This window comes from Rhopalosiphum maidis, chromosome 1 (genome assembly GCF_003676215.2).
Source record: "Rhopalosiphum maidis isolate BTI-1 chromosome 1, ASM367621v3, whole genome shotgun sequence".
Taxonomy (NCBI): Eukaryota; Metazoa; Arthropoda; class Insecta; order Hemiptera; family Aphididae; genus Rhopalosiphum; species Rhopalosiphum maidis.
The window spans coordinates 93,342,635-93,396,998 of record NC_040877.1 but is presented as its reverse complement, the minus strand read 5'-3'; the positions used below and the strand labels follow the sequence as shown (position 1 = coordinate 93,396,998).

Sequence of the window (54,364 nt, the reverse complement as noted above, 5' to 3'; positions counted from 1 at the left end):
GTTATCAAGTGGTTTTTTTTGTTATTTTGTATTATATATTAATATTATTATAATATTTAATTGAGCTTGTCACTGTCCTCATATCAACAATTCTACTATCTTTTAAATAAATTGAAAATCTATATAGTTTATACATTCAAATTTTTTAAATACTTATGACTCACCCATTTAGTTTTAAAATTCCATGTACGTAGTACATTACATTAGATAAAATTTTAATTCACATTTTCCAATAATTTATTAAAAATCCTATTATAATTTTTTTAACTTAAATAATTATACTTGAAAACAAATGATCCTAATATTTATTATATTTAAAAAAAAATATGTCGTTTCTCAGTATCTCATAGAGTTGCGAGTCATAGACCCCAACAAATCAAATTGTTTAAATTATACACCAGGACAGTTTACCCATTGCGTTGATCCGTATTAACTACAACGAAAAAATAGTTATTGAATGAATATTGAAGAAAATTGATCGCATAAAAATTAAAAATATAATAAAAATGATAATTAAATTTATAATAATAATAATAATAATAATGTTAATTGTTAAAATAAATATGTCGTGTAACTATGTTAATTATTATAACCTGTATTTAAATTAAAAAGTAAAAAATAAACTATATGAAACTTATTGTATATCATGTTGTTTATATTATTACTTATTAGTAACATACTAACATAATACCATTATTTATAAATACCAATATTTTTTCTGACTGATTTTAAAATGTTGACGGAACACTTATTCCAAGTCCACGGAACACCGGTTAAGAACCACTATTCGTAGTGTATATACGTACGGTTTCGATACCGCCATAATATAGTACAAATATAAAACAAAAATGAAATCAATATGATAAACTAACGATTACCTAACGCGGTTAACAATCGTTATTGACGTTTGGAATGTAACGACGCACGTGTGTGATATGCAGTCGTAATAATCGTTATGATTATTATTTTATTGGTCACACATAAGTACATTAGAAGAACGGTGTTGATGTACACTTGAAGCCGTTTGTATTGCCGTGATGCTACACAGTAGCTATCGCATCGTGACGGATCATACAGCGGCTATTGATTAACAAATTGACCACGACTCGGACCCAATAGTGATGACTACGTTAGCAACGACGTATTGATGGCAATGATGGTACGGGTTGAGTTACTTGGAATAAAAATGTCAACAGTGTCGACTCAGCCGCTCTTTCCGGGTACGGTGGTGCCGGTGGAGGTGCGTGACATCGACGGCGACCGGATACGGACAGTATTACCGATAGCCAACAGGACGATTGTTACACAGTAGTAGGACCTGTGCGGTGGCTATCTGCAGACTACAGAGTCCTGTCCGCAGTAATTTACACGTACATTCGCCGTCGTCGAAAATTATATACATCAGCTGTTCGCCGTGCCCGTACGTTAATGTCAAAATGCACGTAGAATTGAGCGTGCCCGTGACATTTTCAGCCAAGTAGGTAATATAGATATATATATCGACGTGACCAGTGGCTGCATTTTGATTTGAACAAAATCTAATCGGTGTTTGCACAACATGTCAATGTGCTGTGGCGCTGTAATATATACATTACATAATGTAAATATAAATTATAATGTAATTTTTTGGATTCTCCTAATGATAAGATAATATAATATTTTAATAAAAATTACAATTTATTAGTCCAAAATAAAAAATAAGCATAAAAAGTATACGTGTATTACATCACAAGTTCAGTTTGCATAGACCCTGCAAGAATGCAATTTACAATATTGGTCCAAGTACTATAGACTATTTTATAAGGTCTATAATGTTTATGGTATATATCATTATATAGTGTTCTAATTATACACTCGATAAATCCATTATAATAGAAGGGACCGAGAAATTACGAACTTACAACTTGCAATCTTGATAATAGTATAATTTGCAGGTTACATATATTTAAATTTTTTAGTAGAAGGGGTGATGTACAAATCTTAAATTGAGGTTGAGAACGACGCAATTCTATATTCGTAAAGAATATAAGTACAACACATGTTATTTGAATTTGATAATATAGTACGTGGACGGTAGTTACTGACTGAATACAATAATACCCCATATTAATGATAGAAAAACAAACGTATTATATTTTTTCAAAATGTATAGGATTTTATTTTGTTTATGCTGCATACCGAAACCGCTAAATCAAAAGTAGAACAAACCAAAATTATTTGGAATCGTGTTGCACTGTTTCCGAACAAGCGTAGACCAAATGGTAACAAACTAATAAATAACATTTACATATAAATATTAAATAATATATTAACTAATAAGAGTAATTTCAAAAAAAAAATGCTCCGTCCCTTTTATTTATATTGTATCTATTTGAGACACCAAAATCCAATCGATAATAAAACTGAAATTATATTAATTATACAACGAGTTAGAATCAAATGCTAAATTTGTCATGCACACTTATTGGCTGTATCGGGAAGTGGAGTTACGAAAATTATTATAAATCTAGTCAAATCTCACAAAAGTAGTTATAGACATAATTATAGTACGATGAACAATGGACTGGTAGTGTAGAAAATGTTACCGACGGTGAAAAGAGAGAGAGAAAATGTGGCGTTGTTCAGAGACGTACAACGATGAATGGTATGGATGCAGAGTCCACGAGCACCAACACCGAGATAGAATCAAATATTGGTTATATAAGGCGGCAAAACCAGTACCGCGAAGTCAGTTTAAAATGTTTAAATGTCGTTATTACATTTATACTTATATGGTTTGCATTCGTATGTTACTCTGCGTGATCACAAATATATACAAGTCATTTGCAAAAGTGTTGCTGTAGTTTTAGTACTCTAATAGTTGTTGACTTATTGTGGTACGTTTTTTTTGGAGAATATTAATATAATAGCTCTTACTTGTCAGGATGCTACCTACATACCGACTTTTTTTTGAGATAACTGACTTCTAATAAGTATATATTCTGCCAATAATGATTTGACCAGTTAATTAGAATATTTTAGTATCTATATATAATTGATATAGTAGTATTATATTAGATCACCATAATAATAAGCATTATACTCGTATTATTATTATTGTTGTGCTACACGGGCTAAACGTTTTAGTAATATTATTGTATTTATTTATTAATAATTTTCATGTATAGGCAATGTTGTAAAAAAGTACTCCATTTTCTGTACGATATAGGTATTTATTATTATTATAATTGCTTTAAGACATATAATCAGATAGATACATCTCAATTTTTTATGGAAATAAAAAAGACTAAATACTAGATAATATAGTTATCTTGTAAGGAACATCGAGGAATCATAGATATGCTTTGGGTATAAACTATAAACCGTATAATTTTTTTGCCATCAATAGATTTTAAATTAATGTTTAGATCACTGGCAAAATGATGTATATTTAGTTGCTGTAGTAACAAATTCAATAAATATTAATAGCATGACAGTTATACACGAAACCATTACTTGTAATTGATTAAGAAAAATAGTTTTTGTATTCATATCCAAAAACATATCTAAGTAAAGTAAAAAAAAAAACGTTTACTTTTTTATTTAAAAAAAAAATACTCAATCCTTATCCTTATTTTCTAAACTTTCCAAATCTGAAAACAACAAGTTTACAAACATTCAATTGAATTGTGATGTGTGTATTTGTGACGCATAACGATTGTTCATACTTACCTAATGTATTTCATGGTTGCGTATTTATGACAAATATTGTTGGACTCCCCCAATGTTTCTTCTAAAAATAAAAATAACAGTTTATTAATTTAGATTTAATACAGTGATATGGTTAAAAGTACATTCTCATATTAGACGTATAGAATAAATTTTATATTATTTTTCCGATATATGTAATATAAATTATAACACCGATAACGTATAAGACATTCCAATCGTTTTCTGCATTCCTTATAAAGCTTCTTACTGGATCTGTAAACATAGTAACATAGTTAAAAAGTCATAAATAGATATTTATAGTAACTGGCTTTACATTGTAAATATTTATTAATCAAAAAATAATATTAAAAAATTGCAAATAGTGATGGTTATAGAAGATTGAAGTTAATAACTTAACACCAAAATGGTTTTGATCTAAAATTAATTAAGTAAGATAATATAAATAAAATAAATAAATATAAATTTACGATGAATTAGTTCTTCGTTTACTGATACAAAACTATAGGATTATACTATTATCATTGTAAAAATTGGACTTTAGTCAAAATATGCTTCCGAAAATTACGGTTGGCCGATCTGGAATAGTTTTATCTGCCACTTTATATACCAAAGATTAACTATGTTGATAGTGAATACAAGTCCAAAAATCTAAATACTAATAAAAAACACTTGCTCCCATTGTCTATTAACAAATTTATACAATTATTCGAGAGTAATAATATGATATATTTTTATTTTATGGCTAGAAAAAATTATTTAATTGTTTAATTAAATCATCAATAAATTAAGTTTTTTGGCAGTAAGAAAGTATTTTCAGGGCAATTAGTGAATACTGATCAAAATTCTAAATTAAAATGTATATAAAAAGTGTTGTGCCTATGAATTATTAATATATTATACGCGTTCGTACGTCGGATATTCCCAAGGACTGTAGAATAATAAATATCTATACTTAATATATAAAAACGATAGCGTTTGGTTGTATGTTCGGGATAAACTCCGAAACTATTCAATCGTCGTGCATTATTTTTAAATTTTTTAAAGAGGATCACAGAGAAGGTTTAGGCATAAATTTAGTCCAATAAAGTAAATAAATAATTAGTTATTATTAACTAAAAAAAACGTATAATTGTTTACCTATATGTATTATTATGATGGTGTGCGGATTTCCAGCTACCTGTAACCTGACCTTTTTCTTCTGTGTGTTTTTTATCAGCCAGTAGATATTAATAATTGTTCTGAGACTTAAAATACTTTCCGTACCATGTTACGATTTCAACAATTTTATTATCTTAGGTTTAGTAAGCAAAACCACTCGATGGGATAAGTTCTCTGATACATATGTTTCGCTTATACTAAAATGTAAGTATTGAATTAGTTATTTAATTACCAAGTTATATAAGTTATATAAGTTTCATGGGTGGAGCCGAGACGGGTATGCTAGTATAATATAATATTATTATATCATTTGTGAGCTATTTTCGATCGATTGATTGGCAACGTAAATGTAACATCACGACAACGCCAATGTTTTTACGTCTTTGTTTGTTTATTTAGCGAAGTATTTTAATTTCGAAAAATAACCGACGATTTTTAATTAATTAAAATAATATGGAATGACGTAGATGATTATGTGATTACTGATTATTTTTGGTTTTATCTTTTCATTTAAAAACGCATAAATTGTACAAACATCAAATGTAATATAAAATTCACATTTACGGAGATCTATCAATTTACCATATTATAATATTATTTTTAAATCAACCACACATCACATATCATTCGTTTTTTGCTTTGGGACACCAGTGGGCAGAGTTTTTATACTATTAATGTCTTGTATTCTATTATATAAGTATTAAATATTAATACTAATAATGTATATCGTGAGTGAAGTATTTAACTAAACAACATATTTGTAGACATCTACGCTTATATACCCGATTCGTATAATAATAAAATTATGAAAATAAGTAAAAATGGTTTTGCGGACAAATAAACTTTATAAATGTTTTTGATAAAACTTATTTCTCAGAAATAAACTTAATTTTTATTTTACAATAATAATGTAATACGGTCATCAGTAATATTAAACAAATTATATTTATCCATACACAAACGTATATACTAATGATAGTATATAACAGAACACTTATTTTATTAATTAAAAACACAGAAAACGTTTAATTTTGTATAAAATATTGTAGATTTGTACGATAATGAAATTCACTGCCAGCGACAAGTCGATCTAACAAATTAATAGTAAAGAATTTTGAGGACGTTCGGCGGTATCCAGTCAAAGATTCAGTTCAATTGATCGTACCGGCAGAGAGCTCGGCCATTGACATTAACCTAATATTCAACGGGTTTTTGACGAACAGTATCCATGAAAGATTTGCCTAGTACATGAATCATCACCGCAAACTTCGAAGAGTGGTAAGTAATCTAGATGTTTTGTTTATACTACGGTCATACAAGGAACAGTGGGACCATATGTTTATATAAAAAAACCACCTAAGTACGCTAAAACCACTTTTTTGAAAAATAATGTTTTGCAAGTTTTCGTGGTGAAGGATTTATTTTTCGACACTAAAACTTTACACGCATTGTTGGACGAGTCCGCTTAACGGTTTACACGCAAAAAAACACCCAATAGTCGATATTTTTTTTTTATACTACGGCAGGCCACGGTTTTAGTTCATTTATTGCCGTTTTTCACCTTAAAATCGATGTTTAAGTATTTTTAAGACGGAAGCGTACACGCGATGACTCTAACAACGTGAAAAACTGGTTAAGGGCCCGTCCGACCTTCCTCCCATAACAGAAAATTGCCGAAAATCCAAATTCAAATCACCTAAGTACGCTAAAACCACTTTATTGAAAAATATTGTTTTGCAAGATTTCGTGGTGAAGGATTTATTTTTCGACACTAAAACATTACACGCATTGTTGGACGAGTCCGTTAAACGGTTTACACGCAAAAAAAAACCCAATAGTCGATATTTTTTTTTTATACTACGGCAGGCCACGGTTTTTGTTCATTTATTGCCGTTTTTTCACTTTAAAATCTAAATTTACGTATTTTTAAGACAGAAACTTAAACGCGATGACTCTAAAAACGTGGAATCCTGTACAAGGGACCGTCGGAACTTCCACCTATATCAGAAAATTGCCGAAAAGCCAAATTTTATCCACCTAAGTACGGTAAAACCTTTTTTGAAAAATAATGTTTTGCAAGTTTTCATGGTGAAGGATTTATTTTTTGACACTACATTTTTACACGCATTGTTGGACGAGTCCGTTAAACGGTTTACACGCAAAAAAACACCCAATAGTCGATATTTTTTTTTATACTACGGCAGGCCACGGCTTGTGTTCATTTATTGCCGTTTTTCAACTTAAAATCTAAATTTACGTATTTTTAAGACGGAAGCGTACACGCCATGACTCTAAAAACGTGAAAACCTGTTTAAGGGACCATCGGACCATCCTCCTATACCAGAAAATTACCGAAAATCCAAATTTAATCCACCTAAGTACGGTAAAACCACTTTTTTGAAAAATAATGTTTTGCAAGTTTTCGTGGTGAAAGATTTATTTTTCGACTTTGAAACCTTATACGTATCGTCGGAAAGATTGCTTAAACCGATTGCCCGCAAATAAACACAATATATACAAGATTTTTTTTTATACTACTGCAGGCCACGGCATGTGTTCATTTATTAACATTTTTCACCTTAAAATCTAAATTTACGTATTTTTAAGACAGAAACTTAAACGCGATGACTCTAAAAACGTGGAATCATGTACAGGGACCGTTGGAATTTCCACCTATATCAGAAAATTGCCGAAAAGCCAAATTTAATCCACCTAAGTACGGTAAAACCTTTTTTTGAAAAATAATGTTTTGCAAGTTTTCATGGTGAAGGATTTATTTTTTGACACTACATTTTTACACGCATTGTTGGACGAGTCCGTTAAACGGTTTACCACGCAAATAAACACCTAATAGTCGATATTTTTTTTTATACTACGGCAGGCCACGGTTTTTGTTCATTTATTGATGTTTTTAGCATTAAAATCTAAATTTACGTATTTTTAAGACAGAAACATAAACGCGATGACTCTAAAAACGTGGAATCCTGTACAAGGGACCGTCGGAACTTCCACCTATATCAGAAAATTGCCTAAAATCCAAATTTAAACCACCTAAGTACGGTAAAACCACTTTTTTAAAAAATAATGTTTTGCAAGTTTTCGTGGTGAAAGATTTAATTTTCGACTTTGTAACCTTACACGTATCGTCGGAAAGATTGCCTTAACCGATTGCCCGCAAATAAACACAATATATACGAGATTTTTTTTTATACTACTGCAGGCCACGGCCTGTGTTCATTTATTAACGTTTTTCACTTTGAAATCGAAATGTATGTATTTTTAAGACGGAAGCGTACACGCCATGACTCTAAAAACGTGAAAACCTGTTTAAGGGACCATCGGACCATCCTCCTATACCAGAAAATTACCGAAAATCCAAATTTAATCCACCTAAGTACGGTAAAACCACTTTTTTGAAAAATAATGTTTTGCAAGTTTTCGGGGTGAAGTATTTATTTTTCGATGCTGAAACTTTACACGCAACGTCGGACGAGTTCCTAAAACGGATTACGCGCAAAAAAAACATCAAATAGTCGATTTTTTTTTTTATATTACGGTCCCCCACGATTTCTGTTCATTTATTGACGTTTTTTCACCAAAAAATCTAAATTTACGTATTTTTAAGATGGAAGCGTACACGCGATGAATCTAAAAACTTGAAACCTGTACAAAAGACCGTCGGACCTTCCTCCTATATCAGAAAATTGCCGAAATCCAAATTTAAACCACCTAAGTACGGTAAAAACAACTTTTTTGAAAAATAATTGTTTGCATGTTTTCGTGGTAAATGATTTATTTTTCTTACTCTGAAACTTTACATGCATTGTCAGACAGGTTGTATTTTAACATACATTATAAAAAATAGAGTCCATCTATTTATCCCAATATTATATATTTTAATATATAGTTAAATATACCTTTTAAATATTTGCATACGACTATCAGACAAGCTGCAGTTCGTTTCCATTATTTCCACTTGCGTATAAGGTCAAAATGATTTACTTATAACCTGTTCATCAATCCCGAGATCAACCAAATATAAATTGTCCAGACTGCGACGGTATACGGGACTGTCAGACAGTAAACAGCGGTGATCCACTAAAAGTGTAGAGTCACGGTCGACAACCGCGGCCCGATAGTGTTATATTATGGGTAGATACTATGCAGGGTGATTAGGTGAGAAAATAATATCAGCTGTGCCATTAAGATTTTTCGGATACGATGCTGATGTGTGACATCGGTGTCAACCGGATGTAGACATAACCGTCAACAGCGACATATATCTGTGTGTATTTCCACGTCGTTTACGTTAACGCTGCAAAATACCATCGTTTACACGTCGGATGTCGGCTGTTGCTATATCAGTCATCGTATCAGTCTACGTAACTATATTAAACTTATTATATATCATGTTGTTTATGTTATTACGATTCTACAGAAGCCGAAGTAAGGTAAAGGATGCTATATCAATTTATACCAGTGTAAAAAGTTTGGCATACAGGAAACATATGAAATTAATGCCAACGTTACCTAAAAATTTGTCTGAATAAGATGTTGAAGGTGATTGGTGATCAACTAATGATGAAAAAGATTTTTTTTTAGGTATTTATTCTAAATTTTTTATACCATTTAATTATAAATACTATTACTAATAACAATAGTATTACCTACAGGATGTGATGGTACGAATAAGAAAATCGTTTTTTTTGGTACCATAGGATTTTAACTGGTAATACAGTTTTTATGGATAGCACATTAAATTAAGCACCAAAATGTTTACACAAATTGTATACCTTACACTGCTTTATTATAGGAATGATGATACCCCTAATAGTTATAATATAAATTTTATAATTTAGTAAAATACCAATTATATATGTTTAAATATATTTTTTTAGGCTTATGCATTATTGCCCAGTAAAAGTACATCGACATATTTGAGAACGTTTGAAATAATAAAAGAAGCGGCATTGAGAAATGGATTAATGTTCAATCCTACTTGTTTCCAAATAGATTTTGAAATTGGTCAGTTCAAAATCTTACGATTAAACTTTTGCCGATAATATTAAAAAAGGTGTTCGTCTTCTTTGTTTTAACATAGCAAAACTTTTTTTTTATTATTATTATTTTAGTTGTGCTAAAATAATTAAATTATTTTACCATAACATTCTTGGATCCAGATATTTGTCTATTTAATAAAAATATGAGTAATCATTTTAATACAGATGGAGCAAGCACCATATACCACCTTGAAACATGCCATGGAGCTCTTAATACAGCTGTTGGTAGACAAAAGCCAAATATTTTTATTTTAATCAAAGAGCTAAATAACTAACAACCAAACTTCGAGCTTGACCTTATAGCACAAAAAAAAATGCAATGGATCACAAAATATTAAAACTAAATATAGACAATTAGGAAAAAGGTTATCATTTTTAAAAGATAGGTAAAGCGTTTATGATATATAATAATACATTTTTTTCTAACATTTTAAATTATAATTTTAGGTTACAAAATGGTACGATTTGCATTTCGGAACACTTAAATGCAATAATATTTCATTTTCATTTATAAAACAGAAGCTTATAATGTTAATTTATAGTTTTAATATTTAACTTGAACAATAATCGTGATTTATAAAAATAATTTAAAACAATAAAAAATGATATAGTTTAATTAGTAAGTATAATTCATCATAATATAGTATGTCGAAAAATCGGGTGACGGTAAATTGATTTGTCGGCCAATCGGTGCACGAATTGGACTCAATTTATTAGCGAGTTAAGCAAAGTCTTGATACTACCAAAATATATTCCATGAGAATAATATATTTTATAAACTTAGTGTTGTATAATATCGAAATAACGACCGCCTAATAAAAAATTATTATTAGAATTAATATCTAGAATAAAGTATAAACATGGCACTACAGTCTAAACAAATTTTTTAAAGCTTAAATATGACAGCCAATAAAATTAATATGATTTATAAATCGTTAATATATTAATCATAAGTACCTAGCCTCGTTACTTAGATTTAGTTAAATCATAATATAAATACAACATTAAAAGTATTTAATTTATAATGTTTGCCCTATCACGATACTTATTGTAGAAAAATGACGGCGAGGTAGTATAGTTACATAAGTATGAACATAATATGTTATTCGATATTAAAATAAATATGGTTTTGTTTTATTTAGACTTTGATAGTCAGCATTACAAATTATTAGTACACTGACGGCGGAGTAGAACTGCACTGCTTTTTGAACCCGAGTGTAGTTCGATATTTACCGTATTTTTAAATGAGTGCAGTTCATCCATTACCTTTATTAACCTAAGTACAATCAGGCCCGCTAAAATGTTTATACACACCTATCAAACTTGAGTTTTGCGGCACCTTAATAAAAATAGAAGTTACTAAAATTACTATATAAAATAATGTATTATACCAATAATGTTAGAATATTAATATTGGAATTGTACAAGATTGCTTGGAAAAAGGACAAAGTAAATTAAATACAAAACGTTGCACATATTTATATCGAATAACATTAATACATAACAAAATCACTAGAAAACTATACTTGGATATTTTATTCATACGAGACACTCGTAAACGATCATAATAAAAACCGATCCGAATCTCAACAATAATGTACCACACAATACTATATTGCGCGAACACTATTGCTACTCACGATATGCAAAGCGGTGTTTATCCAGGTTAATGAGGTACCAACAGTACAAATTTCTTAAAAGATGAAGTGGCAAGCAAAGTTCTAAATCGGGTAGTCACGACTTGAAAGTATACTAGGTGTACTTGCAATACATTAAGTACCAGCAGTTGGTGTAAATGTAAAAAATATGGTCGACTTTGCAATTCAAAGTACCGCAATTGTGATGTAAGTATAATAATAAATTAAGTAAAATAATGTAAAATAATCTATTTCTATGTGCTTTACATTATTACTTTGTAATAATTAACAATCATGATTATATTTTAATACTAAAAAGTATTAATTTTAATCATGTCCAAAAACGTTTGGTTAATTATATTAACTGTTCAGTTGTATGAACCTAATTGAATACCTAATAGATGTAAAAACTAATATTTGAAGCGTCTATTTAAAATTAATTTATGATTATTTATGTACCCAGTAAGATTTTTTATTTAGTTTTTGTTATAATCAATATTTAACCTACGATGATCAAATCAAATTGGGCAATGTACACAATCGGCCGAAGTGCACAATGATCGACTTTTTTTGCCCGTAACATAAATACATAAATAATTGCGGCCCTAGGAAGCAGAATATTGATTTTTCTGACCATTTTACATATTCCAGTCCAATCAAGCTCATTAAACTACTGCTACAGTAATACACTTTTTAATACCTATATCTGGTTGTATATTTTTTTCATTGGTTACAAATTGTTTTCGGGTGTATTCATACATATAGTGTTCTCTTTGGTAATTTGAGCTACTAACTATTGAACCTATTTTGCAGTCACTTTTTTTAAATATCTCTTGCGTAAAGCTCGAAAAATTGGTTCTTTGTTGACCAACTCCAATGTGTCAATCTCCGGTGTTTCCATAATGACGTCTTCTGGTTGGCTCATGACAATTTTTAAGACTTCTGCAATTGTAATATCTTTGAACAACGTGTGATGTACGTCGGATGTACTACGGCTGTTGTTCTGCGTGCATAGTGGCATCATGCTTTGAATAATGTTTATAACACTTACCAATTGAGTAGATTAACATGGATAATGCTAAAGCCGTTATTAATAAAGTCAAATTTTATAAGACAGGTACATTATTATTAATATTAATATGTGGCTTAATGTGGAGAAAAAGTAGGAATGATGTTAAACGTCTAGGACTGTTGAAATGAAAATAAACTCGAAATAAATTTCATCCGTCATAGGCACTAAGAATTTCGAACATATTCCATGCGACAGTTATTGCGATGTTTGTAATACTAGCCAGCATATATGTTTATCATCCTAATCGGCTAGTAAAGGTATAATATATTTAAAGGACGACTTGGATTTGTACTGTACTTTTAATTGTTTTTTTTTTTTTAATTTTAATATTTCACTTCTTTCGATTGAACACTACGTACATTGAAACAGGATCCTGCATTTTTGTGGATACCACCGGCGGGTTAATGATCGTTTTCGACAAGTCGTATTGATTTTTCCTTCGAAGACAACAAAGGGTCTAGACGCACACACATGTCACCAGCCATCGCGATACACCGGCAATAATTCGTCGGTGGGGACGGTCTGTCGGGTCGAAGCGACGCTCTCCTGGACACGTTGTACTTCGGTGAATTACCGATCGCTACGAAAATTGCCTGTGACTCGGCGACAGACGCGGTGGGCTCGCACACCACGACGGTGTGCTGCGTGACTGACACGACTGCCGGCAGATCGGTAAATCGCACATCGTCGTCGTCGGATTGTACGTCCTGCTAGTGATGGCCGTTGATGATCACCGAACCTCGCGCGTCCGTTTCGAACCTGACCTTTGATCGTGCACCGCATTGAATCCGGGCAACCAATCTTGTTCGACAACGCCGTCGGTGTGCTTCTACTTTGTAATGCTGAAATCAGAAACCATATTTATTTTAATATATAAGTATTTTATAAATATGTATAGATTTCTAGTATTTGTTTTAAGTAACTCTTGGTTTTTTCAATTAATAAATATTTATAACTTTTTATTCGTAAAAAAAAGTCTAAATTTGTATATATTTATACATTTTAAACTATACCTATATGTTTAAACCATATTTAATATACCTATTATAATCATATTGTTATTATTACTTATTACCTATTATATAATACCTTGTTATTGATAATCATTATTTATATATTTTCATTTTTATTATTATTATAATTTTAATCGCATGACATACTATTGTTATTATATTTTTTTAAATTAAAGTATTATTTGCATACCTATTAATATATCATAATTTTGTATCGTTATCAGCGACTGTGCTTTTCAGATCCGTCAGAGAAACCGGGATTTCCGATAACCCGAGTATAAAAGGCCGTACGACCCACCACAGCGCAACAGTTTTTCACCTGATCTTGCTACAGCAAAACCCACCCGGGCAGACTTGTACATTTAAGGTGAAAGACATCCCCAAATACATATCGGTCGGTATTAGTATCTGTCAATAGTGCATAGTTAAAGTATTCCGGAGTTGTACTAATTGATATCTCCGGCGCAGTCAATGGGGCAATAATAGTAACTATCTATTGCTTGCCTCCAACCACAGCGAATGCAGGTGTAAATTACAGTGACAGGACTCTGTAGTCTGCGGAAAGCCACCACACAGGTCCTAATACTGTTAATTATTATTATTAACTACGTACATATGTCAATATTTGTAATTGGTAATAAGTGCTTTTTTCAAGATTCATCACCAGGGGCACTAAAGAATATACTTCCGCTATTGCCAACATGTTTCTCAAGTCTAACACATTCTTACGCTATTAATAATACATAAAATTAGTTTTTTTTCAAATCGCCAAAAGGTGTCCATGGTAAAGAATGATTAATACATAATTTATATTGTTTAGTAAGTATCTATAGCTAACAACACCTATATTTAAAGCTAAAATGACCAAATAAATATATATATAATAGTCATACATTATGACGTGTATCACATTACTCGTCTTGTACGGCGCATTGTACAGACAATTTGATTACAATATAACGAAAACGTTCAACGACTTAGGACACATAGACTTTAACGACCTGGTGCCTTATAGTATAGATTATCAGAATCACGGTAGGAGACATTGGTCAGCAGCAATCACAGACAAATTTTTAGTGGGTAATTGACTGATAACGGCATCCAGTTGATTTGTATATAAGCACTACACAGCTATAAATAATGTTCCGCCAAAATTTTAAAATCAAACAGAAATCAATGGTATTATTCATTCACCTTTTTTTTTTTGCAAATAAAAGTATACCTATGTCAGTACTTAGTATGTTACTATTAAGTTATAACATAAACAACAGAATATTTAATAAGTTTAATATAGTTTTTTACTATTAAATTTAAATACAGCTTATAATCAACATAGGAATACGACATATTTTTTTTACCAATAAATATTCTGATTATTATACAATTAAATTATCGTTATAATATATTAAGTTTTTTCGCAGCGTTAACATAAAAAGCATGGAATTACACAATGATACAATGTGATTGTGGAAGAACCGACGACGTCCGTAAAATTGTGTTACTTCGGTAAAACCTTCGCATGTGGTGATTCAGGATCGGGAGTATGAAAAAGAGGAGGCACTACGGAGTTTGACGACAAATCACCAGCCTACGTTCTCCGGCGCCTCATCGTGTGACGAATTCACGGGTGTCGCAGGCTCAGATATAGACCGGAATGTTATTTGATTGTTATTGCCGTTAACCACCGCAAAGCTGACCTGTGAACAATTTTCGAAGGCATAGTAATGTGCCACAATCACAGTAATATTTAGAGTATTGTAGTAGGGCGGCGTCTTTAACCGCGGTGCTTTTATAGCTTACCACCATGTCACTAAGGTCTTTGGGTGGCCGAAAAAAGTGTGCAGTTCAGTTATACCGATATAATGACCTTACCTATTACAGTAGATTCATTATATACTACGGCCGCCCACGGCCCCTGTTAATTTTTTGACATTTTTCACCTAAAAATCTAAATTTACGTAATTTTCAGACCGAAGAGTACACGCGATAACTCTAAAAACGTGGAAACCTGTACTAGGGACCGTCGAACCTTCCTCCTATATCAGAAAATTGCCGAAAATCCAAATTTAAACCACCTAAGTACGGTAAAAACCACTTTTTTGATAAATAATGGTTCACAAGTTTTCGTGGTGAAGGATTTATTTTTCCACACTAAAACTTTACACGCATTGTTGGACTAGACCCTTGAACGGTTTAAGCCCAAAAAAACACCCAATAGTCGATATTTTTTTTTTATACTACGGCTGGCCTCAACCTTTGTTCATTTATTGCAGTTTTTCACCTTAAAATCGATATTTACGTATTTTTAAGACGAAAGCCTACACGCGATGACTCTAAAAACGTGAAAACCTGGTTAAGAGACCGTTGGACCTTCCTCCTATACCAGAAAACTGCCAAATATCCAAATTTAAACCTAAACTTACCTAACCTAACCTAACCTAACCCTACCCTAACCTACCTAACCTAACCTAACCACCTAACCTACCTAACCTAACCACCTATCCTAACCTAACCTAACCTAACCTATCCAAATTTAAACCTAACCTAACCTAACCTAACCTAACCACCTAACCTAAGCCTAACCTACCTAACCTAACCTAACCTAACCTACCTAACCTAACCACCTATCCTAACCCTAACCTAACCTAACCTAACCTATCCAAATTTAAACCTAACCTAACCTAACCTAACCCTAACCTAACCTAACCCTAACCTACCTAACCTAACCACCTAACCTAACCTAACCCTAACCTAACTGCCAAATATTCAAATTTTAATCTAACCTAACCTAACCTACCTAACTTAACCACCTTACCTAACCCTAACCTTACCTAACCTAACCTAACCTAACCTAACCTACCTAACTTAACCACCTTACCTAACCCTTTTTTTTTTTTTTTTTTTTTACATACGGTATCGGTAAACGCCCTCCGAACTGCGTTAGCAAAGCGTAGAGGCCGCTACCATCATTTATTGAATAACAACAAATTACATCTCTTTTGAAGGGTGGCAAGACAATCCCTTATCTACCCTTCTTACAGTTAACGTTACATTAATATATATTTACAGTGTTTTGAGGGCTCTATCCCTCTACTTTCGCCGTTCGGCGCACAAATAATAACCTTAATTAGATTGTTCCGTTTGTCGTCTTCTTTCGTCTTCGATTTTCAGCTTCATCACTCTGTTGATGAATTCTGATATTATCCGCCATTTGTGCTTTCCTTGCAGCATCAGTTCTATTAAGTTGCCCTCTGTGACGTCTTCTCCCACTTCTCCACATAGTTGACGTCGCCAGTTTCCGAATGCGTCACACTGGAGTAGGGTGTGGTAGGCATCATCGCTAGCTGTGTTGCACAGTGAGCACAACGGTGATTCGATTTTCTTTATTTTAAACAGGTATGCATTAAAGCATCCGTGGCCTGTTAGGGCTTGCGTCAGGTAGTAATCTATATCCCCGTGTCTCCTCCCGGTCCATTTTCCCACGTCTCGTATCAGGGTATGCGTCCACCTTCCCTTATCCGCCTGGTCCCATTGCTGTTGCCATGCCTTCATCGTCTCCTTTCTGGCTTCATTTAGCGCATGACTTCGATTCGTGGCTTTATGAGTTATAGACCGCTCTTTCGCTACCAGCGTGATCGGGGGCATTGCGGCTATCACCGTTGCCGCTTCGTAGGATACCGTACAGTATGCTCTGGTGACCCTCAACGCCATCAGCCGTTGTGCTGCCTTCATGTGTGCGGCGGCTTCTCCCTTTATCGGGATGTCGCTGTCTGCTCTCCGATCTAGTAGTGGTTCCCATATCGGCGCAGCGTATAACAATTGGCTATGGACAACACTTGATAGTAGTTGCCTCTTAGCCGTAGTTGAACCTCCGATAATAGGCAGGATCCTTGACAGGGCCTGTGCAGTTTTCATCGCTTTAGCGCCGACCGTCTGTTCGTGCACTTTAAACCTCCGTCCCGAATCTATTTCTATGCCAAGATATCTAACGGAATTTTTTGTCATGATTTGTTGGCCTCCTACCTTGAACGTTGGCCTCCGGTACCCCTTTTTCCTCGTCACCATAACTGCCTCCGTCTTCTGTGCGGCTAGGTTCAGCTGATGCGCGTTTAGCCAGTCGTGAATTATTGCTAGAGCTTCGTTGGCGACGTCTTCCAGATGTTCGACCCTCCACGATCTCACGACTACGGCCACATCGTCTGCAAATCCAACCAGGTTAACTCCTTCTGGCATTTTCGTGGTGAGAAGGCTATCATACATCATACTCCACAGCAGAGGGCCGAGGACGGATCCCTGTGGCACTCCGCTTGAGAGCTTTACCTCTTCCTGAGCTTCGCCATGGAGTATCTTCCTCTCGCAGAAGTAGTTCCTGATTACGTTTATGAGATACTCTGGTATTATTTTGGAAACCATCGCTTGTGTTATTGATCTCCACGATGCCGAATTGAAGGCGTTAGCTACGTCAAGCGTGATCAGGACGCAGAGTTGCCTTTGATATATCGTCCCCCTTCCGGCTTCCGCTACTACCTCCATGACTTTGCTAATAGCGTCGATCGTAGATCGCCTTTTCCTGAAGCCATACTGGTTATCTGCTAGTTCTGTCTTTTCCTTAACCATGGCTTCCTCTAGGCGGTTACAGATTATTCGCTCGTACAGCTTCCCAGTTGTGTCCAGCATGCACAGGGGACGGTAGCTTGATGGTTGGTCTGCCGGTTTGTCCCCCTTCCGCAGTAACACTAATCTTGCTCGTTTCCATGGATCTGGGAAGATTCCTTCGTTTAGGCATTGGCTGTATACTTCTTGGAACATCGTCGGGTGTGTCCTGACAGCCACCTTCAGCGCTTCGTTCGGCACCCCGTCCGGTCCAGGTGCTTTCCCTGGAAGTAATCTCTTACTCGCCAATTGCACTTCTTGTAGCGTGACTGCGGGTATTGTCGCCGTCTGCCGATTTGGGTTTTCTTCTATCGCCGGATGAGTCGGGAATAGTTCAGCTATTATGGCGGGGATCATTTTCGTAGGTACCGGTTGCCGCTTACCTATTTTTCTCATAACTGTCCTGTATGGTGTCCCCCATGGGTCGCGGTCAACTTCGGCGCACAGATTCTTCCAGCAGTTTTCTTGGCTTCTCCTTATTGCTAGCCGTAGACTTTTCTTGGCTTCTTTGAATACTCGTTTTTGTTCTTCAGCGGGGCCTCTCTTTGCTGCTTTTTGGTATCGCCTTCTTGCCGTTAACGATGCCTTCCTTAGTTCGGCTATCTCATCTGTCCACCAGAATTGCGGTTTGTGGTAACTGCGTGTGGGCTTTACCCTCGGCATAGCCGCGTCGCACGCTCCCGTGATGTATTCCATAAGCTGGTGGGCATTTCTTGGCATCTCCTTGCCGTCTAAGTAGTCTTTGATTTTTTGTGAATCGAGCTTCTTCCGGCTCCATCCTATGTGGCAGTTGCTACGTCTTTCACCATGTATACCCATCCTGTAGAAGATGTATTTATGGTCACTTCTCGTTTCCTCGTCTAATACGCTCCAATCGGCTATTTCTCGCGCTGTCAGCGGCGAGGCGAACGTCAGGTCGAGGATGGACTGGCTCGAGCCTCTTTCAAACGTTGGGGTGTTTCCGAGGTTGCACACGTTTAGGTTCAGTGAGGCGGCCAGGGATGCTAGCACGTGTCCTCTTTGGTCGCTTACTGCTGAGCCCCATTCAGCGTGTTTTGCATTGAAGTCTCCAGCTAGTAAGACTTCTCCGGATCCCGATCGTATGCTTGTCTCTAGTCGCTCTATGAAATCCTTGTAATCATCCATCGTGATGTTTGGGGAGACGTAGCAAGAGTATATTCGGATCCCTCGTATTCTGACCCACACATACCCTCTACCTGGTTTGCCTATTTCCTCTGGGATTATCGCCTGATGCGTAGCGATCGCGGCTTTCCCATCAGTGTCCGAGTACCAATGTGGCAGTGTCTTGTTCTGCTCACATATGATTATCACATCAGCTTTCTTTTCGGTGGCTGTCTGCAAAAGCAGTTGCTGCGCCACCTTGCAGCAGTTGAGGTTTACTTGTAGTATTCTGGTCATCGTTTGTTCCCGCCGTTCGCTAGGAATCGCTTGAAGGTCAGGCATTTACCACTTCCAGAAAAGTGGTCCCCTTTGTCTTCGTCACCGTTTTCTTCACACAGGCCACACTTTGGCCTCGCGTCACAGTCCTTTTTCGTGTGTCCTCACTTCCAGCAATTGAGGCATATTCCTGTGCGGTCGGGTCCGGCACATGCACTTTTATTGTGCCCAAAGTCAAGACATTGTGCGCATCTGTTCATTGGAGTACGTATTCGTATCGAGCATGATGCCCAGCCGATACGCAGCCGCGGTCCTCTAGCTAGTTCATTGGCTGCTCTAGCCGGAAGAATGACCACTGCTATTGATTTCCCTCCGTTGCCGGGTTTGATCGCCTTTATGTCATCTATTGTGATAGCGTTCGTTATTCTAGCAGATATTGCAGCGACTAAGTCTTCTGGAGTTGCATCTGTGTCCAGGCCTCGTATCTCTACCGCGGCCGTGGTTGTTTTCAGATATGTTTCGGCTCCTGTTATGTCTCCTGCAATGGTTCTTACCTGGGAGGTTTTGTTAGTTTTCTTTTTTAGCTGTAAGAACAGATCTCCGCTCCTTGTTCTCCTTGACATTCCAACTTCATCCGTTAGCCCGGAGTCGTTAAGGCCTTTCTTCAGGCTTCTTAGTGTGTCGGCGTATGTCTTGTCCTCAGTTATTTTTATTATGATTGCATATGGTGCAACTTTGGCCAGTTTTTTCCCAGTGCCTTTTTTCTTGACCGTATGCCAGTCGGTTTTACCGGTTTCCTCATAGTTGGGAGCAGGCAGCTGGTTCTCCTCTGGTGGCTCTTGCTCGTCCGTGTTTGTCTTCTGCTTCCGCTTCATCCGTTGTCTCTGAGCCTGCCTTTTGGTTGTTGGTTCAGGGCTCTGTGCCTCCTTCTCCTGGCTCGGTTGACTCTTTGGGCTCTTCTGCAATTCCTCCTTCGGAGACGTCACCTTTGGCTGCTGTTGTTGATATTGCTGTAACTGCTGCCGTAGGTGTTGTTGCTGTAGCTGTTGCTCCTTTTGTATTTCCCCTATGGCGCTCATGTGTTCCGCCATTTCGGCGATGGCTACATTCTGGGTTTGGATCATCTCCTTGAGTTCCGACATCGCTCCAAGGAGCTCGGGCTCTTGGCATCTCGTTTCGCACGGTTTGGATACGTCATTGCTCCGCCTCTTGGTTTCAGTGACAATATCTGTCTGCGATGAGGCATCATTCATCTTCGTATTGATATTGCTTATCGCGTTTGTATTTCGTCCCGTGGATTTGACTTTGACATACTGCTTCATCACTATTCCTGTGTTTTTCAGGGTGTCCTTCAGTTCTTTATGAACGTTGCGCGTTTTTTCGGCAAACTCTGACATCGAATTGATGTACCCCTGGATCATAACTAGAAGTTCTTCTTCTTTAAGATTCCCTATATTTATGGTTCTAGGAGGCTTGTTTGGGCGTCCGCGGTCTTGCAGAGTCTCCTTATCCGTTGATCTGCTAGCCGTTACCAGCGTCACTGAGTCAAATCCGTTGTCCGTATCTCCTGTTGTTTCCGTTTTCCTTATCGTCTCAGCAGTAGTATTGCCGAGTGGAGAAGCCATGCTGGACACTCCCTCACTCGGGATTTGGCTTGCCGATAACGACTCCTGGGGCGAGCCACCCCCAGTCGCCGTCTCCCGGAGACCGACCCCTCCCTGTAGGAAGGATCCGGGACGAGATTCGTTATTGTTGGTTGTAATGTTCATAATGATTGTAGTGGCTTGGCCGCCCACTGACGAAGTCTGCCTCACTTCGTCTGTTTGTTTTCCGTTCGTGCTCCTGATCTACCGAGACACCGGGGGTCGATCGCTCCCCCGGTGGTGAGCTTGTCCGCGACCGCTTATTCGTCCATCCCGAAGGTGTGGCTTATCTCGCGGCTGTCCTACATATCTGTAGGACTTTCCCCTATCCGCAACCTGGGGACGCGCCCGGTGGCATGCTCATGCCTCCCGAAGGACGCCGGGACCTTACCTAACCCTAACCTTACCTAACCTAACCTAACCTAACCCTTACCTAACCTAACCTAACCTAACCTAACCTCACTAACCTAACCTAACATAACATAACATAACTAACCTAACCTAACCTTTTTTTTTTTTTTTACATACGGTATCGGTAAACGCCCTCCGAACTGCGTTAGCAAAGCGTAGAGGCCGCTACCATCATTTATTGAATAACAACAAATTACATCTCTTTTGAAGGGTGGCAAGGTTAGGTTAGGTTAGGTTACCTTTGGCTGCTGTTGTTGATGTTGCTGTAACTGCAACCTGTAACCTAACCTAACCTAACCCTAACTTACCTAACCTAACTTCCAAATATCAAAATTTAAACCACCTAAGTACGCTAAAACCACTTTTTTGAAAAATAATGTTTTGCAAGTTTTCGTGGTGAAGGATTTATTTTTCCACACTAAAACTTTACACGCATTGTTGGACGAGTCCCTTAAACGGTTTACGCGCAAAAAAACACCCAATAGTCGATATTTTTTTTTTATACTACGGCTGGCCTCAACCTTTGTTCATTTATTGCAGTTTTTCACCTTAAAATCGATATTTACGTATTTTTAAGACGTAAGCCTACACGCGATGACTCTAAAAACGTGAAAACCTGGTTAAGGGACCGTCGGAACTTCCTCCTATACCAGAAAACTGCCAAAAATCCAAATTTAAACCACCTAAGTACGCTAAAACCACTTTTTTGAAAAATAATGTTTTGCAAGTTTTCGTGGTGAAAGATTTATTTTTCCACACTAAAACTTTACACGCATTGTTAAACGAGTCCCTTAAACGGTTTACGCGCAAAAAAACACCCAATAGTCGATATTTTTTTTTTATACTACGGCCGCCCACGGTCCCGGTTCACTTATTGACGTTTTTCACCTAAAAATCTAAATTTACGTATTTTTCAGACGGAAGCCTACACACGATGACTCTAAAAACGTGAAAACCTGGTTAAGGGACCGTCGGAACTTCCTCCTATACCAGAAAACTGCCAAAAATCCAAATTTAAACCACCTAAGTACGCTAAAACCACTTTTTTGAAAAATAATGTTTTGCAAGTTTTCGTGGTGAAGGATTTATTTTTCCACACTAAAACTTTACACGCATTGTTGGACGAGTCCCTTAAACGGTTTACGCGCAAAAAAACACCCAATAGTCGATATTTTTTTTTTATACTACGGCCGCCCACGGTCCCTGTTCATTTATTGACGTTTTTCACCTAAAAATCTAAATTTACGTATTTTTCAGACGGAAGCCTACACGCGATGACTCTAAAAACGTGAAAACCTGGTTAAGGGACCATCGGACCTTCCTCCTATACCAGAAAACTGCCAAAAATCCAAATTTAAACCACCTAAGTACGCTAAAACCACTTTTTTGAAAAATAATGTTTTGCAAGTTTTCGTGGTGAAGGATTTATTTTTCCACACTAAAACTTTACACGCATTGTTGGACGAGACCCTTGAACGGTTTACGCCCAAAAAAACACCCAATAGTAGATATTTTTTTTTTATACTACGGCTGGCCTCAACCTTTGTTCATTTATTGCAGTTTTTCACCTTAAAATCGATATTTACGTATTTTTAAGACGTAAGCCTACACGCGATGACTCTAAAAACGTGAAAACCTGGTTAAGGGACCGTCGGAACTTCCTCCTATACCAGAAAACTGCCAAAAATCCAAATTTAAACCACCTAAGTACGCTAAAACCACTTTTTTGAAAAATAATGTTTTGCAAGTTTTCGTGGTGAAAGATTTATTTTTCCACACTAAAACTTTACACGCATTGTTAAACGAGTCCCTTAAACGGTTTACGCGCAAAAAAACACCCAATAGTCGATATTTTTTTTTTATACTACGGCCGCCCACGGTCCCTGTTCATTTATTGACGTTTTTCACCTAAAAATCTAAATTTACGTATTTTTCAGACGGAAGCCTACACGCGATGACTCTAAAAACGTGAAAACCTGGTTAAGGGACCGTCGGAACTTCCTCCTATACCAGAAAACTGCCAAAAATCCAAATTTAAACCACCTAAGTACGCTAAAACCACTTTTTTGAAAAATAATGTTTTGCAAGTTTTCGTGGTGAAGGATTTATTTTTCCACACTAAAACTTTACACGCATTGTTGGACGAGTCCCTTAAACGGTTTACGCGCAAAAAAACACCCAATAGTCGATATTTTTTTTTTATACTACGGCCGCCCACGGTCCCTGTTCATTTATTGACGTTTTTCACCTTAATATCTAAATTTACGTATTTATAAGAAGGATGCATTAGGTTAGGTTAGGTTATCCAGCATGTACCTACGTTTATCATCCTTATCGGCCAGTTTAGGTATAATATTTTTAAAGGATGACTTCGATTTGTACTGTATTTTTATTTGTTTTTTTTTTTTTAACAATTATATTTTACTTATTTCGATTGAACTATACGTTTATTGAAATAGTTTAAATCACATTAGTAGGTACCTAAATTATAGTATTTACATACATACACTTACCTACACACCAAGCATACACTAGAACTCACTAATCAGGGACCTCTTCAACTTTTTGAGTTAATATATCATAATAATCGTTAATCACACAGATAAGTAACAGCACAATACCAAGTATTTCGATTACCCTCAAGTACATTGTCTATTAATGTTATGACAATGTGACATATATATTATATGATTATAAGACATAATATTAAAAAAAAAAAACAGATTGTTGATTCAATTGACAATATTATAATATGTTATAACTTAATAAACGGTCGAACAACTGTCAGCCAACAACAGTGTTCTTATGCAAGTCTCCAGATCCTGCATTTTCGCGGATGCCACCGGCGGGTTAGTGATCGTTTTCGACAGGTCGTACTGATTTTTCATTCGGAGACAACAACGGGTCGAGACGCACACACATGTCACCAGCCATCGCGATACACCGGCAATAATTCGTTGGTGGTGACGGTCCGACGGGTCGAGGCGACGCTCTCCTGCACACGGTGTACTTCAGTGAATTACCGATCGCTACGAAAATTTTCCGTTACTCGGCGACAACGGGGTGGGCTCGCACACCACGACGCTGTGTTGCGTGACTGACACGACTGCCGGCAGATCGGTAAATCGCACATCGTCATCGTCGGGTTGTACGTCCTGCTAGTGATGGCCGTTGACGATCAACGAACCTCTCGCATCCGTTTCGAACCTAACCTTTGATCGTGCACCGCATTGAATCCGGGCAACAGTTCTTCTTCGACAACGCCGTCGGTGTGCTTCTACTTTGTAATGCTGAAATCAGAAACCATATTTATTTTAATATCGAATTACATATTAAGTTTTTTTTGTGTTTTTTCAACAATAAGTATAGTGATAAGACAAACGTTATAAGTTAAATACTTTTGATGATTGTATTGATATTATGATTTAATTAAATCTAAGTAACGAGGCTAGGTACTTATGACTAATGTATTAACGATTTAAAAATCATATTAATTTTATTTGCCGTCATGTGTAAGTTTTAGAAAATTTGTGTAGAATGTCGTACCATGTTTATACTTTATTCTGGATATTAATTCTAATAATAATTTTTTATTATGCGATCGTTCTTTCGATATTATACAACACTAAGTTTATAAAATATATCCTGATGACTTATGTATTTTGGTAGTATCCGGAGTCCAGACATTGCTTAACTCGCTATTACATTGAGTCGTTTGTTTTGTAATTCTTTACTTACGGTACTCTCCAAGTGTTTTATCTTATTAAATACATATACAACACATAATGACTATATAACGAAAATTAGATATAACTGAAACTACAAATAATCTATGGCATAACACAGTGTACGCGGACGGGACAAGGTTAAAAAGAATATTTAGTATACGGCACTAGTCACCTCGAAATATAATATTACTTTGAGTTATGGCCGGTCGAAGGTGGAAGAATATTGCGAGTGTTATTTTTTTTTTTTTTACTGTGCGTAACGATAGTAACGGACGGCAAACAGATGCGGTGTGTGATGTTATTGTCCACGATGACAGTGGTGATTAATATTCGATTAAAGTGCTGTGGAATCGGCGATCACCGGCGACATAACTCGGACGTCGATATCCGATGACAGAAAATACGAGGCAGCAAGTACAGCATCGCACAGGTTCTGGTAATGTATTATAATTATCGCCTCATCGGTTATGTCCACGGTTAAAGATATGTCTTTAATACATGTTTATAATATTATGTCTGCTTCCGGTCGCCGTCGATGTCCGCGCATCAACATCGTACCGGAAATTCTTGATAGGCACAGCTGAAAATTATATTCCAACCAAATCACCCCGCACAGTCTCTGCCAATTAATATGACACTATTAAAGTCGAACGCGCCTCTACTATTAATCGTTTACCGCTGTTCGCTGTCCGACTCGCCAGTACTACTGTCCGCTGTCCATTTCACCATTGCCGCTAGTCTCACTGCCACGATATGTTATATAATTGGTTGCTTACGGTGATTAAGGATCTGCGTGTGTACATAAATTATTATTATTTTCGTTAGTGTTGCGTTTACTGGTAATAATAATGCATTATAGTATAATATCTATACACAGTAGAATCCGCTTAATTAGGACACATTGGGCATATTAACCGAATAACTAACAAACCGATACATGTCCGGACTAGGCCAATCTTTCCCTATTATTATTGTCCCTTTTATGTGGTGTCCCAAATAAGTTGATTCTAAAGTATATATATATATATATTTATAGATAATTTTAATACGGCAACGAATCTGTATTTAAAGTAACTGTTTTGATAATGCATGTATCATGTAACTACCTCAAAATATAATATTAAAATCAGGGTCACCGAGATAACGTGTTTTCATTTGTTATGTTTAGTCGACCAACTATTTTTTTATGTATTTTAATAAGTGGCAATATTTGTGTCTAAGAAATCAATTTAAAATAATAAGTATTAATATTTATAATAATAAACATATTATATCATGATAATTATATTAAAAACACAAGCCTCTAATATTAATAATTAGAGTCTCATATACTTAAATAATAGAATTAATGACATTTAATTTATTCTGTGGCTGTATTTCTGTGCAGTGTTAATTTGTATTAATTATAATAATATTAAAGCTCGTCAAGTTTCTTCTGAATCACTTCATGTTAGGTTTAAGGTTAAATTAGTGACGGCACGGAATACTTTTCTAAACTCAGTTTGGTATTAGCTCGTATGGGTCATATATAAGTAATAAATGATATGTAGGTGTGAAAAAGCACAAATTGAATGCGGGTTTATGCCGTTTACGGTATTCTTTCGTTCACCCGCTAAATTATACGTCGATATTATTTATTAATTTTTATAATTTATAATTATAATTTATAAATAATGCTTATCAAATAATACGCTAACTAAATAATGTTTGTTATTTGTTTTCTTTAAATAAATATAATGAACTTATAAACTACATACCTATTAAACTGTTTATTTTTTATTATTGTTGATAATATTCTATACATCAGTTTTAATTATAATTATTATTGTACTTAATTTAATTGAGTTTTAAAACCGTTACTAAATGAAAATTAATACATAATCAGTCAAATACAATAATTAAATTTTCATCGCTTATTACAAAAATATGTGCTAAACTGTATATCTTTCTCATGTAGTCATATAAACGTATGAATTATAAAGTTTAAACTTATGAATTAATTGAATTAATTAATTAATGAAATATTGTAAGTCAATAAGTTTTTATGTTTACTTAAGTTTCTGCAATCGTCCGACATCTATGACGCTGATTGAATGTTGTTGTATATTCTAATATATGTTATTCATCTACAAGTAATTATTTTAGTATACAGAATAGAAAATAAAGAATAGAGATTTAGATCCCAAACTAACTAGGCACTAGAGCCAATTATATGCTTAAAAATATTAAACTTGAATATTTTAATGTTATTATAATAATATTATAAATTAAAATTATAATAATATATTATTATATTCCAAAAATAAATAATAGAGAGATGACTAGGTTATCGAAAATAATTGTTTTTATTAAGTTTATGTAAACACCGTGCAATATTTTAATATATAAGTATTTTATAAATATGTATAGATGTGAAGTATTTGATTTAAGTAACTCTTGTTTTTTCAATTAAAAAATATTTATAATTTTTTATTCCTATTCAATATTTAAAAAAAAAAGTCCAAATTTGTTTATATTTAAACATTTTAAACTATACCTATTTGTTTGAACCATATTTAATATAATTATTATAACCATATTGTTATTATTCTTTTTACCTATTATATAATATCTTGTTATTGATAATCATTATTTATATATTGTTATTTTTATAATTATTATAATTTTAATCCATGACATACTATTGTTATTATATTTTTTTATTAATATATTATTTGAATACCTATTATTATATTATTAAAATTCTGTGTTGTTATCGGCGATTGTGCTTTGCGGTCCCGTTACAGAACACGGGTTCGCGGAAGTTAACCACCAATAACACGAGTATTAAAGGCCGTACGACCCACCACAGGTCAACAGTTTTTCACCTGATGTTGCTACAGCAAGACCCATCCGGGCAGACTTGCGAATTAAAGGTGAAAGACATCACTAAAAACTTATCGGACGGTATTAGTATCAGTCAATACTGCATAGTTAGAGTATTCCGGCATTGTACTGATTGATAACTACGGCGCTGTCAAAGAGGCAATAGTCGGAGTATTTTGGCATTGCACCGACTGTCATGCCGTTCGGTAGGCTTGTCCCCCATTGTGCGGTACTTTTTATTCCATCTTGACGTGTTTTTTTGTGTAAGTATACGTACATATAATATTTTAGCTATGTAAAACTTTCTTTTTCTTATAATTTACTCCAATAATATACTAACTACTTCTCTTTTTTTTTCTCTTGTGGAAATATTATTTAAATATTTGATTAAGTGTGGAAATATTATTTAAATATTTCCACACTTAATCTTTGCTACTTCATAATCCGCTTGATTTAGGAATATGGGAATTCAACAAAAGTACTTAACCATGAAACAATGAACGGGAGTTTTATTTCTAACATTATTCGATTATGAACAATATTTGTTTGTAGTCCATTCCAGAACTAAAGTATTCGAGTTACTATTGAAAATAAATACATAACATATAAATCAATAAAAATTATTATTGGTAATCAGTGATGTGCTATTCACAAGTAGCTAATTATTGTATTTATGGCAAAAAAACTTAATCGTCCGAAAATTAGCCAATTGTTCGAGAGGAAAATACACAAGTAGGTATACTTCCATCAAAAATACATGTCACCTATAAAGGCTTTTTTCAAGATTCATCCCCAGGGGCATTAAAGAATTTTCTTCCGCTATTGCACACATGTTTCTCAAGTCTAACACATTTTTACGCTCTTACAAATACATAAAATTAGTTTTTTTTCAAACCGCCAACAGGTGTCCATGGTAATGAATAATTAATACATAATTTACACTGTTTAGTAAGTATCTTTAGCTAATAACACCTATATTTAAAGCTAAAATGACCAAATAAATATATATATATATATATATATATAATAGTAATACATTATGACGTGTATCACAATAATCTTCTTGTACGGCGCATTGTACAGTCAATTTGATTACATTTATGCGTAGAGCAACATATTAATGATAATTTAATACATATTATAATTTTTAATAGACATTTTATTGTATCTTCAAAAAGACATGTTTTACATTATAGATAAAAAAAAAAACATTTCAAAAAATGTGTGTGAATTTGTTTTTTTATACATACTACGTGAGAACTTATAATTGAATGATAAATCTAGGAATACGGATGTCAGCATCTCTGAACCCACGAAAACGTTCAACGACGCAAGACACATAGACTTTAACGACCTGGTGCCATATAGTATAGATTATCAGAACCACGGTAAGAGACAACAGCCAGCAGCAATCACAGTCAAGTATTTTAGTGGGTAATTGGCTGGTAACGGCATCCAGTTGATTTGTATATAAGCATTACACAGCTATAAATAATGTTCCGCCAAAATTTTAAAATCAGTCAGAAATCAATGATATTATTCATTCTCCTTTTTTTTTGCAAACAAAAGTTTACCTATGTTAGTACTTAGTATGTTACTATTAAGTTATAACATAAAGAACAGAATATTTAATAAGTTTAATATAGTTTTTAACTATTAAATTTAAATACAGGTTATAATCAACATAGGAATACGATATACTTATTTTAACTATTAATATTATAATTATTATAATTATTATAATACGAATTAATGTATGGTTATAATTTATTAAGGTTTTCGAAGCGTTTACTTAAACAGCATGATATTACCCATGGATACAATTTCACTGTTGACGAACCGACGACGTACGTAAAATTGTGTCACTCCGTTGAAACCTTTGCATGTGATGATTCAGGATCGGGAGTATGAAAAAGATGAGGCACTACGGAGTTTGACGACAAATCACCAGCGTACGTTCTCCGGCACCCCATCGTGTAACGAGTTCACGGGTGTCGCAGGCTCGGATATAAACCGGACTGTAATTTGATTGATACCGAAAAACTGACCTGTCTTCGCAGCTATAGTAAAGTGCCACAATCACTGCAATATTTGGGGTATTGTAGTCGGGCGGCGTCTTTAACCGCGGTGCTTTTACAGGTTACCACCATGCCACTAAGGTCTTTGGGTGGCCGAATAAAGTGTGCAGTTCACTTATACCGACATGATAACTTTACCTATTGCAGTGGCTTCATTTGTACCGTGCTGGGTATATATTTGCTTTTTAAAAATCCAATATTGTAGAATAAATAGACCAAATTTATAAATTGATTGGCCTGAAAAATTGATAGTAGTTTGCGCTTAAAGTGGCCTGCCTTTATACGCTATGCTGTTGATGTTAAAACTCAGCATCTTGGTGAACCGAATTCGTCCAATCAGGCTTAGAGTCTTGGCCAACACAGCTAACAGCTAACAGCTATATTTAGGAATATAGGAGGTCTAAAATAGAATAATATGGATTAACTGACCAGTTTGCGATCCATAAAATATTTATGTATCAGTTTATGAGTAATATTTATTTATTTTAGTTGTACTATTAAAAACTAAAAATTTAGAAAATCAATCTATAAAGTGTTGTAATTTTAATAGTTCAGCTCCAATAGCTGTCTATCTAATCTAAATATTTTCAATAAATTATCATAGGACAATTTTAAATGTCGTTCTATGCGAGGGCCTAACCTTTGAGTGTTGCTTGAGTGCAATCGAACTAAAATGAGTGCAAATCGACCTTACTCATAATAATATAATATTGATATAAGATAATCACTAACCTAACCTTTTAAGTATATTATCATAACATTGTAAATTGTTATGTTTTGAATAATTTTCATTATTCATTATCAATACATCGTATAACGACTGTTATTATTATTTTGATTTTACTGTCGGAATTGTAATATTACCTGGTGACATAAACTATTACGCCACGGCTCGTTACACCGAGTTACCCATCGCAAAAATCTGTTGTATCGATATTTATACATAAAATTAAAATAAATTAAATATAATGTTATTATAATATTATTTTAGTTATTATTATTGTTTGTATTGTGTTTTTAATTAAATGTGTACAAATAATAAATTTAAAAATGTTAAGACACGTACACGCATCATTTATCACATATATTATTATAAGCAGCTGGTACCAAACTCGGTGTAGAAAAACTGTGCGAACCGTCACTAATTGCAACCACGATGTGTCCTATAATTCAGTTATACAGTAAATGTAAACATACGCTGTCGTGGAAGGAACAGGCTGAGGACGGTAAACGGTATACATCGACGAGACAGTCCATAGAGCCAATAGTAAATAATATATGTCTGAACTGGACAGCGGCGCGTAGAACAGCGCAATCGTAGTCACCGCAATTCCAATCGCTGGCTATATTCCGGATGGTCTGGTATTTCCGACGCTCACCTCATCGCCCAACTCCTCTATCACCACAGGACAAACCACGTCATCGCTTACTACGGCGTCTTGAACGAGTGGCAGTTGAACATTTTCTGTGTCGACCAACTCCACGGTCTCGATATCCGGTGTTTTAATAACTTCGTCTGGTTCAATCGGCCGATTTGAAAGATTTCTTCGATTACATTTTCTGACGACATGTACGTGTGCGCGTCAGATGTACCGCTGTTGTTCTCCATGCAAACCATTGTTTGAATAACGTCAAAAGCACGTACCATATTAATAGATATATCGTCTTCGTCAATGACGCCAAATGCGTTATTAATTAAGTCAAATTTAATGGAGCACAGTGCTATGTAAATAGCCATTATGTGTTTAATATCGATAATATGTGACATTGCGTGGAGAAGAAATCTAGTAATGATGTTTAACGTATAGGAATGATGAAATGCAAATGAACTAGAAATATATTTCGTCTATCATCGGCGGCCGGGAATTTTGATAATTTCACAGACGACGGGTATTGCGATGATTTTGATTTGTACTGTACTTTTAGATGTGTTATTCTTTAATGATAATAATGTATCATTTCTTTAGATTGAAATATACGTGTAAACATTTTAAATAACACTAAAAATACTTAAATTAACTTAACAAACTTAAATTTATGTAGTTATGTAAAGTCAGTAAGTTTAATATATTTTACGAGTTGGCACGTTGGAAATTCCCAATAATAAATATGTATTATAATATTATATAATCTGTGAGCTATTTCCGATCGATTGAAAATATAACACCATGACAATGTGAATGTTTCGATGTTGTTGTTTGTTTATTTATCAAACTATATTGATTTTGAAGAATTACCAACAATTTTGAATTTTTTAACCTGATATATATATAACGTGGATGATTTTGTGATTATTTATTTAATTTTTTATCTTTTCATTTAAAAATGCATATAATATTTAATACAACCGTCGAGTATGCTATAATAATTCAAGTTTTTTTACTTACATGTTCAAACAATTGCATGTTGTACCTTATATTACACTTAATACATTTTAAATTTAAACTTATCTCACCTAATTTAATTATTTACTTTACCTCTTTTTATTGTTGATACCTTTAAAATAGTAGAATAAACAATCACGTGCAAAATGAATTATATAACTTATTTATTGGTAACGATGATTCAATTATAATTAACCAACTTGGATATTATTTTAATTTTAAATTTAAAAATCTTTTCTTATAGTTTAACTCAAAATCTAAGACCCTTATAAAGTTTTTATGTTTTATTAATATGCAAAATTTTAATCATAAAATAATGCATTTTATTGTAAATGTTCATAACAAATAAAAACTTATTAATTATATACCTGCAAACGTATAATATTATTATAAATCTTTTCCAGACCGTATTTATTTTAGAAAAAAAATTTATAAAATATTATAATATAATAATACTAATTGTCAAAATAAATATGTTGTGTTCCTATGTTGATTATAACCTGTATTTAAATTTAAAAGTAAAAAATGAACTATATTAAACTTTTTATATATCATGTTGTTTATGTTACTACTTATAAGTAACATATTAATATAGGTAAGCTTTTATTTGCAAAAGAAAAGGTGAATTAATAATTCCTTTGATTATAAATACTAGTATTTTTTCTGACTGATTTTAAAATTTTGGCGGATCACTTATACCAAGTCCACGGGAAACCCGTTAAGAACTACTGTTTGTAGTGAAAATGCGTGTGGTTTCGATACCGCCATCCTACAATGTTACGTAGGATACTATGTATATAATGTATACAATTCAACTGGATGATGCCGTTACCAGCCAATTACCCACTAACAATTTGATTGTCATTGCTGCTGACCAATTCCTCCTACTGTGGTTCTGATACTCTATGCTATATGGCACTAGGTCGTTAAAGTCTATGTGTCCTGCGTCGTTGAACGCTTTCGTGGGTCCAGAGATGCTGACATCCGTATTCCTAGATTTATCATTCAGTTGTAAGTTCACACGTAATATATATAAAAAACGTATTCATACACATTTTTTGAAATGTTTTTTTTTCATCTAAAATGAAAAATATGTCTTTTTGAAGGTACAATAAAATTTCTAATAGACATTATAATAGGTATTATATTATCATTAATATGTTGCTCTACGCATAAATGTAATCAAATTGTCTGTACAATGCGCCGTATAAGACGAGTAATGTGATACACGTTATAATGTATTACTATTATATATATATTTATTTGGTCATTTTAGATTTAAATATAGGTGTTATTAGCTATAGATACTTACTAAACAATAAAAATTATGTATTAATCATTCACTACCATGGACACCTGTTAGTGGTTTGAAAAAAAATAATTTAATGTATTTTTAAGAGTGTTATAATGTGTTAGAGTTGAGGAACATGTTGGCAATAGCGGAAGAAAATTCTTTAGTGCCCCTGGGGATGAATCTTGAAAAAAGCGCTTATTAACAATTACAAAAATTGACAAATGTACGTAATATACGCGTTAATTGAAATATTTGGTGAAAAACTGATGACTCAATTAGGTATTTTCATAATTCCGTTATTAAATTCACACATTGTGTACTAATGTGTATGAATACGAAAATATTTAAAAATGCATGTATAATTACAAAATGGTCGTTTTGATAATAGAATAAAAATTCTAATTTGGTAGGCTACTTTCGCAGTACCGTTACTACACCTCTGGCTATTTAATACTTAGAGTGATTTAGTAATTAGTATTATTTATTTTCATTTTTTGTTGGCTATACACATAATTTTAAACTTAAATTGTATTTATTCATGTTTTATATAATAATTTATAATAAATATAAATAAATTAATATTTTGCTGGCTTTTACCACTTTTTAATTTTTTTATTTCATTCAAAAATATTTTTAAACATTTTTAGTTTTTATTTTCATAAATAACATTAGTTTTTATCGATTACTGTTTTTATTTATAAATTATAAATGTTTCCCATGACTTTTTTTAACTTTACATATTTTAAATTAAGAACGGTTTTTATTCTTCAAAACACAGACCCGAAATAGTTTTATGACCTCGTAATGCACTTCAACAATTCGCGTACACAATAGATCTGTTACCACCAATAGAGAAATCTAGAAATATATAACAAAAATGAAATTAATATGACAATCTAACGGTACCAGGTCACTTGCCCGTCTGTCATTTCCCCCTCAGACATTTCCTCGTAATCACTTCCCCGTAAGTCATTTCCTCGACCAATATCTTTCTTTTTAGCATAATTATTTTTATTTACTGGTACACAAATGTGAGGCTGTTTTTTTCATTTTTTTCAATGTTTATGGCGAAAAATACAAAATTTCCCAGAAATACGTCAAAAAAAATATACGAATGATGCAGATTTCGCTTTGAAAATAAATCAAATAATAGCTTTAGATTTTGTTCCTGCGCCATATGTTGTTAAGAAATTCGCAGAATTAATGTCTCAACAGTTTTATGTAGACAATGAAGAGTTATCACTTCATTTAATTGATTATTTTGAAAAACATTGACTAACTTCCAGTTGGTATAACTAGAAGAAATAAACATCTACCCCAATATTTGATTTAAAATTATGGAACCAATATGATACTTCACAAATGGGTGGTTTACTAAAAAAAAAAAAAAATAGTGTTGAAGGTTGGCAAAGAATATTTTTGTTTTTGTTAGCTGCGTCTCATTCTACCATATGGTGACTTATTGAGATTGTTAAAAAAGAACAACATTTAACCGAGATAAAAATTAATCAATTCATCACTGGACAAAAACCTTCTGCAAAAAAAAAATATACCGGGATGTTGCTAAACGTATAGAAGATAATATGTCCACATATGATGAACGTAATATAAATGAATAAGTACTTAATTTGAATTATTAATAATTAAGAACAACAACAATAAAATGTTTTATGGTAAATTTTATACTATACTTATTATAAATTAAAATTTAACAAGATTGTATAAATACAACAAGATTATATAAATATAATATTAGCGGGGAGAGGTATTAGACAGGGAAATGGTAGACAGGGAGGCATCCATGAATCAAACAAACGATTACTATAAAGTATGACACGCTGGTCACTATCGTTATTGACGTTTGGAATATAACGACGCACCTGTTAGTTATGCAGCCGTAATAATCGTTTTGATTATTATTTTATTGGTCACACATAAGTACATTAGAAGAACGATAGCGATGTACACATGAAGCCGTTTGGATTACCGTGTCGCTTCACAGTGGCTATTGCTATCGCATCGTGACGGACCATACAGCGGCTTTTGATGAACACGTAGACCACGACTCGGACCCAATAGTGATGACTTCGTTAGCAACGACGTATTGATGGCAATGATGGTACTGGTTGAGTTGCTTGGAATAAAAATGTCAGCAGCTTCGACTCAGCTGCTGTTTCCGTGTACGGTGTAACCGGTGCAGGTGCGCGAGATCGACGGCGACAGGATACAGACAGTATTACCGACAGCCAACAGGACGATGGTTACACAGAATTAGAACTTGTGCGATGGCTGTCTGCAGACTACAGAGTCCTGTCCGCAGTAATTTACACGTGCATTCGCCGTCGTCGAAAACTATATACATCAGCTGTTCTCTGTGCCCGTACTTTATGGTCAATCCCGCACGTATAATTAAACGTGTTCGTGGCAATTTTCAGCCAAGGAGTAATATATATAAATATATATATATATATATATAAATATATATATATATATATATATAAATATGACCAGTAGCTGTATGATTTGAACAAAATCTCATTGGTGTCCCACAATATGTCAATGCGCTGTAGCGCTATAATATTATACAGTATAATAATATACTTATAATATTTTAATAACAATTACAATTTATTACTCCCAAAATAAAAAAATAAGCATAAAAAGTATAAGTATATATTATATCACAAGTTAATTTTTCATAGACCCTACAGGAATGCATTTTTAAAATATTTTATACCATATCATTATATAGTGTTCTAATTATACACTCGATAAATCCATTATAAAATGTATGTACCGATTATTACGAACTTACAACTTGCAATCTTGATAATAGTATAATTTGCAGGTTACATATCATTTTATTTTTTTAGTGGAAGGAGTGACGTACAAATCGTAAAATTAGGTTGGAAACGACGTAATTCTATACTAGCAAAGGATATAGAATTGCTTACACTCTGTCAACTATAACCTGATCCTTATATAGGAGCACAATACAATGGTATTTTAACTTGATATTATGTACGTTGGACGGTAGGTACTAGGTACTGACTGTATACAGTAATACCCCATAGTTATTATAGAGAACTAAATGTATTATTTATTCAAATATGTATAGGATTTTATTTTGTTTATACTGTTTACCGAAACACCTAAATCAAAAGTAAAAACAACCACAATTTGGAAATGTGTTGAACTGTTTCTGAACAAGTGTACATCAATATGGTAAAAAACTATAAATAACAATTACATATAAATATAATAACTATAATAAGAGTAATCTTCAAATAAAAACGCTTTGTCACTTTTATTTAAATATATGTATCTATTTGCGACACAAAAACCAATCAAACTAAAAAAACTATAATACAATAAATCATACAACGAATTATATCAATACTAATCCGTCATGCACACTTATTGGCTATATCGAAATGGAGTTAAGAAAATTATTATATAATATAGTCAAATCTCACATAAGTAGGTAGAATATAATTAAGGTATGATGAAAAATTGACTGCAGTGTAGAAAAATGTTCATCGTCAGTTAGTTATATATTAAAATTAAATTTAAAATGACATGGCTGATAATAACTTCTGAACGAGATAGCCAATTTTTATTTTTGGATTATTTTATACATGGAATTGATAGAACAAGAGGATAAAACCATTATTATAAATGTATTGATAATTATAATATAATATTATAATATACAGGTCGAGCAATACACAGAGAAGATTCCAATAATGCTATAATGTCAAAAACGCATATCAATCCGATGCATGGAATCCAATTGGCTGAACGTGGTTTTCGAAATAAGATTACAGTGAGTTTGTTTTAATTTATACATTTTTATTCACGAGTTTTATACCATTTTTTAAAATTAGTTTTGAATACGTGTTTTATAACTTGAAAATAACTTATTTGAAGGACGAAGTGGTGATAAATCCCACAAAAACAATACCAGAGACATTTAATGAAATCCGAAAATCAATTATGACTTCAGGAATAGAGGATTCTACGGAAGCCGAAATAAGGTAAAGGATACTATACCAATTTATACCAGTGTAAAAAGTTTGGCATAAAGGAAACATTTGAAGTTAATGCCAACGTTACTTAAAAAGCTGTCTGAATTAGATGTTGAAGGTGATTGGTGATCAACTAATGATGAAAAAGATTTTATTTTAGGTATTTATTCTAAATTGTTTAAACCATTTAATTATAAATACTATTTCTAATTATAATATTATTACCTACAGTATTTGATGGTACGGATAATAAAGTCGTTGTATTCGGTACCGAAGGATTTTTACGACGTCTTTGTTCTAGTAATACAGTTTTAATGGATGACACATTTAAGTCAGCACCAAAAATTTTTACACAAATTGTATACCTTACACTGCTTTGTTATAGGAATGATGATACCCCTAATAGTTATAATATAAATTTTATAATTTAGTAAAATACTAATTGTATATGTTTAAATATATTTTTTTAGGCTTATGCATTATTGCTCAGTAAAAGTACATCGACATATTTGAGAATGTTTGAAATAATAAAAGAAGCGGCATTGAGAAATGGATTAAAGTTCAATTCTACTTGTTTCCAAATAGATTTTGAAATTGGTTAGTTCAAAATCTTACGATTAAACATTTGCCGATAAATTTTAAAAAAGTTGTTCTTCGTCTTTATTCGTAAGCCTTAGTTCCGATTGAACAAATTGAGTCAGAAAGTAAATATAACTTTTTACAAAATTTGTACGAACTTATTAAAACTTAATTTTTTATTATTATATTTTTGGTGTGCTAAAATAATTAAATTATTTTACCGAAATATACTTGGATCCAGATATTTGTCTATTTAATAGCAATATGAGTAATCATTTTAATACAGATGGAGCAAGGACCATAAATCACCTTGAAACATGGCATGCAGCTCTTAATAAAGCTGTTGGTAGACAAAAGCCAAATATTTTTATTTTAATCAAAGAGCTAAATAACTAACAACCAAACTTCGAGCTTGACATCGTAGCACAAAAAAACTGCAATGGATCACAAAAGATTAAAACTAAATATAGACAATTAAGAAAAAGGTTATCATTTTAAAAAGATAGGTAAAGCGTTTATGATATATAATAATACATTTTTTTCTAACATTTTAAGTTATAATTTTAGGTTACAAAATGGTACAATTTCTATTTTGGAACACTTGGATGCAATAATGTTTCATTTCAATTCATAAAACAGAAGCTTATAATGTTAATTTATAGTTTTAATATTTGACTTGAACAATATACGTGATTTATACAAATAATTTAAAACAATAAAAAATGACATAGTTTAATTACGTATAATTCATCATAATATAGTGTGTCGAAAAATCGGGTGACGGTAAATTGATTTGTCGTCCAATCGGTACGCGAATCGGACCAATGTATTAGCGGATTAAGCAACGTCTTGATACTACCAAAATACATTCCATGAGAATAATATATTTTATAAACTTAGTGTTGTATAATATCGAAATAACAATCGCATAATAAAAAATTATTATTAGAATTAATATTCAGAATAAAGTATAAACATGGCACGACATTCTAAACAAATTTTCTAAACCTTAAAAATGACAACGAATACAATTAATATGATTTTTAAATCATTAATACATTAGTCATAAGTACCTAGCCTCGTTACTTAGATTTAGTTAAATCATAATATCAATACAACATTAAAAGTATTTAATTTATAATGTTTGCCTTATCGCGATACTTATTATAGAAAATGACAGCGAGGTAGTATAGTTACATAAGTAAGAACTTAATATGTTATTCGATATTAAAATGAATATGGTTTTGTTTTATTTAAACTCTGATAGTTTTATGTCATTATTACAAAGTATTAGTACACCGACGAAAGTGTAGAACTGCACTGTTTTTTGAATACAAGTGTAAATCGATCTTAACCTTTTTAAATGAATTCAGTTCATCCATTACCTTTATTAATCTAAGTGCAATCAGGCCCAGCCAAGTGTTTAACACACCTATCAAACTTGAGTTTTTCCCGCCCCCGTGATCACCGCCGTCTGTCCTCGATCGACAAAGTTGTCACTCGTCAATAGTCGATACGACAATAAACGCTAGAGCCCATCGCCGTCACCACCCGCCGTCCCTTTACAATACGGGGAGCGTATGCCTAGACTAGACATCGACAATTTCGTGTATTATAGACTATAGTACATAATAATTGTAGAAGAAAATAATCATAATAATTTTAATTCTATGAAAATATTTTATATAGTATCTATTTTAAATTTTTTTATGACTATTTAAGTACCCTGTAAGATTTATGTAATTTTTAATATAATCAATATATAACCTACAGTGCTGAAATTGGGCACTGTGTACAATGCCCGGACAATGTTAACTTATTTCAACTTTGCTTTTGAAAATCGGGTGAAGTGCAAAAAGTCCGAATTCTTACTTTGCCCGTAACGTAAATACGTAAATAATTTCACCGACATGACCAAATTCCTGTCCTACAGTCCCATTGAACTGCTGCTACAGCGCTACACTTTTTAACACCTTTATCTGGTTGCATATTTTTTTCATTGATTTCAAATTGTTTTCGGGTGTATTCTTACAAGTAGTGTTCTCTTCGATAGTTCGAACTATTAACTATTAAACCTATTATACAGCCACTTTTTTTTTAAATATCTCTTGCAAAAAGCTCGAAATAATTTTTCTTTGTTGCCCAACTCCACAGTCTCAATCTCCGGTGGTTTTATAATGACGTCTTCTGGTTGGCTCATGCCAATTTGTAAGATTACTACAATTGTAATATCTTCGAACAACGTGTGATGTGTGTCGGATCTACTGCAGCTATTGTTCTGTATGTATAGTAGCATCGTTCTTTGCATAATATTTATAACACTTACCAATTGAGTAGATCAACATGGTTGATGTTAAAGCCGTTATTAATTAAGTAAAATTTTATGAAGCAGGTACATTAATATTAATATAAATATGTGGCTTAATGTGGAGTAAAAGTAGTAATGATATTAAAGGTCTAGGACTGTTGAAATGCAAATGAACTCGAAATAAATTTCATCCGTCATAGGCACCGAAAATTTCGAACATGTTTGTATTACTAGCCAGCATGTACTTACGTTTATCATCCTAATCGGACAGTATAGGTATAATATTTTTAAACGACGACTTCGATTTATAATGTACTTTTAATTGATTTTTTTTTTAAAAAAAATAATATTTCACTTCTTTCGATTGAACTATACGTACATTGAAACAGTTTAAATCACATTAGTAAGTACCTACATTATATGATTGACATACATACACTTACCTACACACCAAGCATTCACTAGAACTCACTAATGTTGCTCAGAGACCTCTTCACCATTATGAGTTAATATATCATAATTCTCGTTAATCACACAGGTAAGTAACAGCACAATACCATGTATTTCGATAACCCGCAAGTACACTATGTTGTAACAATGTGACATTTATATTATATGATTATAATACATAATATTAAAAAAAAAAAACAGATTGTTGATTCAATTGACAATATTATAATATGTTATAACTTAATAAACGGTCGAACAACTGTCAACCAACAACAGTGTGCTTGTGCAAGTCTCGCGATCCTGCATTACTGCGGATGGCACTGATCGTTTTCGACAAGTCGTACTGATTTTTCATTCGGAGACGACAACGAGTCGAGACGCACACACATGTCACCAGCTATCTCGAAACTTCGGCAATAATTCGTCGGCTACGCTCTCATGCACACGGTGTACTTTGGTCAATTGCCGATCGCTACGAAAATTGCCCGTGAATCGGCGACAAACATTGAGTCGTTTGTTTTGCAATTCTTTACTTACGGTACTCTCCGAGTGTTTTAGCTTATTAAATACATATACAACACATAATGACTAACGAAAATTTGATATAAATGAAACTACGAATAATCTATGGCATAACACAGTGTACGCGGACGGGACAAGGTTAAAACGAATAAAAAGTATGCGGCACTAGTCACCTCGAAATATAATATTACTTTGAGTTTTGGACGGTCGGAGGTGGAAGAATATCGTAAGCCTTTTTTTTTTTTTTATTGTGCGTGACGATAGTAACAGACGGCAAACAGATGCGGTGTGCGATGTAATTGTGCACGATGACAGTGGTGATTAATATTCGATTAAAGTGCTGTGGAATCGGCGATCACCGGCGACATAACTCGGACGTCGATATCCGATGACAGAAAATATGAGGCAGCAAATAGAGCATCGCACAGGTTCTGGTAATGTATTATAATTATAGCCTCATCGGATATGTCCACGGTTAAAGATATGTCTTTAATACATGTCTATAATATTATGTCTGCTTCCGGTCGCCGTCGATGTCCGCGCATCAACATCGTACCGGAAAATCTTAATAGGCACAGCTGAAAATTATATTCCAACCAAATCACCCCGCACAGTCTCTGCCAATTAATATGACACTATTAAAGTCGAACGCGCCTCTACTATTAATCGTTTACCGCTGTTCGCTGTCCGACTCGCCAGTACTACTGTCCGCTGTCCATTTCACCATTGCCGCTAGTCTCACTGCCACGATATGTTATATAATTGGTTGCTTACGGTGATTAAGGATCTGCGTGTGTACATAAATTATTATTATTTTCGTTAGTGTTGCGTGTACTGGTAATAATATTGCATTATAGTATAATATCTTTACACAGTAGAATCCGCTTAATTGGGACACATTGGGCATATTAACCGAATAACTAACAAACCGATACATGTCCGGACTAGGCCAATCTTTCCCTATTATTATTGTCCCTTTTATGTGGTGTCCCAAATAAGTCGATTCTAAAGTATATATAATTATTTATAGATACTTTTAATACGGCAACGAATCTGTATTTAAAGTAACTGTTTTGATAATGCATAATATCATGTAACTACCTCAAAATATAATATTAAAATCAGGGTCACCGAGATAACGTGTTTTCATTTGTCTGTGTTCAGTCCACCAACTATTTTTTTTTATGTATTTTAATAAATGGCAATGTTTGTGTGCAAGTGATAAATTTTAAATAATAATTATTAATATTTATAACAATGAACATATTATATCATAAGAATTATATTAAAATCACAAGCATGTAATATTAGTAATTAAAGTCTCATTAACTTAAATAATAGAATTAATGATATTTAATTTATTCTGTGGCTTTATTTCTGTGCAGTGTTAATTTGTATTAATTATAATAATATTAAAGCTCGTCAAGTTTCTTCTGAATCACTTCATGTTAGGTTTAAGGTTAAATTAGTGACGGCACGGAAAACTTTTCTAAACTGAGTTTGGTATTAGCTCGTATGGGTCATATATAAGTAATAAATGATATGTAGGTGTGAAAAAGCACAAATTGAATGCGCGTTTATGCCGTTTACGGTGTTCTTTCGTTTCGTACCACCCGCTAAAATATACGTCGATATTATGACCTGCAGTGTTCACATCTTTTGAGCTAAATTAATACAAAACTTTAAATTCGGAGCAAAGTGATGATTTCATAGGCACACTTGGCTATACCCTTGCCAGGCCACTGGCTATATACCTATTAATTAATTTATAGTACTTTGGTGTTTAGTAATTAGTATTATTTCTAATCAACGTATGTTGGCTATGGACATAACATAAAACTTAAAGTATTTATTCATATTTATATTATAATTTATGATAAATGCTTAATTATAAATATAATTAATAATACTAATATTATTAACTAATATTATAAAATAATACGCTAACTAAATAATGTTTGTTATTTGATTTCTATAAATAAATATAATGAACTTATAAACTACATAAATATTAAATTGTTTATTTTTTATTATTGTTAATAATATACTATACTATATTTAATTATAATTATTATTGTACTTAATTTAATTAAGTTTTAAAATCGTTGTGTAAAGTGTTTACAAATATTTAAAACTGTAATTTTAAAATCGTCCATTGAATATGTTGTAGTTTTTTTCACGTAGATTTGTCAATGCTCTTCACAAAAAGTTTTAAATTATTTAGTAAAATATTAAGTTTATTATTAAACAAATATTTCGATGAATTAACTCTTAAATGAAGCAAAAGATATATTTTTGTTCCTAATACTTATAAGTTATAACATTTAATCAATATTTGAACTTAGCATTGTATGTAAAAGCAAAAAAAATCTACTCATAAAAAATATATTGTATTGGAAAACTTTTTATAAAATACCCTTAATTCTGAAATAGGTAATTAATTATACAATGATAACTAGGTGAAAATTAATACATAATCAGTCAAATACAATAATTAAATTTTCATCACTTATTACGAAATTATCAGCTAAATTGTATATATTTCTCATGTAGTCATATAAACGTATGAATTATAATGTTTAAACGTATGGATTAATTGAATTAATAAATTAATTAAATATTGTAATTCAATACGTTTTTATGTTTACTTAAGTTTCTGCAATGTCCGACATCTGTGACCCTGTTTGAATGTTGTTTTATGTTCTAATCTAAATTATTCATCTACAAGTAATTATTTTAGTATTAAGAATAGAGAATAGAGATTTAGATCCCAACCTAACCAGGCACTAGAATCAAATTTATACTTAAAAATATTAAAATTAAATACTTTAATGTTATTATAATAATATTATATATTATTATATTCCACAAATAAACAATAGAGAGATGACTATGTTATCGGAAATAATTGTTTTTATTAAGTTTATGTAAACACCGTGCTATATTTTAATGTATAAGTATTTTATAAATATGTATAGATGTGTAGTATTTGTTTTAAGTAACTCTTGTTTTTATCAATTAATAAATATTTATAACTTTTTATTTGTATTCAATATTTAAAAAAAAAATCTAAATTTCTTTATATTTAAACATTTTAAACTATACCTATATGTTTAAACCATATTTAATATAATTATTATACTCATATTATTATTATTATTATTACCTATTATATAATATCTTGTTATTGATATTGATTATTTATATATCGTTATTTTTATTATTATTATAATTTTAATCGCATGACATACTATTGTTATTATATTTTTTTAAATTAATGTATAATTTGCATACCTATGATTATATTATTACATTTTTGTATCGTTATCGGCGATTGTGCTTTGCGGTTCCGTCACGAGTATAAAAGGCCGTACGACCCACCATAGGTCAACAGTTTTTCACCTGATCTTGCTACAGCAAGACCTACCCGGGCAGACTTGCGCATGGAAGGTGAAAGACATCCCTAAAAACCTATCGGACAGTATTAGTATAAGTGAATAGTGCATAGTTAGAGTATTCCTGCATTGTACTGATCGATACCTCCAGCCCAGTTAATGTGGCAATGGTCGGAGTATTCTGGCATTGCACCGACTGTCATACCGTTCGGTAGGCTTATGTCCCCCATTATGCGGTACTTTTTATTCCACCTCGTCATGTTTTTTTGTATAAGTATACTTAACATATAGTATTTTAGCAATGTAAAACTTTCTTTCTCTTATAATCTACTCCAGTAATAAACTAACTACTTTTTTTTTTCACTTGTAGAATTCTTATTGAAATATTTCCACACTTAATCTCTGCTACTTGGTAATCCCATTGATTAACGAATATGGGAATTCAACAAAAGTACGTAACCATGAACCAATAAAAAGGAGTTTTATTTCTAACATTATTTGAGATTATGAACAATATATTTTGGTAGCCCATTCTAGAACTGTACTAAGGTATTCGAGTTACAATTGAAAATAAATACATAACATATAAATCAATTACAATTATTATTGGTTAATCAGTGATGTGTCATTTACAAGTACCTAATTATTGAAATTATTGCAAAAAAACTTAATCGTCTGAAAATTAGCAAATTGTTCGAGAGGAAAATACACAAGTAGGTAAAAACATTTCAAAAAATTTGTATGAATTTTTTTTTTTATATACATATTAATTGAATGATAAATCTAGGAATACAGATGTCAGCATCTCTGGACCCACGAAAACGTTCAACGACGCAGGACACATAGACTTTTTTTTTGCGAATAAAAGTTTACCTTTGTTAGATCTTAGTAAGTTACTAATAAGTAATAACATAAACAACATAATATTTTATATGTTAAATAAAGTTTATTACTTTTAAATTTAAATACAGTTTATAATCAACATAGGAACATGACATATTTTTTTTAACCAATTAATATTCTAATTTTTATAGAATTTAATTATCGTTATAATTTATTAAGTTTTTCGCAGTGTTAAATTAAACAGCATGGAATTACACAAAGTTACAATTTCACTGTTGACGAACCGACGACGTACGTAAAATTATGTTACTCCGTTGAAACCTTCGCATGTGGTGATTAAGGATCAGGAGTATGAAAAAGAGGATGCACTACGGAGTTTGACGACAAATCACCAGCGTACGTTCTCCGGCACCCCGTCGAGTGACGAGTTCACGAGTGTCCCACGTCCCGATAGAGACGTGTTAGACCCACTCTGCATAGTAGACAGCCGAAAGGCACTCACCTTTTACAATCGCGCGGCCCGGTGGCGACAGCGACACGGAGGTCAGCCGTACCGGAGTAGACAGCGATTTGGCCTCGATGACACCATTACAGCAATTATAGCAAACGTTACTGATTTACGACAGCTCAAAAAATAATCGTTACGGAGCAATGCGACCGACTGTTTGATGGTGACGAAACGATGCAATACGCGTACAAACGTAACGACAAGTGGTAGAAAAGTTGCTTGCGGCGATCGAAACACCGGCGAAAAGGCTGAACAACAATGATAAAAATATTAAAATGCACTGAAGCGTTTAGCACCGAGTAGGTGGCGGCGACGTGGTGGCCCACTCGGATGCAACTCAATATAATAACGGCCCAGTGATGTACAAAGTTTACGCGTTGCAACTCGAGCTGAGGCTGACGAACGGCCGAACGCGATCGGAGACGCATACAAATAATAAGCCGGTCCAAATACAAAAATACAATGTCTTGGTGCAGGAGTCGTCTCACCAAGATATATTGTAAAAATAAATAAAAATAGAAATAAATCAAATATCAAATATCAAATAATATGAGGATACGGAAACACACGACCGATGGTCAGCAGATGTTTGAGTGCTGCAGTGACGATGTGTAGTTGTGGTGGCATGACGGTACTGAACGATATCCATATAATATATATAAATATTATATTATTATATGTATCCTGACAGTGTCTGTGGCCTCACCGAACTGTAATTTAATTGGTATTGCCGTTGACCACCAAAAAGCTGACCTGTGAACAATTTTTGCAGCCATAGTAAAGTGCCACAATCACTGTAATATTTAGGGTATTGTAGTCGGGTGGCGTCTTTAACCACGGTGCTTTTACAGCTTAACACCATGCCACTAAGGTCTTTGAGTGGCTGAATAAAGTGTACAGTTGACTTATACCGACATAATAACCTTACCTATTGTGGTGGCTTCATTTGTACCGTGCTGGGTATATATTTGCTTTTTAAAAATCCAATATTGTATAGTAATTGGACCCTTTTTATAAATTGATTGGCCTGAAAAATTGATAGTAGTTTGCGCTTATAGTTTATACGCCATGCTGTTGATGTTAAAACTCAGAAACTTGGTGAACCGAATTTGTCCAATCAGGCTATGAGTCTTGATCAATATAGCTAACAGCTATATTTAGGAGTATAGGAGGTCTAAAATAAAATAACATGGATTAACTGACCAGTCTGCGATCCATAAAATATTTATACATCATTTTGTGAGTAATATTTTTTTATTTTAGTTGTACTATTACAAACTAAAAATTAGAAAATCAATCTATAAAGTGTTATAATTTTAATTGTTCAGCTCCAATAGCTGTCTATCTAATCTAAATATTTACAATAAAATATTATTATATCATAGGACATAGACAGTTATATTTATTATTGATTTATATAGTATATTGTATATCTTTTATTATATAATAATATTAAGTTTAATTCTAGAATTAGACAAGTGTTGAATTTAAATATTATTAACCGTAGGATGGGTATTATATTTCATGGAACTGTATTACTTTGTTTTCAAATAATAATTTTTTTTCTATAAGTTATATTTTACTTAATACTTGCGATGTATGCATTGAAATATGTTAACTATTTATAAATAAACTAGTATTTGATTCATAAAAATATAATAAAATATTTGTTAAGTGTGTCAAGTATTTTGTAACACATACCAAGGTATAAAAATGATTAATTTTATACTTTATTTTATTTTTACGTTTTTAGATTTTAAAATTTGTTTATAATGTTATTATTAAAGAAAATTTAACGAATTGACAATAATTATTAAATATCAACATTGCACAAATAATCCTATGTAATCGTGTTGTTTTTGTGGTCTCTTTTTTTGTTCATAATTAATAGTGAAAGTCATGGATCTCAAAAATAAATCGTTAAACATAAAATTTCGTTAAATGGAAGTTTAGTTATATAATGATGAGCATTATTTTTTTTTTATTGTACTGAAATAAAAATTGGGTGTTTTATAAGACATTTTCACAGACTTCAATATAATACTCGATAAAGTACACACAGTTGTCGAAACATTACATTCGTTGTACAGAATTTATTAGGAATTACTTGGAATAACAGTATAAAATAAAATAATAATTCTATACAAATTCATGGAAAATAATTTGTATTTTTAAAAAGAAACAGTTATAAATTATTAAACATCAAACCTAAATTAATAGGTGCCAAATATACTTGTATATATTATTTAAAAAAATATAACAATACATAATATTATGTCATTTTTTAATGATCACAAATTTTAATTTCTAAATCATTAGTTTAAAAAAATAAGTACTACTTAAAATATATAAAACATATGTCTAATACCTTGGTATATATAAATATATATAGTAACATAAATTAAAATAAAAGATAATATTATTGATTATAAAATAAAATTAACGTGGTTAACACGCTGACGCGGCTATGGTGGTAGGTCAGTATAAAAGAACAACACAAATTTCACTATTTGTACGATGTATTTTTTATAGATGATAAACAACGGTACACAATAGCTAGTTGTTAAATGTCAATATGTCAGGTGTTGACGACATAAAAGAGAATACACAATTATGCATTACGCGGTCTTACATACGACTAGGCAGCGTTGTCGCTGTTGTCGATAAGACGGTTCACGCAAGAGAGCGAGACGACCAGCGGCCGGTACTCGTCCGGACCGACTTGTCTTCCCGTCCCACCGTGTGCGTTAGGCGTGAGGCGTGGTGTCGGTATTGTGTCGTTGTTGCCCGTAGTACCGTGGTGGTGGTCGGTCACTGCAAACTGGAACAGGATCCAGACGTCTATCGCTATACATCGAAAAAACAGGTCATTGAAATAATAGCTAATATTATATGTCCGAACTGGACAGCGGCGTGTAGAACAGCGTATTCGTAGTCGCTGCAGTTCCAATCGCCAGCAGTGTTCCGGATGGTCTGTTATTTCTGGCGCTAAAGCTTAGTTTCCTCTCTGGCGCTCTGAAGCCAGCTGGTCGATTACGGAGAAGCAGATAGATCTTTACGCGTTGAGCGTGGACGACGACGGAACGCGACGTAGCCGTTACCAGGAGAACAGTGAAGATGCTTCCTCGGCAGTGGTCGTGTCTGTAGTTATCGTAGTGTTCGAACTCGTTGAGCTCGAGATGAGTTTGTTCATGAATATTTGCGACGGTTTCCGTTGAAGTTCTCATTGTATATATGTCATATATCCACGTAATCAGCACCGTCTATCCTCAATCGATATAGTTATCACTCGCCAGGAGCCGATGCGACAGTAGACGGCCCATCGCCGTCACCACCCGTTGTCCCTATCCAATACAGGAAGTGTATACCTAGACTAGACAACGACAATTTAGTATGTTATAGTATATATTAATTGAAAAATATAATAATCATATTAGTATTAATTAAACTGTCATGATAATATTTTATAAAGCGTCTATTTTAGATTTTTTTTATGATTATATAGGTACAGTTTAAGATTTGTAATTAAATTTTTAATATAATCAATATATAACCTATAGTGCTCAAATCGAATTGGACACTGTATACAAAGCCCGGACAATGTTAACTTATTCCAACTTTACCTTTGAAAATCGGGTGAAATGCACAATGTCCGACTTTTTACTTTGCTCGTAAAATAAATACGTAAATAATTGCGGCCCGAGTAGGCGGATTCTGATTTTTCTTATAAGTAGTTTTTATTCGATAGTTCTACTATTAAACCTATTTCGTAGACACTTTTTTAAAAATATCACTTGCAATAAGTTTCGAGAATATTTTAACGATTTTAAATTTCGTTAATTTATTAAGTTTGATTTATATACTCAATAATAAAAATAAAACAGTAATTCACTGAGTAAATATGGTTATTAATTAATTGATATTTTCAGAATAAATCAAGGTGTATATATTATAATTGATACAAATAAAAAAAAAATCAGTTATACTAAAAAAAAACTTGCAAAAAGGCTAACAACATAATAAATTTTGATTATAAAAAAGTTTTGACGAATAAAACAATCATTAATTTCAAAAAAAAACTTGCTGTTAGAGCTATCAATATTGTAACTCATTTTAATAAGAAAAAAGAATGTAAATGTATGAAACAAAAATAATTTTCGAGAAAATATTTACCATATGGGCTAATACTATATGTATAACATTTTGTCATGTTGGTAAATCAAACAGTGTACAAAATGGAATAAAACATTTGCTAAATAGGACAGTGAAATAACGAGATAGAAAATTAATAAGGAAAAAAAACTTCCATGTGGGCTAACATGAAAAATTAAATAAAAAAAAAAATTAAAATTTGAACAAAAATAACAAGAAAACAATAATAACAATAATAACAAAAAAGAAAAAAACATCGACAGGACGACACAAAACTAAGTAAAGGGGTATACAATATGGTGATTCGGTGCAAAAAAGCAATATGTTACAGGCTACTGATCGCTTCTGCATCGTTTTCTGACAGTTCCACGAACAGACGAGTGTCACGAGATCGTTTCGCTCGGCCGGACGATACGACCACTAGACGGCATGGCAAAGCCCGACAGCTACGAGAGTGATAGTTGACGGTGAGCGACGATGCCGTGCGCACGTCAGACGGCGGTGCAAACGACGACTCTTGGACGAGCGACGGAGACAAAAACGGCACAGGGCGAATGAAGAAGATTTTGAACTGGCGGCCACCAGATAGACGCAACCCGGCCGGCTTCAGTTCGCCTCGCAACGAAAACGAGAGTTATGCTCTCCCCCACGCCAATAGCGTGTCCCGTAGTCGGACGGGTCTGTCAACCACGGTGGCAGCTGGAGTAAAGCGCCACAGGACACCATCGCTAACGTCCAAACTCAAAACAATATATCGTCACTCTGCACTGACCTCATGCCAAAAGTCTTCGTCGCCTCCGTCGTATCATGTTGTTGCCTGAGTGATGTCTGATGCATACATGGAACCTCCCCGGGGGGCAATCGTTGCTCACATCAGTACCACTAGCCGTCGTTGTAGTCAAGATCAACATCGTTCCACACAAAAACCGAAAGCAACCAGGAGGCACCCTCCTAACAAAACGTCGTGATGATCCTTCCGCGAGCACCGTTCATGCTCTGTATTGTATCTCCACTTAACTGATTTAGTGGCCGTCATCATACCGATCACTTAAGTGGTGGGGGACAATTGGAGTTTGAGGACGAAGTCTCAACACACTGAACAGAACAAACTTAGGTGTTTTTAATATACAAGCGTACTCGAAATGCCTCTGAAAACAATGTAACGTACATTAAGAACCGTCGGACATTCCTCCCAAATCAGAAAAATGCCGAAAATTCAAAATCTAACCACCTAAGTATTTTTGAAAAATACTCGTTGGCAAGTTTTCGTGGTGAAGGATTTATTTTTCGCCTCTGAAACTTTACACGCACGTCGGAAGGGTCTCTAAAACGGTTTACGCGCAAAATAAACAAATAGTCGATATTTTTTTTTATACTACGGCTGGCCTCAACCTTGTTCATTTATTGCGTTTTTCACCTTAAAATCGAATTTACGTATTTTTAAGACGGAAGCTACACGCGATGACTCTAAAAACGTGGAAACCTGTTAAGGGACCGTCGGACCTTCCTCCTATACCAGAAAACTGCCAAAAATCCAAATTTAAACCACCTAAGTACGCTAAAACCACTTTTTTGAAAAATAATGGTTTGCAAGTTTTCGTGGTGAAGGATTTAATTTTCGACTCTGAAACTTTACACGCAACGTAAGCGGGGTTTCTAAGATGGTTTTACGCGCAATAAAACGCCAAATAGTCGATATTTTTTTTTTATATCCGGCCCCCCCACGCCTTTGTTAATTTATTACGTTTTCACAAAAAACCAAAATTTACGTATTTTAAGACGGAAAGCGCACACGTGATGACTCTAAAAACGTGGAAACTGTACAAGGGACCGTCGGACCTTTCTGCTACATCAGAAAATTGCAGCCGAAAATCCAAATTTAAACCACCTAAGTACGCTAAAACCACTTTTTTGAAAAATAATGGTTTGCAAGTTTTCGTGGTGAAGGATTTATTTTTCGACTCTGAAACTAATAACAAACCGATACATGTCCGGACTAGGCCAATCTTTCCCTATTATTATTGTCCTTTTAGTGGTGTCCCAAATAAGTGGATTCTACTGTATATATATATAGATAATTTGAATACGACAACGAGTCTGTATTAAAGTTATGTTTTGATAACGCATGTATTATGTATCTACAACAAATATATATTAAAATCATAAGCCTGTAATATAAGTAATTAAAGTCTCATATACTTATATAATATAATTAATGACATTTAATTTATCCTATGGCTTTATTTCTTCGCAGTGTTAATTGTATTAATTTTAATAATATTAAAGCTCGTCAAGTTTCTTCTGAATCACTTCATGTTAGGTATAATGTTATATTAGTGACGGCACAGAAAACTTTTCGAAACCGAGTTTGGGTATTAGCCCGTATTTATATAACCATATATGTAATAAATGATACGTAGGTGTGAAAAAGCAAAATTGAATGCGCGTTTATGCCGTTACGGTATTCTTCGTTTCTTACCAACCGCTGAAATATACGTCGATATTCTGAATTGCAGTGTCCATATCCCTTGAACTAAATTTATGCCTAAATTTAAATTCGGAGCAGAGTGATGATTTTATAGGCACACTTGGCTATACTTGCCAGGCCACTGGCTATATACCTATTAATTAATTTATAGTACTTTGGTGTTTAGTAATTAGTATTATTTCTAATTTTCGTATGTTGGCTATGGAATAACATAAAAAGTAAAATATTTATTAATTTTTATGTTATAATTTATAATAAATGCTTATAAATAATACGCTAACTAAATAATTTTTGTTATTTGTTATCTTTAATAAATATTATGAACTTATAAACTATAATATATTAAACTGCTTATTTATATCGTTAATAATATATATAATCAGTTTTAATTATAATTATTATTGTCCTTAATAATTGAGTTTTTAAAACCGTTCTGTAAAATGTTTACAAATATTAAAAACCACGTATTTTAGAATCATCCATGGAATATGTTGTAGTTTTTTCACTTAGATTTGTCAATACTCTTCATAAAAAGTTTTAAATTATTTTGTAAATCCTAAGTTTATTATCAAACAAATATTTCGATAAACTATTTTAAATTAAAAAAAGATATATTTTTGTTCCTAATACTTATAAGTTATAACACTTAATCAATATTTGAAATTAGCATTGTATGTAAAAGCAAAAATTATCTACTCATAAAAAATATGTTGCATTGAAAAACCATTTATAAAATACCCTTAATTCTGAAATAGGTAATTCATTGTACAATGATAACTAGATATAAATTAATACATAATCAGTCAAATACAATAATAAATGTTCATCACTTATTACAAAAATAAGTGCTAAACTGTATATCTTTCTCATGTAGTCAATTATACGTATGAATTATAATGTTAACGTATGAATTAATTAAATATTGTAGTTCAATTACATTTTATTTACATAAGTTTCTGCAATTGTTCGACATCTATGATGCTGTT

The 54,364-nt window shown here is 33.1% G+C and overlaps 2 pseudogenes; both read left to right on the top strand.

The window, feature by feature from the left end:
- The first annotated feature begins 10,072 nt into the window (after positions 1-10,072).
- LOC113550276 lies at positions 10,073-10,443 on the top strand (annotated as a pseudogene).
- A 27,236-nt stretch (positions 10,444-37,679) lies between these two features.
- On the top strand, positions 37,680-38,735 carry LOC113549268 (annotated as a pseudogene).
- Positions 38,736-54,364: the final 15,629 nt, after the last annotated feature.